General features: G+C 40.6%; 4 protein-coding genes across 8 annotated transcripts; 3 read left to right on the plus strand and 1 right to left on the minus strand.

The window, feature by feature from the left end:
* Positions 1 to 230: 230 nt before the first annotated feature.
* On the plus strand, positions 231 to 12,252 carry LOC109985964 (rhombotin-1). Its single transcript, XM_020636432.3, has 5 exons — positions 231 to 665; positions 1,212 to 1,425; positions 7,174 to 7,299; positions 7,629 to 7,737; positions 10,269 to 12,252. The coding sequence occupies exons 1-4, from the start codon at positions 644 to 646 to the stop codon at positions 7,732 to 7,734; spliced, it is 468 nt and encodes a 155-aa protein (XP_020492088.1). The 5' UTR covers positions 231 to 643; the 3' UTR covers positions 7,735 to 7,737; positions 10,269 to 12,252.
* Positions 12,253 to 12,939: 687 nt separating this feature from the next.
* Positions 12,940 to 20,104, plus strand: ric3b (RIC3 acetylcholine receptor chaperone b). Its single transcript, XM_020636440.3, has 6 exons — positions 12,940 to 13,202; positions 14,187 to 14,413; positions 15,386 to 15,464; positions 16,710 to 16,803; positions 17,786 to 17,916; positions 18,275 to 20,104. The coding sequence occupies exons 1-6, from the start codon at positions 12,968 to 12,970 to the stop codon at positions 18,760 to 18,762; spliced, it is 1,254 nt and encodes a 417-aa protein (XP_020492096.1). The 5' UTR covers positions 12,940 to 12,967; the 3' UTR covers positions 18,763 to 20,104.
* Positions 20,105 to 20,881: 777 nt separating this feature from the next.
* Positions 20,882 to 25,909, minus strand: psma1 (proteasome 20S subunit alpha 1). Its single transcript, XM_020636540.3, has 10 exons — positions 25,803 to 25,909; positions 24,874 to 24,918; positions 24,670 to 24,771; positions 23,700 to 23,803; positions 23,530 to 23,618; positions 23,314 to 23,384; positions 23,075 to 23,204; positions 22,718 to 22,797; positions 22,244 to 22,348; positions 20,882 to 21,187 (listed from the first exon to the last, which is right to left on the minus strand). Exons 1-10 carry the CDS (start codon positions 25,803 to 25,805, stop codon positions 21,116 to 21,118), a joined length of 801 nt encoding a protein of 266 aa, XP_020492196.1. The 5' UTR covers positions 25,806 to 25,909; the 3' UTR covers positions 20,882 to 21,115.
* Positions 25,910 to 46,756: 20,847 nt separating this feature from the next.
* On the plus strand, positions 46,757 to 51,932 carry LOC109986006 (calcitonin-1). 5 transcript variants are annotated; one of them, XM_020636489.3, is made up of 5 exons: positions 46,757 to 46,914; positions 47,956 to 48,047; positions 49,023 to 49,157; positions 50,843 to 51,030; positions 51,232 to 51,932. In XM_020636489.3, the coding sequence occupies exons 2-4, from the start codon at positions 47,962 to 47,964 to the stop codon at positions 51,003 to 51,005; spliced, it is 384 nt and encodes a 127-aa protein (XP_020492145.1). In that variant the 5' UTR covers positions 46,757 to 46,914; positions 47,956 to 47,961; the 3' UTR covers positions 51,006 to 51,030; positions 51,232 to 51,932. The 5 variants fall into 5 exon arrangements, with proteins under 5 accessions (XP_020492145.1, XP_020492146.1, XP_020492143.1 ...); XM_020636490.3 differs by having other exon boundaries at positions 50,846 to 51,030; XM_020636487.3 differs by lacking the exons at positions 50,843 to 51,030; positions 51,232 to 51,932 and adding an exon at positions 49,973 to 50,831.
* The last annotated feature ends 2,284 nt before the right edge of the window (positions 51,933 to 54,216 follow it).

A 54,216-nucleotide genomic window follows, 5' to 3' on the forward strand; every position in this document is an offset into this window, starting at 1 on the left:
GATAATTGGTGTCCTTGGAGTTGAATAAGCTCATTCTAAAACACCTCAGGCCCGGGCTGTCCTGGTGTGTGACTGTCTATTGAATAATTGATTCAGAGAGGGAGGGGGCGGTTACTATCAGATCTGAGCGTAATGACTTTATATAATTAGCACGCAGCGTTGAAGAAGAAAAAAAAAAAACGTTTGACTGTGGGAGTTTTTTTTTTTTTTTTTTTTTGCAGAGAGGGAGAAAGGAGGGAGCAGTGTTAGGAGGTTCAGTGTGTGCAGAGGAGCAGCCGCAGCCTGTGAGCACACACAAACACAGACATCCTTCTGCACTGACATCAGCTCAGATAAGACACGGACACTCTTGATTTAAGGACATCTCTCCTGCCGGCAAGGTGATACACGGATTCGCTGTCTTCATCCACCCGCTGTGAGGATATTTTCTTTACGCGTAGAGAGACACACAAAAAGCGGCTCTATGGCTGTTTCTCTTGGCTTCCCTCGTGGTTATGAGAAGCGGAGCTGAAGTTTGAGGGTGAATGTTGATTCTGCAATTTACCGGAGTGTGAAAGCCCTCGGAGTGTTTGTTGTTTTTTTTTTTTACTGAAGAAGCGGAGTCTTTTCTCCTGTTGTTGGATTGTTGTCGTTCTCCTGAAGGATGGTGCTGGACAAGGAGGAGAGTGAGTACATTTTACGACATGAACGTGTTCGCTATCAACGAACATAGACTGCAGGAACTGGTTTTAGGACTTTGGAAGGATTGTGCTGCAGAAAATAATAACACAAGTGTTTGCAAATTACAGATTTCCCTATAACTTTAATGTCAAACTAAAATCTTGTGAAATACTTTTATTTAGATTAATGAGATGAATAAAAAGGACATATTGGCATTATGGACTTTAATCTAATTTTATAATCGTTATAGACATTTTCCCATCATATGCACGTGTTGTTAACCTTGTATTTAAGGTGCTCTATGGTTATTTTTCATTTTCATTACTATAAATAACTGTTACCATCACCATGTAGTGATTAGTTAAGTAAAATAAAAAAGATGTTTCTTCCCTAGTGTGTCAATAAATGCTTTTGATTGATTCTGTGATACCTTTCCTTTTTGTAAGATTCTCATAAGTAAGCTGTGCACATGTTTTTGAGTTTTCAGACTTAACCCAGCCTGTCTCTGTGTGCGTCTGTCTTCCTCCGTCTACCTGTTGTGTCCTCTCCAGGTGTGTCTCTCGTCCCCCTCCAGTCCAGAGAGAAGCCGAGAGCCTGCGCCGGCTGCAACGGGAAGATCCGGGACCGCTTCATGCTGCAGGCATTGGACAGGTTCTGGCATGAGGACTGTCTGAAGTGTGCCTGCTGTGACTGCCGCCTGGGCCGCCTGGGCTCCACCCTCTACACCCGGGCCAACCTCATCCTCTGCCGCAGGGACTACCTGAGGTAACCCGAAACCCTCTACAGGTGTATCTGGGCTGAAAGAGGGAAAATGAGACTGAGAGTATTGTGCAACTTTTTAAAACAAGTAACCTCAGACCCCACTAATGTTGCCATTAGTACCCTGTTTTTGATAAGATTCTTTATAATGTTTATGAGGAAGATGGTGATAAATCTCCTTGTATACATTATAGGAACAACACCCAGGTTTCTATTTGTGTGATTTCAAGCTGTGGGTTCAAAGAAAGGTCAAAAACGTGCATAAACTGTTTTACAGTATCGTGGTGTCTATGTGTTTCTATCCGGGTTTCCACCAACAATGTAGCAATGTTGTTCATAACCATACACAGGAAGATGCAAACTAACCCAATGGGTTTGCAGAATATAAATAATGGTAAATTATTAGCAACCCTATAACACTGAAAGAGCTAAGCCAGGTGAAAAAACAATAGGTTGATTGATAATCATTTAGGTTTTTTCAGCTTGAATCTGATGGCCTCCCACTGAAAACCATGCAGAAACTGAATCAGGAAACACTGCAGTTCTTTAACTTGTTTGAGGACAAACATAGACTAAAGTGAGCAGCCTTTGCCAGCCATCAAAAACTTACTTAAAGGTTTGAAGACAAATATGCATTGACCATTAGAACCCCAAAAACTGCTTTCAGTCGATGTCAGATTGACCGTTTCTGTTTCGTTTTCAGTCAAAAATGTGCAGCCAGACAAATTCTTGAAACTCACATGAACTGTCAACATCCGTTTGTATCCCAAACCTTTGAAAATCGTACTGAAAGTTGGGTTGTTTTTCGTAGAAATACATAAAATAATCTAAATGACTGAACAAAATTTGACTCTGTGTTTGACCCACATTTGTACATGCTGCTGTTTTCTCTCATCATATCATGACTCAGCATTGTTCATTGAATTCTTCAGATGGCTGCTGTATTTAAAAAAGGGGATTCATTTGAAAAGAAACCAAAAGTACCAAACCACATTTTTCAATATATGAAGAAGTTTGGAGATAAGGGCTAAGATGGATGACAAAAAAGCATCATTCAACAGTGAGCTTCAACAGTGAGCTTCAAGTGATAGTAAAAGAGTGAGCATTGTGTTAGTTTGAGTCTTTGTGAAAGACAGCAAAGTGAAGGTAGAATAATGAAGCTTTGGTTTATGCCTCTCCCTGGTCATGTAACCATTATCTTGCTAATTCAACCTTCTTTAAGACCGTAAACAATGAAAAAAGAAAAGACAGTGTGAGGTAAAAATAGCAAAGAGCTACTCAATATACAACATGACGTGTTTTCCTTTCAACCTTCTTGGTGAGAATTTGATAAAAAAAAGATTTGTTAACTCTTATTATGTCTGTATGAGAAAAACAAAGCTGGAGCAGGAAGCTGATTAGTTAAACTTAGCATAAAAACTGAGAACACACAGCAGGGTTAGTCAAGTCTTCATATTGAAAGGAGCGTATGTGCTGGATAATGTCTTGTCCTCCTGGGACCAATAACTCTTCTTGGGATCTCTGCTGGTATAGCCTGTCAGATTGTTGTTGTAACACTTTCACAGTTTTTAACAGAATAAACAATAATAAATATTGGGTGAATCTAAGAGGTACTACAAGGTGGCTAGCTGTCTCCAGATTGTGATGTCATGCTTAGCTAAGCTTATGTCCCATTTCCACCTACGTATTCCACTTTTGGTGAGTAAGCGAAAAAGCCTATTTTCCAGACTGCTTTCAGTACATCCGACACTCTGATGTTACAGGCAGTATCTTCTATGTAATAGGTCCCTAAGTTTCTAACACTTAGTGCACTTTGAAGCACTTCAGGCCCTCTTTATAAACCCTTCAGACGAAGATAAATGTTTGGAGATTGTCTGAACAGCTCCTTTCTAAACCCTTTGAGTGAGGTCATTTATCAGCCCACCTCTTCTTTCTGTGAATCACTGCACAATTAATTTATAAACACGTATGCTCTAAATTACCAACTTTTAGCACAAGGCTTAACCTTTATAATCTTCCCCCCATGAATCCTGATGACACCACTTATACACAAACCTGAATCTGGCTCGAACGGCTCCTCTGAGAGTTACACAACCTTCATTTTCTTGCCTTAAATAACGACGTCTGGTGTCAGGTCAGCAGGGGAACTCCTGATATCTCAGCCACATTGCTGAACTCATGTGTTAGTCTCATGTACAATCCAGCTGGATTTGGTTGGAGCTAAGTCTCTCATTAGCCGCGCTGCACTTAAGAGACCAAAACCCCTTTTGACAGTTAAATTGGCTAGATTGCCTCCTGTTTTCCTCATCATTGCGAGGGTGCAGACCAAAAGCCTTTGAAGAGCAGGATTAAAACCATGTGATTTCTTTTAATTGGACCATTAGTAGAGAATTAGCATTGAGCTTCGTAGCCTCGTTAAGGACAAGGAAAAAACCCACCAGGTGCCTGCTCAGGACTCAGGCTCGTTAGATCAGAACATTCGCTTTAATTAGGACTCTCTTTTGTTCCCATGTTGGTCACTCGTTGGATGACGTTTTTCATTTGTCGTTGCAAGGCTCTGGCACTTCCCTCCCTCCCTCCGTGGATCTCGTTTTTCATAACGGTTACTCCCAAACCTCCTTTTCTATTTTCCCTCTAATGGAATATGGAAATCAGCAGCAGCCACTTATCTTCATGTGTGTCAGGCTCTTAGGGAGCCGTTTGTTCATGCTTTTAGAGGTGAATGAGAGGTGAGGCAATCTGCAGCTGGTCAAGAGTGAGTCACAGAGCCTTTTCAAACATAACAGGCTTTTGTTGTCGGGTAGTTTGAGGACATAGTTCGAATGTTATCAGATGATAGTTTAAGGAAATTGTAATACATTAACTCTCAAGTTCTTACCTGCTAAATGTGCTCTGGGGCATGATCAGCCATGAGGTTCTTAAAGTAAGTGACAGTTTCAAATAAAGTTAAACATCTGCATATCCACTGCACTGCTCTCTATCAGCAGCCTTAAAAATACAAGATATCAAGTTATTATAAAGCTTTTAACAGCTGACCTTTCTCCAGTCCAATCCAACTTTATTTATAGAGCACATTTGAAAACAACAGAGTTGACCAAATTGATAAAAAGCATGAAAAGAAAAAACAACAATAGATAAAGCAAAACAAAACAAACAAACTCTTTTACTGGGCCTACGAACGCTAAAGCATACAGATACGTTTTAGACAAGATTTAAACACAGGCAATGTGGGTAACCAGCCTAACCTGGGGGGGGGGCAACTGGTTCCACAGTTTAGGGGCTATGACTGAGAAAGCCCGGTCTCCCCTATGCTTCAGCCTATAGTGTTAGGTTCAACTAGAAGTGCCTGATCAGCAGACCTCAATGACTGTGATGGGACATACGGCTGTGAAAGGTCAGAGAGGTAGGATGGAGCCAGCCCGTTTTCTGTATAAAACCTCTTGGTTCTAAACAAGTGAAGCATCTGTTTACTGCAACAACAACAGAGGGTTGTTTATAATGATAACCTTTATTCAGACCTGCAATGGGAACTGAGAACATTCCCTTTTTCAGCTGACGTGTCCTTTAAAAAAAAAAAGAAGTTTTTCTTCGTGAAACAGAAATTACATGTTTTTTTGCAATATGGAGGGGTTTGTTTTCCATTTGGGTGTGGGGACATCAAAAACCAAACGAGTTATTCACATAGAAAACGACCTATAAAAGAAGTTATTTAATATCTTGCCTTTTTGTTTCCTTTTTGCTTCCTTTCCTTTTTGTTAATATCTTGCCTTTTTGTTTCTCTTGTAATGGCGATGACGCTCGTTCCAAAAATATTAAGTAGCTAATGCTAAGCTACATTTCAACCTCAGAGACTTTCCCAGCAAATGAAGACTTTTGGAGAAACTCACTGTTTTAAAAATATTACGACCACATTAAAAACCACATGAGTATTTTTCTTTTGTATTGTGTTGCTCAGTTTCAGAATCACATTTAGAAACAGTTGATCAGATGGTGGACAGAACTGTCTTTGAGCAGAATCAATAAAAACTTATAATGTAGTACCTCAAAAAATGAGACTAAAGTAACTCATATTATCAACAGTATCAAGTCAATTATTCCATTTAAAAAATCAGCTTATTTTTGATTAATGTTTTGTACTCGAGCTAGCGTCTTCTTTTTTTGTGTTAGCAGCGTGGCAGTCAGTCAGTCAGTTTGTCCACCACTTTTGTTGAGACAGATTTCCATGACTTTAATCTTTCAGTTGCTTCTGAAACATCTATCTCCTTTTTTTTGTCAAATTAGAACTTCAAATATGACCTTTACCATACCCTATGTTACACCTAGGTCCCTGAATACAAACAATACTGGACGTCAGCTGCTGTTAGCATGAAGCTCAAAACGCTCACAGAGCCGCTAAAATGTTCTTAACGATTTTATTTACTCAACCGAGTCAACTCAACCCACTGATTCAGTCCCTCATTAACCTCTTACATTGTTAGTGAAAATCAAGAGAACAAAAGACCTAGGAACATGGACAACCCCTTTGTTTTGAGTGCTAATTAGCAAATGTTAGCATGCTAACTTCCCAAACTATTATGGTCAACATGGTAGTGCTGTGCTGTGACTAGCAAGTTATAGACAATAGTTTGCATAGCAATATTTTCTGTTTGTGAATATATAAGAATCTACTCAGAAATGAGTGCAGTTTCACATTTTCTCCAAATGTGACTCAGACTTGAGGTTTCGTTGAACTTTTGCACTCTTCATATCAACGACAATGATGAAATGTGTAACCATTATTACTCAACTTGCTAGCTTTGTCATTGTGAGCATAAAAAGCTAACAGTAGCTTGATTCAAAGTGCTGCTTTTCACATCATTGACGCTGACTCTAATTTCAGAGCTGATATTTTCAACATCTGTGACACGGACTCAGATGAATAGTCCTGTTAAACTACTGTTCACACCTGTCCACACTTTAAATTAACATTACTGCTCAATGTTATAATGTCAGCTTGTCCTCCTTAGCATGGCTGTAGAACGTGCTTTAGCTAACATTAGCTTTATTTTGTTAGTGCTAATGCTTTCAATTTTTGATACACTAACTCAGATGCAGAGTTTTTGTTTGTAATCCTATTATATTAGCTCTTTATATTTACACCATAAACTTGATTGTATCTGTGCCAATATTGTTTTTTTCTTGTAAACATTGGGTCCTATGGATATGGTATATGGATATGGTAGGATGGCTCCCTTTGACTTTGATGCTAATTAGCTAATTTTAGCTTTTAAAATGACTAAACTAAAGTGGTGAACCTTCAATATAACACCTTTGCTCTGTGTTTATAATCATAACTGAAGAGTATATTTGGCTGACTTAGGCGTATTCTATTAGTGCTGATTTAACTGACATTTTACTGTGAAGATGGGAGTTTTTTGGCACCATTGACACGTTTTTGGCTACGTGGGAGTATTCAAAGTTTATAGAAATCAACCAGGAGGCTGATGTAAATGTTTCCTCCCACTTAACTGTTGTTAAGATATGATCTAAGTGCTACATTATCCACTGCAGTAAAAAAGCCAGTCATCATCCAAAGGAAAAAGCAGTGCAGTTTTCCACTTTCTACGTCTGTGACAGTGACCCAGACAGAGGGGTTTTTAAGTTTATCCACTCTTTCTTTCAGTGTTTTCTTTCTGCCTCTTCAGCTTTTGGCTGAAATGTATCTTAAGTGCGTCCAGACTACAGGTCTGCTTGTCGCCCTCTGTCTCTCTGCAGGCTCTTTGGGGTGACAGGGAACTGTGCAGCCTGCAGTAAGCTGATCCCTGCCTTTGAGATGGTGATGAGAGCCAGAGACAACGTCTACCATTTAGACTGCTTTGCCTGTCAGCTCTGCCGCCAGAGGTAAGATTAGGGGAGCAATTAGCCAGGGAGATCAAATTCAGTTGACTTATCTGGGAGGTGTGCTAGTGAGCCCACTGGTCATTATAAGCATGCATTGTAATCAGAAAGCGATGAAATGTACTGCACAGTTAGAAACCTCGAGGGGGTTAAAGACTTTGTATATCACTTGGGGAGTTAATCACGCAGCAATCATGCAAGATTAATTTTCTGATTATAGCAGGGGATGTATGCTGAAAATATGCCTCAAATGCTCCACTGGGGAACTCATGATTCACTTCAGCTCCAGCAAGAACCAAGACCTAGATCCATATTTTTGTTTCTCTCCGCAGATTTTGCGTGGGAGACAAGTTTTTCCTGAAGAACAACATGATCCTGTGCCAGCTGGACTATGAAGGAGGCCATCTTAATGGCAGTGCAGAGAGGCAGGCTCAATAAGAGGTAATATTGTGATGACGATAAATTACAGGCCCGGACAGCTGCTCTGACAGTTTGAAGTAAACCATGCACACAGATATCTGGAAGGTATACAAGTGAGCTCACAGGCTCATCCCACATATGACCATATGTAGTCATGAGACTTCAAACCACAGGCTGCTGGCATCACTGAGACAATCCATGCAGCGATATTTTGTACCATATTTTCTTTGAAGAAGTCTGCATCTTGTCACACAAATATGTAGCGTTCTGAGGGCGGTTTATATGTCTGTCACGTCAAATACAGGAGTATCAGTATCAGAGTTAGGCCTACATTATTTTAGATAAAACCATATCTAAAGTCCTGTGCTATTTTTTCGTTTTTTTTCTGAGCGTCAGCTTTCAGTTTTCAATAGGTAGAGAGCATTCGCAGCAGAAAGCAGCCGCCTGGATGAAAAGCTCAGCGCCCAGCGTCTTTTTTACAATCGTTCTGCTTTTTTTGTACGGCCGCTCTGAGTGCTCAAGTTGAAAATCTTCAACTTTTCAGAAAAGCGCTGCTAATGTCACTAGCGCTCTTTTCAAAATGTATGATATTCCCCGTATTTTAGACTCCTACAGATCATATCATGTACTCACATCCTGCTCTTTGTCCGTGTCTGCTGGGGTAAAAAATGATCTCAAATTTAAAACGTGCAGTAAAAAGTAATGGAGCAGTGTTGGTCATACAGCGGCGGTTGTCAACAGCGCTTTTCTTCTCAGAGCACAAACGCTTCATGCAAATGCTCCTGAGCGCACAGCCAGCGCTTTTTCTGCCCGGAAAAAACGCTAGGTGGACACGAGGCCTTAGTGAAATAACACATGCGTTCATTTTTAAATAATAAAATTCAAAACCCAAAGTTAAAACTAAATAAGAGCTCTAAATAAAACAGTGCATCATAACAGAAATTATAGAATCATAACTTCTGTATATTCTCAAGTTTCATGAATTCATATTTATGTGGGGCAGTTTGGTAAATCACTAGAAACAACAAAGTTGCTGCTGTGATTTGAAAATTGTTGATCAGAGAACAAAAGTAGGTTTGTCCTCTATTATCACATTTTAGTCCCTCAAAGCATCATTCTGCATACATTGTCATCTTTAAATCCTATCACCCTGTAGCCTGCAAGTTTAAACACATCCAAAGACTGCAAAGCTTTAAACACCAGAGGATTACACTGTTTGGGAGCCTCTTGGTGGGCGTGAGCTGCGGTTGGCTGTGAGGGCAGATGAGTGAAGGTTGAAAACAAGTGCAGCAAAAAACCCACAAAATCCACAATGATGAGGGTTTCAGGGTCTGCCTGGGTCCACACACATACTCTAAAGCCACCAGCAGCCAAAGCTATCATTATGATTCTGACTCTACAACTACAGTTCATAAAAAACACACAACAGCTCTGAAAGAAGGGAAGAGTTTTGACTTTTGGTTGGTTTTAAGGTCTTTTAGAGTTCATAATGAAACCAATTTAGACTGAAGGAGATCGCATTCGTTTTCTTTTTATGAGTAAACTTTGATACGTTTGAGGACTTGAGTTGAATACAATCACACAAGTATGATTCTTTGGATCCTCATGAGCTTCAGCATAGCACCCTGGGGTCCGCAGTTTATATTGTAACAATACATTTTACACATTTAAATTATATACAGTATATACACACTCATCGGCCAATCTATTAGGTACAGCTGTTCAACTTTTTGTAGATGCAAATATCTAATGAGCCTATCACATGTTAGCAACTCAATGCATTTAGGCATGAAGACATGGTCAAGAAGATCTTCTGGAGTTCAAACCGAGCATCAGAATGGGGGAAAAATGTGATTTAAGTGACTTTGAACGAGGCATGGTTGTTGGTGCCAGATGGAATAGTCTTGAGTATTTCAGTAACTGCTAATCTATTAGGACTTTCATGCTCAACCATCTCAAGGGTTTACAGAGAACGGTCCAAAAAAGAGAAAATATCCAGTGAGCGTCAGTTCTCTGGGTGAAAATGCCTCGTTGATGCCAGAGGTCAGAGGTCAGAGGTCAGAGGTCAGGGGAGAATGGCCAGACTGGTTCGAGCTGATAGAAAGACAACAGTAACTCAAATAACCCCTCGTTATTGACTCCAAATTCAAATTACTGCAGTTAAAAACTGGGAACTGTATTTCAGCACCAGTCTGCAAAACTCTTCATAAAATAAGACACCGAATGTTTTCATCTTCTAAAATCAGTTTGAGACTTAAACCAATACCAAGGATACCAGGAGCGGTTCATGTAAAACTGTCTCATTTTTATTGTCACATTCATCAAATGGAATAAAAACCAGAGAGAGAGAAAAATGTAATTTTCCCACTGATGGTGCCATCGCTGGAAATTGAAACTACCATTAATATGTAATGTACACCGTGATTTAATATAGGAAAAATAACGTTTATGTTTGGAAACTGCCATTAGCATGCACACATATTTGTATTAAACCTCTGAAGCCTCACAGACTGACCTGGAGCTGCTTTATGTTTTTTTAATTTTTTTTTTAGGATGACTGTGAGCCAGAAAGGACGATGAAGAGCACAGCGGCGCGGCCCTCATCGGCTTCATGTTTCAGGCTGAACCTGGAGACGTTTCCAGCAGCTCAGGATAAGAGTGATAACTATCTTGAAAACTTTTTGTTTCTGATCACATGGACCAGAGAAAGACAAAAATCATGAAACTATCAAGGAGGATATTTTCCAGAGGACTCAACGTGGTTCTTTCCCCACGTTTCCTTCATTCAACGTTTGCAGACAATTTGGGGAGTCTGTGCGCCACACTTGAAACACGAGCCGGATGGAGAGGAGCCAATCAGGCCGCGCATAGCATCAACCAAGTCATCCATCACAGAGAAAACACAGAGTTGTCTTTTTCAAAACTCTCTCTGATTATCAAATTGTTCTGGCAGTCTCTGAGCCGTCCTCTGTGGTGAGCTCCACCCACGCGGCATGCAGGAAGAAGCCCCAAAACAAACAGAAACATAGTCACAGATCCAGAACGCCTCCAACACAGGAGGATCATCGGCTTCTCTTTCACCTCCTCCTGCAAGACTCGACTGAACCGAGGGGAACATCAAACCACACAGACTTTGTTTTCAATCTGATCTCGAGCTGTTTTTTTTTCTTGACTTATTAAACTGAAGTACAAGTTCAGTTTCTTTGCTTATTATTTATGTTCTGCCATGACCAAAAGAAAACAGAAGAGTCAGCACACTCAGGGTCCTTCAAAGTTCCTATTATCTGGGTAGATCAGCAGACGGACGTGTTTCAGCTCAAAGCCTTCATCATCAGCGTTGCAGATAGTTGCTTTTCTCTTTTTTGTGGACCTGCTCCTGAAAATGTTTTACTGATTGAGTGCACATTTTTCTGATGAGCAGATGAGACTGTAGAGAGAGACAATCATTAAAAGATCCTCTTTAATACTAACAACAAATATCATGATTTAAACAGTCAGAGTAAACATTTTCCCTTGAAAATCAACAGATCAGTAAATCTAGTAACTGCATAGAGGAGGACTTTAATATTGACTCGATATAAAATCCACAACATGGCAGCTGTGGCTCAATAACCGGAAGGTCGAGGGTTCGATCCCTAACTGAGCAACATGTCTATTGTCCAACACCCTTACATTGCTCCCGCTGCTTCGGTGGCGGTGTATGAATGGATTAGTGTTGTACTTACTCTCTGATGTACATTTCTTTGGATAAAAGTGTCTGCTAAGTGAATTGTAACATTTCATGCAGCAAAGGTGCAGACGACATGCTACAAAGATAAGTGGATATAAATCAGGCGTTAAAATACTTCATATTTAGAGAAACATCTCTCCTGTGTATGATGCTCATATTCACACTTCATGACTTTAAAATGAGTGTAAAATATATATTCATAAAGGTAAAAACTTCACAAGCACAGAGGCAAATAGACGTACTAAAGATCAGTGAGTGAACGTGTTCTGGATTTTATTTTTAAGCTTCGTTCTCCTTTTCTTTCAGACCTCATGACATGCATATATCATGTACAAAAACAATTCACATTAACAAAGGTACTAACTTCATAAACACAGAGGTACATGTATTTACATCTCAATGAAGAACAATAATAAATCATTTTTGATTTTGGGGAAAGCCAACATCTCTGTCAAACATCGAATTGAACTTCATATCATGAACATTTTACTAAGAGACAACTTACACTTACAAAGGTTCACAAATCTCTCATTTGAAGCTCTTTGTCAGATTGTGCAGGTTTTGGTGAGACAGTTTAACGCTCTTGTATGGGATCATGTCCTGTTTATTGCCAAAAACTCTTCTCATCGAAAAGAAAAAATCCGCCACACTGCTCTTGCTGAGCATCACCAATTTATTTTTTAAAAAATCGCAACTTTTCAATCCCAAGTTTTGAATAAACTAAAATTATTGACATGGATGTATGTTGGTTACTAATACAAGAAACTCAAAATAACATCTTTATCCAATAAAAAAGCTTTAAAGGAGTTGGGCTACAGTAAGAGCTTTGGCCTTATGTTTATGACGTTTTGCTAGTAAGACAGAGGTTAATGACAACATACAGTTTTCTTAGAGGACATATTATCCCCCTTTTCCACCTTTTCAAACAGTCCCCCGTGGTCTAAATGAAACATCTGAGCTGTAAATATAACATGAATCAAGCACCAGAGGAGGTTTGTGACCCTGTACTTTTTTTTTGTACATAAAACAGATCTCATTGTCTTTCCAGAAAGTTACACAAAAAAGTCGAACCAAGAACAAGTGAAATATGGCTTCAGGTTCAACTTTACAAAAATTACATTATTCATTAATGTCAATAAATCTTGAGTTATTAAAAACATCCCTGAACTCCTCTGAACTTGTGGGAGTATCAATGTACACTGTAGTGAACATTTTATTGGTTAAAAAAATAGGAGTTTTTTTTAAAGCTTGTTCTGTACAATGTGTATTTTGGCAGCAGCAGATATCTGAAAGATATATAAAGTGTAAGATAATCACTCCTAACATGCACAGCAGCTTTTGTCTTACGCTTTGTATTAATTATAAAGTCTCTGCAGGGGGATTTCTAAAGTCAATGCGCTTTGTGTTAGGGGAAGTCTGTGCGCAGCTTCAAAACGCTCCTTTGTCGCTCCCTGGTGGTGAAGTCGCGAGTTGCAGCCCCGGTGCACTTCCGGTCCTCCAGTCAATAAGGAAGTTCAACCGATGTATGAGGACCGACATCAACCTGCGCCGGTCCGTCTCCTCTCCTCTCACCGTAAACCCTACTCCAAAAAAAAACCCCCACCGATTTTACAACACAGCAAGACGAACAGCTCTCCCGTTGCTATGGCGATGTCAACATTTCAGAAGGTGACCCTAGCGACGTGTCTCTTGCTGTGCGTCGCTCTGCTGCTTCCCAAAATGCTGTTATCCCGGGGAAGGAAGGATGCTGCTGAGGGTGCGTCACATTTAATGGTTTCTTTTTGAATCTGTTGAAACGTTTTCACCTCCTCTGGTCGGATGAATGATTGGGAATCTTTTTAATCTCATTTTAAGGTCGGGGTGTGTGGCGTATTTTGTTGTTTTCATGCCACAGTTTGAATTTAACATCACCGGTGTGTCTTTATACCTACATTACTTTCTCATCCCTCTAGAGGGCGCCAGATACACCTCGGCGACTATTTCATTTGTTTCAGTATAAGAAGAAGAATTTTTTTTATTTTAGATTTATTTTAGGGCTTCTTATACCTTCATTAGAGACACAGGACATAGCACCAGAAATCAGGGAGACAGAGACAGAGAGAGAGTGAGTGTGGAGATGCAGCACAGGAGCCACAGGTCAAATTTAAACCCGGACTGTCCACTTGAGGACTGTGGCCTCTGTACATGGAGCTCACAAACTAACCACTAGACCACTGGCACCCCAAGAAACCGTATCTTTGTGTTTCTGCCCGATGAATGCCTAAAAATATGAGAGGATGACAAGAAGCTGCAGACCAAGTATAAACCATTTTCATGTCTATATGCATCAAAGGTTTCTGTTTCAAAGGGGAAGTGAGCTTCTACATTATACACGTCTGGAAAACAGTAAATAAAGTTGGTGGTCTTCTTGTGCTTTATGCATTAATCTGAACAACTATCTGTGTAACATCCAACTGTGCAATACTAAAACTTCACTGGACAATTATTAATTTTGCCAAATGTGCAATAACTGAACCGCAAGTACTGGGTGTGAATTTTGTCCTCACTGCTTTTATTTCTTATCTTATTCCTCTTTCTTTTCTTACATTTTTTGTTTTACTTTTGTATTGCACATTCAATTCACACAAACCACAGTCCTGGACATTTCCTGTTCTTCAGATTCGCTCTGCTGCTGCTCATGTTGTAAATCAGTCATGTGCATTTCTAAAAACTGACTCCTCTCCTGTCCTCTCCTCTGCAGGTTCAGGTCACCTCCCTCCCATGATGCACCGTCAGCTGGCTCCTGACGGTCGAGGACAAAAGGCGGCAGGCTCCGGTTTCTCCAGAGCTCATAACACCGAGGCCATCGCCAGGGCCAAGGGAGCAGGAACGGGGGCCGGAACCGGGGGCAAATCCAACCTGGCAGGACAGATCATCCCTGTGTACGGCTTCGGGATCTTACTCTACATCCTCTACATCCTGTTCAAGGTGAAACGCAAGCAAACATGCAGATTCTTATCGATAAACTATTAACCAAGCGGCAACCTCCGGGGTTGAAAAATGAAGCATGTGCAGAAGTGCAAAATCCTGCAGTTATACTTAATTATGAGTGAAAATGTACTTATTTTACAGATTTAAAAATAAATCTGCAATATCTTTGATGAATAGACTCTATTGTGTCTGTATACTTTATACTTTAAAGGGGTAATGAGGCCGACTGCAGTATAGGATACCCCCTGATGGAGTCTAGACCCTGGTGGTGGTGATGGAAGTATGCAGGATGTGATGAGGAGGGGGCTTCTCAGGAGCTGGACACTGTAAAGATGAATGCATGAGTCTGTGATGGAGGAGGGTCGCAGCGAACAAACTGAAAGAGAAAGAGAGGAGAATGAATTTTAAAATTTGAGAGCAGCAGCAGGACGATTGGTCGATAGAGGTCATTGTGGAATCTGGTTGGTGTGTAGAGTAAAAGCCCCTAATCAGCTAATCATCTGAGCAGGAAGATCGAGGGAGAGAGGGAGTAACATGAATGAATGATGATGAATTAATAAATGAGTTTGAAGTTAGGCTGAGCTTCATTAGAACAACCAGCTTTGATTCAGCGGGGCTGCTGTGGCTCAGTTGGTAGAGTATCTCAACCGGAAGGTCAGGGGTTCAATCCCCAGCTCCCGCAGCCACATGTCCGATGTGCAAGACACTTAACCCCGAGTTGCTCCAAATCTTTTCTTCAAAAAATGTGAACATTTTCATGAAATAATCTTTGCTTCATCAGCAATGTGTGAATGGATGAATGGATGAATTACTCCTGATGGTCACTTTACATAGCATCCTCTACCATCAGTGTGTGAATGTTAGGTGTGACATGTGGTGTGAAAGCGCTTTGAGTATATTTGAAATACGTATATATATATATATGTATATACATGATTTTTGAAAACTCTGTTCTTGTGTCTTTGTTAGATCACATCGAAGGGGAACAACAAACCGTGTGAGAGCAGATTTCCTTCAGTGCGCTCGGAGAACACGAAGAGAAAGATCAGTGAGTATCACACAACATAGATCATACTCTACTCTTAGCGTTTTACAACTTGAGGCACTTCACATATGTTTCATTACATTTTAAAACAACAAGCCCTCTGAATGTGCTCATAGTTGTTATTTAGTGTTTTTATTTTCTTAGGGAGTATTGCCATTTCATTTTTAAAGACATGTAACCCAGAACTTCCACCAGATACGTCTGCATTACGCGTTCGCTCTGCTCCATTACGGCTCTGTGCTCCCTCGTCCGTCAACCCCCACAGGCTGCGTTTTCAGGAGCAGCACCGTCTGACAGCTGGAGTCACCTGACAAAGGAATTCCTGTGAAAAAAAAATGACCCACGGCAGGGCAAGACAATAAGATGTAATTGGTATAAAACCGTATCAAAACCCGCAAAAACAACAACAAGCTGCACATAAGATTCTGTCCCGCTCGATCCTCCGCTCGAAGTAGTTGAAACAGTGGAAGTAGAAACATTCAATAAAGTTAAATCCTATCGACTCCGCTGCCTTGGTGGAGCAGAGACTGACCGAACACTCATCTGGTGGAATTTAAGCAGTGACTCTTGTTTCTTGAGTTTTAAGTTCTACATTTATTTTCTTGATTTGTTTTGCACAAAAGCATCGGCCAAATATATGTGTGATGTTAAGTGTAGTTAGGAGAATACTCGACAGGAGCGCTGCACAGTTTGAACAAATGGTTTATGTATTTTAGTGGTTATTACATCGTTACAGTTATCAAAATTAACATTTGTGAAGTAGAAGAGTTCATGGGTGGGAAGTGCAAAAAGTGGAAAAGAAAGTGATGAATAATCAAGGTGCCAGAGGAGCTTTGTTATATACCTACAAGTTGTGATGTAAAAAAAAACACAATTACTTAGTGAGAGAAAAAAAAAGTCAATCCCATTAGTGGAAAAGTTGTTCCACTGTGCACAAAGCCGTGTCTTTGCACCCATTTCCTGTGAAATTAATAAAGTGTGTGTCACATCTGCACTCTCAGAAATCTACTTCTGACATGAACGTTCATCTTTATAGTGCATTAACGTAATGAGAAATAAATAAATGTTGTTTTTTTTTCCCTGCCATATTGTTTCCTAAATGCGTCAAACAGAAAGATGGACTTCTTCCACCTGAGCTGTGGAAACATCGTGATGTAGCCGTCTACTCGTCCCTCTGCTCTGTGTTTGGTCTTTAAAGTTTCTCTCTGCTCTCTTTTCTTTGCCTCTCTCTTCCCGTCGTTCCTCCAGCTGACTTCGAGCTGGCTCAGCTTCAGGACAGACTTCAGGAAACCGAGCTGGTGATGGAGAATATCGTCTCCAACGTCCAGCATAGCCCTGACAGGTGTGTGTGTGTGTGTGTGTGTGTGTGTGTGTGTGTGTGTGTGTGTGTGTGTGTGTGTGTGTGTGTGTGTGTGTGTGTGTGTGTGTGTGTGTGTGTGTGTGTGTGTGTGTGTGTGTGTGTGTGCCTACCGAGGGATGATTTCATGCACATCCGCCTCCTCCCTCTCTGCTCCTGACGGGAGTGACCGCTTTCAGTCAGCGTATTAGTTTAATTTTGTGCTGATTGAGTTACAGACGCGTGATAATCACTTCCAATGCAAAGATAATGACAAACATGACACTTCAGTAAAGTGAATTTTTCCTTCTGACACTAAAACCTTCAATCACTGTTTCTTTGAGACGTTCTTCTTTAATGACAAAGCAGCTTTTATACATCTCTTAACTTTCTTAAGAAACGGCTCCAGCAGGTTTCACCTTTTCGGTTCAGGTCCCACCCTTTTTAAGTAGGAAACTTCAGCGGGGTGTCAGGTGTTGCTAGACTGAACAGCCAAAACACGTTTTGGACGGCGAAGCTGCAGCACACAGGGTAACGCAGAGTGTTATATGAGGGAAGCTTTGCAAATGTTGGATTCTTCTACATGAAATATATTGAAAACTATTTTTAGATGAGAAATAAATCTTCCATAAATGAAGAAGATATTGGACAGACGCTGTGGAGCGATGCCAAGACGGAGACGCGTCTGTAGAAATATGAAAATGTGTCTGTTCTTCATTAGATGTTATTCTTGCAGATGTTTGAGCTGTTTTACCATAAAACTTCAGACTTATTATCATCGAAACCCTGAACATAACTAAACGTATGTATCAAATTTAACCTTTTTTTTAATAAGCCACATTGGAGACACCTCAGTATGAGAAATGAACGTTCAGCTGATGTCAATGTAAAGTAAAATGACGGGAAACCATGAGAAGCCTGAGTTCACACTCACAACAGTTTTCAATTCATGTAAATAACAATCTGTGTGTGCGCGTGTGTGTGCCAGGGTGAAGGGTGTCATGGCAGATCAGGAGGAGAGCCTCCTGCAGCAGCTGACAGAGATCACTCGGGTGATGCAGGAGGGAAAGATGGTAGATGACGTGGCACCACAGAAGAAGAACCAGGACGACTGGGAAGGTACATGAAGGGGCCTTCTCAACCCCCCCCCCCCCCCCCCCTCTTTACACACCTGATCCTACACACGTCCACTTCATTAGATATTCTTCCTGAATGCGGTTCTTGATTCTTTGATTTTTCTTCCCCAAAGCCCGCACACTATCCTGAAATGTCTCAATTTATCCACAACCCAAAGATAGACAGTGAAAATGTTCACATTTAATTTAAGAAAATCCAACAGCTGAATAATTTCAGCTAATTTTTAACTATCACAATAATGATTGTGATAGTTGACTAATCATTAAATCGTTTTTTAGCACACTGACATATTGATGAATGAGACGCTGGTCCGTTATTGACACCTGACATTTCTCTGCAGGCTCTACAGATTATGGCGAGGAGACTCAGCAGTACTGGGATCACTCCGACTGCTGCTGTCAGCATCAGCACAGTCCACAGCCGGAGAGCGACGCTGAGAGGACTCGAGCTGACGGAGCCGAGCGGGATAACGTCTCTGAGGACGTCACACGAGGAGGAGAGGCAGAAGAGTCAGAGAATGTGAAGGAAGAAGCGGTGAAAGAATCCGATGTCGCCGTGATGGAGGAGGATGTGGCTCCAGAGAGTTGTTTAAGTGGAAGTTTAGATCTGCACGAACACACTGAGAGAGGGGGGGGTCAGATCGATCTGGGTGTCGAGGAGGAGGACCTGGTTGGAGTCCTGCAGGAGCTGGAGATCACCCTGAAGATGACGACTGCGATGGAGCAGGAGAAGATGGAGGACCTGAGCAAGTCGAGGGACACGGAAACGTCCGGCAGCACGGTCAGACGGAGGAACAGGAGGAGGAGAGCCAAGAAGGCCTCGCTCTGATTTAAACATGGCTGCTTATAAACTCTCGAGTCCGGCGTTTGAGAAGACAGCTTGTTTTATTTATTTTTCTCAGCCTTGTTTGTTTCTATTTCATTCTAACATTGAAATTAATCTTTATTTGTACAGTGCCAAGTTATAACAAATTATCTCAAGGCGCTTTACACAAAGCAGGTAAAAGACCTTACTCATTGTTATGTTTCAAAAGAAATGGGATGGGGGGGAGACGGGATAATATGCAGGAAGGATTTCTCCTTTGTATTCCTCTGGTTCATGTTGTCCACACTTTCTTGCCGCTGACATGGAGGTCGGAGCAGGCTGTGTGTGAATGAAGACGGCCGTGGTTGTATGGACGACACAGTCTGATGGTGGAGGCTGGGCGTCAGGGACGTCGAGTGGCAAGTAGAGCCCGATCACCTCTTTGAAGTGAATAAGAGACGTGATCACAGTGAAGTTTGATTGTGCTCACATCAGCTTTATCCGTGTGTTAAAAAAGATAACATGGACATGGACGTAGTCTCAGCGATGTCACCTGTTGGTTTCTGAAGAGGCGTTTTGAAGCCCAAAGTTGAAGTTTTGCTCAGCTTTTGCAGACAGCCTCAAGTGGACACTCAAGGAACTGCAGTTTTATTTCTGGAGAAAAAGCTTTGCTGTCGATTTAAGAAACTCACTGTCCTCTGAATATCTGTCTACCTAACGTATATGCAAACTAAGTTTTATGAATTTAAACTTACATTTTAGAGTCTTCCAGGATGCTCTAGGAGAAGGTTTGATTTAAAAAAAAATGTTCTTCAAAGGATGGAACAAGTTATAGAGTTATTGGTGGGTTGTTCATTATGTTATCCAGTAAATTATTTTTAAAGCGTTGAAATAAATGTTGTTTTGAAATGCATGACGCGTGGGAATTAGGTCGCTTCAAAATAAATTAAATGTTCAGTTATCGAGACACTTTTAGGAGATTCTGATTTAGTTTGATCACGTCCACATTAGTTTAACTTCCCAGTATGAATCTTCTCACCTGTCAGAATATTTATTAAACGTATAAAAACGCTGCTCTTGAGTTTATGTCATGTTCAAGTTTTAAATGTTTAAATAAGAATTGTGAAAATGGAAGGAGACTTTTTGGACATGAGCTGGTCCCCTTCATCTTCCTCTCTGTGTGCATCGACATTTGCCTTTGTTGCTTTTATCTTAAGCTTCTAACACACCTGCTGTCTTGTACTCTAAATGATTTTAAGGTTTCCACTTTAGTAAACTATTTATTTACCGTTCAGAAAAGTATTCTGGGGATGCACATCAGTGATTCAAATATTGTGATTATGAATAAAATGCTTTTCATTCTCAACTTGGTTTGATTTTTTTGTTTTACTTGAAAAAAGATTACAATAGAAAAACTTGATTTCCTCCCTACACCCTGAGCCCTTACCGACTTCACCTGAAGTGATTGAGTGCGCTAGGCTGCAAGGGCTCGAAATGGTTTAATACCAATGGGAGAGCACTTTGCGATTTCTCTGTAACCATGACAACACGATGTCATGTGGCATTAGGTATTTTTATTTTAGGTTGTTTCCTCACTCAGCCACTGCAGTTACAAGATCTTACTTAAAATAATCATGCAAGTTGTGTGATTAAAGTTTGTAACAGGACTAATATAATCTCTGTATCTTGATTTTGTTATCTGGCAGCAGAGTTCAGCTGAGAATCCAGAGAATCGGCTACTTTCCAAATGTACTTCTTTGGTAGACTGTAAATAGCGCATGGTTTCATCCTCCTGCTTTTTTACCTTCTCTCCCTTTTTCATTTTATGGCATTTGTTTCTCTTTAAATTATTTCTTCCTCTGGGAATCACATTTCCTGTCACAATATTATGAACTCTTGGTAATTCCCTCACTGAGTCTGCAGATATGTCCACTTACAAACAGGGTGCATAAAGGGCTCAAAAAGTCAGCGAGAGATCACTCATGCACTCTACGATTAAACAGTGGAAAAGCCCTGAGAGACTTAAAGTGAATAAGCATCAAAGTCAGTGAGTGTGGACATCGAGATTAGGCCTTAGACTCCCGCCGATGTGATTTCATCTTGATGTTGAAAAGTTGTCAGCTAGAGTAATAACGAGCAGCAGCACAATTCAAAAAAAGAGTTTATTTCTTGTATAATGGTACACTTTACTCATACAAAAGCAACATCGCGTTGGCTGATGTTGGCAGAGAATATATCGGATGAACAGTTTAGCAAGTGGCACGTCAACACAACAACTCTTAACAGTTCCTGTGGTGAGATGCATTAAGTGTGTCAGGTTGGTCTGGGCCGCCCCCCCTGCTCTGATAAACAGGAAGTAAACTGACAGGAAAGCGCCTCAGTGCTCCATTGGCTCGTCAGGTACTGCTGGGACTGCGGCTGCTGGTTCATCTGCAGCAGGCTGAGCAACCTGAGACACAGAGAGACACAAACATTAAGAGCTGAATACAACAGAACATGTGGGGAGGATACTAGATCTCTGGACTCTGGAGAGATCGGTTTGATGAACTTTACTGATCCCAAACGGGGAAATGTTGGTGTTACAAACAGCATGTTATTTGTAACCCACAAATTCCCCACAAGTACCAACAATCTGCTAATAAATGTGTCAACTCCCGGGGAACTACGGGAAACATTGAGATCTGCTTCACTTCACGTTTTGAAGTCATCTTTAGATAAATGTAAAATGTGAAGATTCATTTTTTTTAACACATTATTCTGACATCATTGTTGTCCTATCGTTGTTGCTGATGTCCTCCTGAAGAGATTTCCTTGTACTAAAGAGAAAAAATTAAAACCTATTATCCTCCAAACAACCCAAATTACTTATTTGGATGTTAAAAATGAGCCATATAGTCAGTTATTACACAGTTTTTGAAATAAGTTAATCTAAAGTATGAAGCTAAAAGAAATGTCTATTCAAACATCAGTCGGTAAGTGAAATGTAAACAGTCTTTGCAGGGAGGTAAAGCTGTGAATGTGCAGTGATCTCACGTTATAGAGAGCTGTGAATGTGCAGTGATCTCACGTTATAGAGAGCTGTGAATGTGCAGATACAATGATCAGGTTTGTAAATGTACAGACACAGTATACAAAGCTGTTTAATGTAACACTTCTGAACTTTAAACATGCTGCAGTACGGTCACTCTGTGCAGTAACCTTTATATTGTGTGTTGCTTTCTCTTGACTTAAAACTGTTGTTTGTATATTTTCACTGTTGACCCCTGAATATATTTAACATGCCACTGGACAATGGTCAAGTATACGACTACAACAACAACTGGGGTTACCCGTCCAAATGTCAAAGACATGATCAAAAGATCAGTTCTGGTCTGGCTGAGTGGTATCAGTCGGGTTGTACAGCAGACTCTAACTCCCAACAATTATATAGAAATGTTTCAAACAGAAGCTGGCATATATCCGTTTAAACCTGGTGTGGCTGAAAACCCGGCACCCTTTGTCGTACCTTTCTCTGTGGCCTCTCCTCCAGTCCCTCCAGGAACGGGGCCACATCGTCGTCGTCATAAATGGTGAACTCCATCTCCTTCCCCACGATGCCGATGGAAACATTCTGAAGGTGAGAATCATACATAGGTGAGGCCAGAGTATGAAAACAACAAGACATCTCTAAAATAAAAAAAGGGTTTTAAAGCATTTTCTCACATCTATCTCCTTTGACTGTTGAGGTTTTAATTGTTAATGAGTTATGATGAAGTGTTTTTAAGTATGAATTTCACAACAAATTAAATGTCACTGAACAAAAGTGACGGTGACTTTTTGGATATATATTTATGCTTCAGTGTTTTCATAGTTAATTTTCAGCAGACACACGGGTCTTATCAAAGTGAGGACAGCTGCATGTCTCACTAAAGACTAAATGATCAATCTCTTGTGAGCTGGGATGTGTGGAGCAGAGTATCATATCAGAGAGCGGGGTTACCTTGGTGGTGAGGTCCTGCTCGGCGGGGAGGGTTTCTCTGAGTGCACGGAGGCCGTGCTGGACAAGATCGTTCAGATTACCTGAGAACAGAACAAAGCTCTCTGAATGAAGACTTCTCCACTTGTGAAATCAGTAAAAACAAGACGCCATGATGCTGTGACTCACGTTTAAAAAAAAAAAAAAAGTGATATCACACATTACATTACAATCACGAAAAAAAATGAATATAACACGTCCAATAAAAGATGCAAAACATTCATGGTCAGTCGGCTAAATGTACTTAACAAGGCTCTTAATGAGTCGTGGTTTCTTCATAATATGCATGAACACAACCAGCCTAAAGAAATGTCATCTTACAGTCAGAAAACTTGTCCATGCATCTTTCCAGGTAGGTGCGAGCAGACTGAGAGCGCGCTCCGATGGACATGGCTTTACAGTCAAAGTAGTTGGCTGAGGGGCAGGTCTGGAAGATATGAGGTCCCATGTCCTGGAGAACAAGCAGCACATCAGTACGAGCTCAGGCAAGTTTTATATTTCAGACTTTTATTTTTATACAGAGGACAAAAGGACTATAAGACATTTGAGAGAAAACTTACATCATAGCCAGCAATGAGCAGGCCGACACCGTAGGGCCTCCTTCCATACCTCTGTGTCGGGATTTGGGTTTCTGAAGGTTCAGTTATGGATCAATGTCGACCTTCAAGATTATTTTACGTCACGGGGTAACAGTCATGCTTTCACATGGAGAAAACAGGCAAAAGTAAATACTGAGATCGCACACGAACATATATTAACAGTAGTTTAGAGGATACTGCTGCCAATAAGAGAAACCAGGCGTGATGCAGGGAGGGGCCTGTCGAACACAAATCTTGAGTCCAAGCACTCCTGACGCATGAAGTTACTGCGGGAAAGAATGAATCATGAATATCAATAACATCAAAGAAAACACTTTGTTTACAACATCACAGCAGCTCTGACTCACCAGAGCAGTCTGGCATCAGCCGTCAGTCCAGCGATGGAGATGCCGACATGGTTATCCACATGAAGGATCTTCTTCTGGTGAGCAGCCAGTTCAGACTGAGCTCTCTGCAGACAACAACATTTTAAAGATCATTAAAGATGTTCTAATCCATGTCATCAAATAATCTGCTACATGCTTCGCTGTATCTTTACATTTACTAATATTATAAATGTTGCAGATATCACACATTTCTTCACGGCTTTTAAAGATAAAAAAAAAGGAGTCAAGGCAACTCGCATATCTACATACTAGTATCATGAAGTTGAACTTTATGCAGACGGTTAAAATATTTGAAGACGCTACAGTGTTTCAAGATTATGGGAAGTCAATGTATCACCAAAGAAGACACTGAATAATTGCGTTCACATTTTCACAAAACTGAACTTTTCAAGGTGAGCTTCACATGTGAACACAAACAGCCGAAATATTTCACTCAGACTTTATCCGGAGTTTCTCCTGCCATCCCTCTTTAGTATTTTCTCTGCAGAAAGTCTGAGTGAGCTGATGTTAGAAGATCGCAAGCAGGATATGATCAGGAGAATTCACCTTGAGTGTGTGGGAGGGGTGGTCGTGATGTTTATACACCGCCATCGGTGCAACACCATAGTGTGTACGGAAGCGACCGCTGCGATCTCTGTGCACGCAATTAAACTGCTGCTTTATGTTTTCCGAATGCCAGTATGTTCTACTCTGCTCTTTTGCTGATATTGTGATTCTGTCAGACGCATGGCATTGATATAAATACTCTTATTACAGCGCCACACAGCGGACACTGTTGTTTTCATCCGTCCACTTTCTCGTTCTTTTTACGTCATGTGCTGCCTCAGGACACCCGCTGCGAGGTGCACACATGAACCACTAGATCAGAAGGATTTGAGAAGCAGTCCTCCTGAAATTCACAGGAGAGCTTGAAAACGGACAATGACTGTACCTTTAGCGCAACCAGAACTGCATGGGTTTTGGATTTCAGTCCTACGGTTGCAGACCCTTGCTTCACTGCCTCCATGGCATACTCGATCTGATGAATTCGACCCTGAAGAAACAAACAGTTTTATCATTTTTACACATTGATGCTGGACTTTGAAGGATGTGTAGTTTACTTTTAAGACATCAGATAAGTCTAGCAGTGACTCACCTGTGGGCTCCATACTGTCACGTCGTTGTCGTACTGGTTACGGAACTTAAAAAAAGAAAAAAAAAAAAAGAAAACAAAAACAAGCCATTACTTTTAAAATTACGTTAAACAACCTCTTTAAAGTATAAACACACAACATCCGAGCTTACATAGTTGTCTTGCATCATCGGCAGCTTTCAAGTACTGATCATTTCACGACACCTGAACGACTCCAGAATCAAGTTTTAAATTACTGCCACGGCTAAATAATACATAAGCCCCGCATTGTTTCCAGCCAGTAACCAAAGAGAACTCTGCAACCAGAGTACGAGCACCACATTCACCATGACACCGGTGTTATGTCGCACTTGGAACCGGTCTAACTTTGTCCTGCAGCAAGCTGTCGCACATTAGCTGAATACTCATCAATCATCACAGCCAGAGACCGGAGACTGGAGCTGTACGTATTAAAGAAAGTGGTTCATCTTTAAGAATTAGTGAATAACGAGGTGGAGGGAAAACGAAAGTAAAAAGACATGACAATACAGTTTGATGCTAACGTCAGATAGCTGCTACGCGTTAGCCTGCTAACCTTTACTAACAACGCAGTTATGATCACTGACTTTTACTGTCAATAAATAAATAAAAACACGGGTTAATTATATCAACTTTAATGTTCTGCTTCCGATAAATATGTGCCATGAAGCATTTCTTTAGACGCAGGTTCCTAAGCCGGCTCTGTAGCATTAGCAGCACCTGGAGCTGTTTTGCTTACTCACAGTGCACTTAAGCTAGCTAGCTAATGTTAGCTTCGTGTGAGTGAATCAGTCTCGTTTTATGGATTTATTCCGACTTCATACGACATAAACACGTTGTACGACTCCAGTACTCTGTAGATGTATGTATAAAGCTTAAATGATCACCGTATTTCAGATTTAATTCAAATTTACCATCTCTGCTTTCAGTGTCTCGCCTCCTCCGCCTGTGCTACTGTGATCGGAACTTGATTTATTTTCCTGGACGGGTCGTCAGGGAAAACAGTAGAGCCCAGATTTTAAATCATTGATTGGTTTAAAGTCATGCCTAGCTACAATCGCCATCACTTATATTACGTTTTAATCTATAAAAACGAAAATCTCTATAATCAAAACTGTGAAATGTTTAATTAGAGGAGATGATTGATTTTGTTCCTGTTTTTTTGCGGTTTTTTTTTTTTAACATTTAATTAACTGCTAGGGTTTTACTATTTTACAGTTTTGAATTGTTTAAAATAATCTTTTCCTAAACAGTTACAAAGAAGTGTATAATTTTGCCTTTGACGTGTCCTTAAAAGTCAATTTGTGAATCTAAAATTGTAAAAAAAAAAACAAAAAAAAAAAACACGATTACTTATTGCAGCATTATGAATTGTTTGGTTTCGCAAACAATTGCTTATTCAAAAGTAATCTTTTTTTCAAATGGTCTATTACTTATTGACTCTTGTTCCATACTGCACTTACCACACAGGCGCAGTGTTTTCTCATCACCACTAGGCGGCAGCAATAACTTAGAAGAAGACCCTCGATGCATCATTTGGGGACAAAAAGAAACACGCATAAAAACTCCTAGAATAAACATGAACAAGTTAACAATACTTGCATGTAGATGTGTTTTCATGTATAAAAGTATTGATTATGTATAATTCAGCTCAAGATAATGAAGATCTTGTAAAGTAGATTTTAAAATAATGAATGCAGATCTAGTAAAAACATGTGCAACTTATAGCCTAAATGTAATTTAATGTGTTCTTGCTCTTGAAATTGAAGCCTTTACTGCTGGGTGTGAAATAATGTCCTCCTTTTTGCAGATGAAATAACGTAAAATAATAAAAGATAGAGAAACGAACTATAACCAAAGTCACAGTGAAGGCAGAAGGGTTCATGTGCAGTCTGCAGCTTTAGAAGTTGAAGCCATCCATTTTAATAATTCACATATGTTATTTCTGAGCCACAGAACACTTCAGTCAATACTTCTCATCCACTGAGCTTTTGTCAAAGCTTGAACTGGAGAAGCAACACATGACCTTTAACTGGAGGAACAAGCTGCCTCTCCTCTATGACAAGTTACTGCGCTGAGGTTAGCTCTGGTGCAAAAAATATAAATAAAAATGTTTTGAGCCAAAGACACGGGAGAAAAGCACATGCTCTTTAAAATCACTTTAAAAAGAACACCATGTGAAAAAGTTACCTATGAAACATTTAGTTAGATATATAAAAGATAAAGTAACATATAAATAAATCCCTAAACTGAACTCTGCAACAGAAGAGTCAGAAGCCAAAATTTGATTCAGTAATATTAAAGACGTGGAGATTGGAGTAAGTGTTTCCATTAGCTTTTATGTAAATTAATGCTAATATTTATCATGGAATATATCGGTTTGCTTTCAAGTTATCATTATAATTGTCCAGAATCTTCCACTCGTTAAGATGTACTGTCAAAGGAGGATTCACATTTTAACTGAATCCCAATGAAAGTGTTTCTTTATTTTTTATGACAGACTCTATTTGGCTTGGACGTCACAGATACATTGGACGAACCAGATCCATTGTGCAAGTGTTTTAGCAAACATGCTAGTTCTCAACACCGGTCCACAGGAGGCTTTAGAAAGGAAAACAATTTAGATAGGAAGAAAAGCAATAAAACATAGAATAACAATAAGGAGAGAATGAATAAATACACATGAACGGTAGAGCAAAGGCAGCATGATCAGACAACAAACCAGTCAGAAGCTATTCATGTGAGCACTGTTGTTTTGATTTTAGCCATTGTTTGAGTCCTCTGTTAAACGCATTACTGTTGCTCTCTAGTTTTATGCTAGTGGGCAGAGAGCGCCAAAGTTTTGCCGCCTTTGCGGAGAAAGCAGACTGGCCTTAAGAGTTGTATTAATGTGAAACACTTCTGTTTTTCTACATACATGTGACTATTTAATGCAACATTTGATTTCTCCCTGATGAGCTTGAAATGAAGCCTATGTGTAATAATAAAACATTTGGTATAGAACCATGTTTATTCAGTTTATATCCTTTAAATACTTAGTGATGAAATTAAATTCAACTTTTCTTTAAAACACAGGATTTATATTTGTTTTACATTTTTTTAAATGAATTGTCTTCATGTTATTGTATTTTCTCATTCATTTAAACTAAGCTATTTTTGGGCTCAGTTTGTTGGGACTTGGTTTGGGAACCGGAGGGTTGTCGGTTCAAGCGGGCCTATGTGTGTGAGAAGCATGTCTCTCAATAACAGAGTGTGAACCAGAATTTCCCCTGGGGGATTAATAAAGTATGAAAATAAAATAAAAAAATGTCATTTCTTCCATCTCTGCTGAATGCTTATGATTAAAGTGATAACATGTTTCAATTAATATTTGAGGAATATTTTGAATGGCCTCCTTCATTGGACCCATTGTTGTTTATTTATTTATTTATTGCAGGGTTTATTGTAAAAGAGCTCTACAGGTGGGTACATGCTGACAGGTGAGTGGCAGTTTTACCACTGAGCCTGTAATAAACGATGCCTCCCATGTGACTTTTAGTCCTTCATTCTTAATAAAACATACATGCAGGCTGTTCGTTTTCTCTCTGGGCTGTGCTGGTTTTCAAACTGGAATACAGACGCATTTTTAAAATCACTGCAGGATTCTGTCACTTATCATGCCGTGTGTCTTTGCAGTGAAAGAAACGCTCTCTGTTGGCCTCATCCTCTCCTACGTCCAGCTTCATGTCTGGTTTTAAACTTTGCCTTTTTTGTCTCTGTTAATGATATCTGATGTACCCTTGATCCAGGAGGAGGAGAGGGGGGGGGGGGGGGGGGGAGGGTAGAGAGGGAGATGAATTAGCAAGGCTGTGCTGACGAGCTCTCCTCCTCTGCCAAGGCAGCGGCTGCACGGCGGCGGCCATTACATCAGCGCGCCAACCTCCTCCTTTGTGATTGAGATTGTAGGAGCTGTGCTGAGCTCAGCAGGTTTTTTTTTTTCTTCCTGGGGGCCTCATTTAACTCTGCCAAACGGCCCCGAGTTTAATTTTTCAAATGGAGAGCAGCCTGAGTCACTGTGCGGTGGGTCCAAGCCACACTGTGGGCTCTGCGCTCGCACGTGGCGGCAGGGGAGAGGGAGGTGTTTCAGGGAGTAGATGGGAGTGTGAGTGCCCCCATGTCTCCCATTCATGCTTTTTAGTTTGTTTAGCCACATGGGGAAACAACAAATGCCTTCACTTCAATCAAATTTAGATCTAATTCTTTATGTTTCTTTGATGCTTTTTTTTGTGTGTGTGTTGAGAAAGCAACAGCACAGATTCTCTTTTTTCTCTTTTCTCTATGAGATGCATATCAGCAGTGTCCACATGAACATGTATTTACTCAAAGTAGAATTTATGTAGCAACCTGTGTGCGTAAATACTCCACAACTCCCATCCCCTGGTTGCTTAAAATAGGCCACTTATATGTTTAAGCCTGGAAAATGACTGGACTAATGGGCGGGAAAGGCGGCGGCTCAGCCAAGGTTGCATTAAGTTGGCAGGAGTCCTATAACAAGACGGGTCAGGGGTCTGCAGCCGCACGGCAAACGGAGCGGAGGAAAGCCATCTCAGCCCCTCCGCTCTTTAGGTTTTTATGAGTCCAAATACTGTATGTCATCATTGACGTTAACAATATACGGCAAAAGGCCAGAGCGGCATACGTGTGAGAGGAGAGGTGCAGAGAGTCTTTTCGCTGCCGTCAGTTTCCTGTTGTTGACGAAAGAGCATATTCAACATTTTAGTGGCAAATTGGCTGAAGAGGCCTTTTTCTTATAAAGATAACAGAGCATTGTGGGGTAGCAATATAACAAGCAGAGTGAGAGAAAAAGTCACTGAGCTCAGTATATGAACTTATGACTAAAAGTGTAAGACATCACTGGCTGATTTTTTAAAGTACATGAATATCAAGAAGTATCTCTCCAGCCTGAGAAAAGAAGCCAATTCAGAAGTGCCAAAAACTGCAGTTCCCGTCAGAGGCTGACTCCAATAGTGAGTAATTCCCCATTAGGCCCTATAATAAAGCCAAACATAAAAGTAGGCACCAAAGTTACAAGGACAATATTTCCAAAGAAACATGTATAGATCTCTAGCTCATTTATCTGTTTTTACACCTACAGTATATGTGGGTCGTGTTATGCAAAATGAAAGGTGTGGTCACTCTGCTATTTAGCCGTCTGCTATGGTGTCACCTCAGGTTATTCAGTCTGAGATTTAACCTCTCAGCTGTGTTTGTGTTGTCGGCGTCTTTTGAAGATATTTTCATGCTAATTTTGGTCTATAATATTTCATCCCATCGTGTAGTTTAATGCACCAACACACTGTCCAAGAAGTTTGTGCTGAAGCTCTTTCAATGAGATAAATTCTAGTGTCATTATTTTATTTATATTTTACAACAAATTAGCTGGTATCAGTATCCATAATTAGCTTGCTAGCTCGTTATGTGTTCGTCATATTGTTCAGATTCAGATTCTTTATTGTCCCACAAGGGGAAATGTGTTTTGCAGCAGGAGCACACAGAAGACAACAAACACAAGGACAACATCACCGTAAAATCTAAATTAGAACATAGTTAAAAAATCAGACAACACAATATGAAACAATATAAAACAATATGCAATAAAACCTGTCAAGAGCTCATACCAAAATGGGAGTTCCTGCCAAGTTAGTAAAATGCAAAGTAGAGGTGTGCAAATGTGCAGTTAAAGGGCAAAAATTGGGCTAATTGCTATTTAATATATTAATACAACATGGACAAATGAGACCTGGAGTCTCTTAGTTTTCCTCACAGGAGCTTGATGACTTTATTGATATATTATTGATATACGAGATTATTATTGGTTTATTTGAGGCAGACAGTGCAAAGGAGTCAGGATTGGCGTTGGCTTTTTAACACAGAGATAACAAGGATCATAGTGATGACGAGATGAGTCATCTTAGTGTTGTTCACCTGCTGCTACTTGTCCAATCCAATAAATAAACAACTTAAGTCAACCACCACTACAAATACAACCTCACTTTGGGGGAAAGGTCATGGTTATCTATCTTAGTCGCCAGCCAATGAAGTAGCCTTCCCTCCACTTCTCTTTACCTTGTTGTCCAAATATCATTTGTAGCTCAAGAAAAACCAATATGGTGACCGCCAAAAAGCCGAATGTTTGTGGAAAAACCAACGGGTGAAGTCATGGTGGCTTCATTATTAAAACAATCCATTGAATATACTTCATCTAATGTCATTACAACAGAAAGCAACTAACTCTAAACCACCTGATGAGTGAGTAAGTCTAAAACACACACATATAAAAACTTGCTTTTGACTCATTCAAATGCCGACTAACAGTAATCAGGTTGCTGTGAAAAGTGACTAATACTCTCCACTATAAGAAGGAAGTGCAGTCCTGTAGGAAGCAGATTTCAGTCATTATGTTAACAGCAGTGACGATTTTCCCATCCATCATTTTCATTGTTTTAATGCCAGGAAATGCAGCCACACCAGAGCTGAAGAACCAGAATCCATCACTCTTATGTTCTGATTACGTCCGACTTCAGCTCACTGAATATGACTTAACAGCTTTGTCAATGATGACAAAGAAAGTTCAACGTTTAAATCATAGAGCTTCTATGATAACAACTGTATCCAAAGAATAATTAATATAAGGTCTATAAAGCACAGTGAGACACAATGTAGTTCAACAGAAGAAATCTGCTTCTAATGCACCGTTTTGAATGCTCAGGTAAAACCCAATTCAAAGGTTAGATATGAAAAATACTTTGTGACTGCTCACTGCATCATTAGCTTCAAGGAAATCCCTTTGCCTTCAGTGTGCTGCATCAGTAAAACTGGCCTTTCTCTTAAGTGCTCAGAGGTTTTATATCTTCAAACTCACACATTTTAATTTGATATTACAGCAGACTGCTCCCATCAAGTGTGGTATACATTTTTCCTGTTCAGCATGACAATAAAGGAACTTGGATACAGCTTTTATTCTTTCTTGCCATGCAGGTTTAAAGCTACGGTCAACTGTGTCCACCTCCACCCAATGGCTTCATTGGACCCCCAATTGGTCAGTCCAACTTTTCCAATCATGGTTAGATATCTTGACAAATTTTGAATGTATTACCAAAAACAAACCATGTGATTATTATCCAAGTGGCAGCCTGTAACATGTTTATAAAAAACAATGATATTGGTCTGATTAGCTCATGTCATACTGGCACACACTCAAAGGGGATGATTTAAAACAAATATACTGTATATAACTCATATGTTTGATTTTATGAAGGATAAGAGTTATTGTCAGTAGGGCAAGTGGCTGACCTGTCTGACAGACAGGCGTGGACCACGGTGTAGCAGTTTATCGTGAGGCTTAATACCCGCCTCAGCTCCAGCGACGGCCATAGACAGGTTTCCAGATCCTCCTGCAGTAGCTAGTTGGGAGACGTCGTAGGCTTCATCCACTTTTATTTACAGTCTATGTCCTATCCTGTGTAGTAGCCCGACTGCAGCCAGGTGAAGCACAACACATCTTGAAAGAGATATCTTTTTTTTATTCCACAAGTTCCTTTCCTTTTTGTTGAAGATCTCGCATACTTTACCCACATGCAAGTCAACAGATGACAGTGTAGTCAGAGCATAGGGTAAGGCTTTCTATTTGTGACTACCAAGAGCAGTAACTACCTTTTAACTCCTCTTCTCTGGGATGTTTGTTTTACAACGGACACTGCCTAAAATTACAACAATTGAGGAAGAATATAATACTTCATGCTTCTCTCAAAAGACCTGCAAAGAGACTTTTTAGTGTAAAATTGTATGCTGGATCAATACCAGAAATTTGTGTCCACCTTCTTTCCATCTCCACTCTTTAGTTGTACAAAGGGGAGGACAGGTCAAAGAGGCTTTTCTCCTCCTTTTCCACGGTCAAGGAGAGCCGCTTGTTCCTTCACCTCCCCGCTATGTTAACAAAGTTTGCAGCTTCCTGTTTGGTTCTGGTGAGGCCGTTCCTATTGGTTGTTGACAATGGTCACGTCACTCAATGGCCACTTGCGATGATGATAATAAACATGCTGGTTTAATTGTAAAGCCAAGAAGAGAATAAGACTTTTAAACATCTCGGATTTAGTTCTATGACCCCCACCAAACGAACCAAGAACACAGAAGTGTCCTCCGATTCTAACAAATCTCTCCTGATTTTTATTTCTCTGTGACTTTGAAATCATTTGAAATGTTGATCGGTGTAAGGCAGAATAAAAAAAAAGGTTAAACACTGTCTGTAACATGACAACAATTATAATTTCACCACTCTGAGAAGAGCTGCTTCACTCCCCATTTGGATCAAAAACGGTTTGTCTAAATCAATTTGGACAGTCGGGAGAATTATGTAAAGAAGTTGGACTTCTGATGATAATTTAACCAGACCTCATTTGAAAACAAATGTATTGAACCAGTGATTCATTTGTCACCCCTTGTCACTATCAATGCAGAAACATCTGAAGAAGCCAAGCCTACAGAGCAGACACATCCAATCATTACTGCAGCTCTCCAAAGAACTTTATAGAACTGATTGCTTTAGCTCATAAAGCTCTGCAGTTTGGACTCAAACTAATATGAGTGCTTTTGGAGTTTGGATGTTCGTATCCTGTCACATCGCACTGCACAGATCTGTTTGATACCCACAAATTAATACTGAACACCAGAAAAAGAAGAGATACAACAAATCATCCCAAACGTCATAACTCATGTAAGTGACTCACATCCGTCATGTGGTACTGACACATGATGATAGACAGAGCTGGGAGATGTTTGGAGAGATTTGTCCTTCATTATGAGTCACACTTCACGTTTTGTTTTCACTCCAGAGCAGGTTTTTTTAAGATTATGAGGTATTTCACAGCAGATGAATGTCTGACACCAAGTTCAGTCGGCTGTGTGATGCATTCCTCTGATTTCTGACTCGTGTGAAGTTCAGTTCACTGAGCTTCACACTGACGTCACACACGTTACTGTTTTCTTGCAGTTGGATGACAAAAATAGATGATTTACCAAAAAAATAAAATAAATCCTGATTAGATTGGAATGTCTGTGTGGTTATTCCTTTTAGTAAAAACATTTTTCCTTTTGGATGAGGAGCCCTAATGAGGCTCCAGCAAGTTACTTCCTGCCTTGTTTCAACATACAGTTCAAATAAATCAACTCTGTGTTTTAAAAAGTAACAAGCTCTCTAAAGACCCAAAAGTGTGTGTGTACCAAATGTGATACACACACATTCAGAAACAGGATCATACAGACGTGCACTTAATGGAGAGATGTCAGGGTGAGAGGCTGCACATGACAGAGCGCCCGAGCAGTTGGGGGTTCAGTGCCTTGCCCAAGTGCGCCCCAGTACTGCTCAAGAAGTGAACTGGCACCTAATGAGGAAATTACTAAGAACTTGACTTCACACAAGAAAGACACAGGAGACCCAGATGTCATAAGTTGAAGAAAGTTTATACATACAAGAATACAATACAAGAGGAGAGATGGAGTAACAGGATGAAGCTGTGTCCCTGCTATGCCAATTCTCCCAAACTCTCCCAATGCTTTGCTATATATCAAAAAGACGTTATTGACGTCAGGGTCATATTGAGAGTCATGCTAAACTAGTCTGTGATGTCTAGGACAATTTGGAACAGACACTAAGTCTACCAAACAACATTGCAGATGAAGGGGATGAAGACCCTTGACACACTCAGCTGTCTTTGTTTTTTATTCACAGCTGAACTCTATCAGGTCTGACTGACATCAGAGAACAGTGAATAAACATAAGCATGTCTGTATGTTTAAATCAAAATACATAGGTACAGAAAATTCCATCACAGCACCTGTCACCTCAAGCTACCAGTCCAATTTCCAGACTTGATCCACACCGGTATTTGAACCGACGACCCTGGTTCCCTATAGACTGAGCCACTGCTATGAGGAAAATGTTTGAGGGTCCTGAGGCTACAATCACTGCTCTAAGGACCCACAGCTTATATTTGCTCTTGGTTATCCCAGAATACAAATATACAGTTAAAATTTCTATTGTAAACTATCGATACTTTCAAAGATCATTTTGGGGCTTTTTGTGCATTTCAATGGAGAGATAGGACAGTGGATAGAGTTGGAAATCAGGGAGAGAGAGTAGGCAATGACATGCAGGAAAGAGGACTAAAGCCTCCACACACTGGGCGCGCGCACCAACCGCTGTGCCACCAGCGCCCCAACTATCGATACTTTCTGCCGTGTTCAAGTTGTTCGTTTTATAAAAACACAAATTCCTACAAATTGCCATCATTTCAACTTGTTTAGGTTGATCGGCGATTAAAAAAGCTAATAAAAAATGAACATATGTGGGGCGCCTGTAGAGTAGTGGTTACTGTGTGCGCCCCATGTACGGAGACTGTAGTCCTCCAAGCGGGCAGCCCAGTGTGGCTCCTTTCCCGCATGTCATTCCCCACTCTCTCTCTCTCCCTCTGATTTCTGACTCTATCCACTGCATAGCTCTTATTTTTGTGTTGTTCATTTCAGTATTCAGAGGATAAGAGGATTTTTTTGTGCAGAGGATTGTCTAACGTTATGACACATAAATCTTTAAAAGAAGATTTGTAGGGGTATCGGCCACCGTGTTTTTTCAATAGCATCTCAAATTAGCTTTGAATCAAATAAATAGAAATAGCCGTTAAATAAGAAATAGCCGTTAGGAATTATGACTGAATGACAAAGCTATAGGAGGGGGTTGAATGCCAACATTAACTGTTGTCTAACGGTGGCTAATGACTTATCAAAAATGTTGTTTTACAATGAATTAAAGACCAGTGTCCCTCCAGATTTTCATCATTGACTTTCTTTTCATTTAATGATATAGGGTGCCTTGCATTGATTGAATTGAGTTTTTTTCCCCAGGCCATCAGGGAGCCGCCTAAAGAGGTTTCACATACACAATGTACAGAGGCTATCAGTCAACCTTTACAATGAAACAGAACTTGCACACAACCAGTTTTAAGTCCAGTTTTCCCCCATTTTAGCAACTCAAAATTAAACCTTCACAAGCATCAGACATTCTTCTTCTGATTTTTAAATAAAAGCTGCAGTTTAATCCTCTATTATCTCTTTTTTTCAAACATTAGACCATCTTTAATTCGTAGCTACAGGGTTTTTTTGATATATAAAATACTTCATGTCATGTTCATGTCATAAGGTTCAACTGGGGGGGGGTTCCTGATATTATGTAATGCATTGTTGATTATAGTGCAGCAAGTACGACAGAAAACGAGGACAGGAAAGCCTGCCAATCAATACGCCGCGAGAAGAAGAAGTCAAGCAAACAGTCTTTACACAGAGGACTTCTGGCTCATAGCAAAAGGTCAGCTCAATTTGATATTCATGCTATTTGACTCTTTTTTTAGAAATCAAATGAAATACTTCAGTCTAGACGTGTTTGGATGTCTTGAAGGAATCTTTTCCTAAAGCATCACATTTCTGTAAATCAAGTTTCAACAATGTGTGGACAGCTAGAAACCTGACAGGTCTCTGTTAAAAAAAAGAAGAATGCAAGAGAGAGGCTGTGATTTGACGAGAGACTTTAACGTTCAGGTGGGCGTGTGATCGAGTGTTGCTCTGGAGACACCTGGCTGCTCTGGCTAATCTCTTCATTAAACACCCTTAATGGCCTCTTGTGCTTCAGGATTCATCATGTCACTATAATGGCTTCTGTGAGTGAAGGGTGATTTTAACTGCGTTTGACTGATTGGAAACATTTCTGCTAGTGAAGCAGGGTTAGAAAAAAATGCAATGACTGAACACACCATATTAATTTCAGTGCCATGTCGGCCTAACCGTAAACTGGTGGACTCAGTTATGTCAACGAGGGCGACATTACAAGGGAAAGAAGAGGTTCATGGGTCAGGGATTTGATGGTTGACAATTTGAGATATTTTCCTCGGATAAGGGGAACAGGCTCTTCGAGGGGATGATGAGGGCTCTTTGGTGAGACACACGGAAAACATGTCTAAGGCGGGCGGCAGAAGGTACAAGAACAATGACAGAGTGACAGAGAACAAGGCAGAGGTAATATGATGCATTAAAAAACCTCAAATCTCAAAAGATTGTGAAAAAATGACTTGAAAAGGATTGGACTAGAGAGAGTCACGATTTCAGAAATCTTATAAAACCCCTGTCTTCACTATAGATTTAGCTTTTGGTCGGACAGTAAGTCCATTTAAAATATGTTTTCCTCCTAAAGACTTTTCTTTCTTGGTTTCATTGTAACTTGAGTGTCTTCAAACTGTACAAAGAGCCAGAAATGTCCGACTCTGAGCTTTGCTGCAGAGGCAGAAATGATGGCAGATTCTTGGGTCTCAGCCAGGCTTTATAACCGCATAACGTTTAACTTTCTATAAATACTATGGGCCTTGGTCCAAGTTGATCAAGTGTGATTGAATCTGAAATGACTCCAACGACGAGAGCCAAGTTTTCTTAAGATACTTCAGAGGAACTGCTTGCCCCTGCCCAGATTTTGACACGGCACCAGCCTGAGTCACTCCCGGGTTTCTCAGCATACATCTGAGTAATCCAAAACCAAAAAAACATGGTGGTCACACAAACAGTACTGGTATAACACAAATGTAGATGATCCAGTTTGATTTAACTTCTATTAGTGAAATGTTCCCATCAGGGGTCTGATATTATTTTGTACCAGGCTCTATTGAGTAATTGATTCTGATTGGTCAGTTATGGCTTTTTATATTTCTGTAAGAAAGAAATCAACTGTCAATAACAACCTGTTCTTGAGCATCCCCTGGAATAGACTGAGACCCCTTTACCCTTCCCCTTTGTGATTAAACATATTTAAAGAATAAAAAGACAGCATAATGTACATATTTGAAACAGTGATCTGGCCTGTGATTATATTAATAATAAACAATTGTTTTATGTGTGATTATGTTCTTGTAAAGTAAGCCATACTGACCGTTGATTGATCGCCGTGTATCTTCGCATCTCTGATTAAATATGTGGCATCAAATAAAAACATGTTACTCTGACAGTTACTTAGGATTCACTAGTGATAAATCAATTTAGTGAAATACAATACATTTGTCAAAAACAGCTGATTATGGACCACATTTCTTTTGATACCGATCAGAAACAAATGGGTGATATTGGCGTTGATGCAGGGGTGTGTCCAGATGGGTGGGTAGAGGTGGCATGGCCCCCTTTGAAATCTGATTGGCCACCCCAAGTGCCACCCCAAAGTCCAGATCTATGATTGTTCTATTTACCTAATCAGAGGTGGGACTTAAGTACAAATCTATTATTCTGGCTGTTTTCAACTGGTTGATCCCCCAATCCCCACATACTTTGTGCATGAGCAGATGTACACACATCACAGGAGAACGTGCAAACAACGTGCAAACTTGATGGAAATATTGTGTTGCCCCAGATGGAGGATAATGAGGACAAAGGGGAGGATGGCATAGAAAATGACCAACTGGTTATTTAAAAAAAACCCTTTTTTGTCATATGCTAAAAACTAAAATTAAAATACACATCTTATATATGTGCCTCTGGCTAATGTTAGCTACAGCGGACTCGCTACTTCTAGAGAGTTTCCCACTGCCGTTCCTTTCCTTGGTATTGTAAGATGAACCTGCTGTAGCATCATATCAGTCAGTGCTGCAATCTGCTTGCACACAGCTGGAGTAAATTGTAAATCCAAAGATGCTTTAAATGGTCATTTTTATTTCCCGTAGTTTAGACGTTGTGTTTTGCACTTTTTGTAAACTTTTGTTATTTCAGTAGTATTGCTTAGACTTGGTTAAGCTTGCATTGGATATTTAGTAATGTCCACTTCTTCTTCCTCCCTTCCTCTTTCTATAATAGTAAACGTTTTTATACTTTTTGCATCAAATTCATTTTTACCTGCTGTAAAACAGTCCAGTCCCTCGATAGCCCCCCCAGTCACCATACCCTAGCACCCCTACTGCACCATGCACACACCTTGAGTGGATATAAAGTTCAATAGACTTGTTGTGCTTAGATTTGCTAGGCTATAAATAACACTGACTTGGATCTTCAATTAGCCAAATGATGGCCCATGTTTAAACACTGATGTCCAATAATAACCATATCACTAATTCAACATAGTGGTCGATTGAGGCTGTATTGGCTTCAATATGTGATGTTTCAAATAAAGAATCCAGATTTGTGTTTGCATCAGCGTCTAGGTCTGCAGGAGGTTTGGCATTTTAGGAGAAAATGTGAGTGGATGAAATAAATCATCGGATGATTCTCATAATATTTTGTTTAGTCGAGTTGGCAAGCGTAACTGCTGCACGACTGGGATCCAATTCCGCCATATTTGTAGCAGTCAGGTCACTTCATTCGTTCCTGTGTAATCATGATAGATAGGACTGCCAGCAGGCACTTTTCGGAAACACAAACCCCTCTCAGTGTTGCTCCTCCCGTCCGAACTATTTGTAAGTGTCTGGCTACAGATTGCTGAGAGGTCTCTTTTTCTCATTTGCTGCTTTTTCTTGAATGGATGTGAAGTAGATACAAGCGAGCCTGGCCATTCAGATGGTGATGTCAGAGACAGGAGGCCAGCGTCCCTCCCACGCGCCGATGTCGGAGGCTCCTGATGGATGCTCTGAGGTCTCAATGGTTGAATGTAATCTCCCTAATGTCTGGGAATGAACAACAGCAAACGCTGGGGAAATTAGACTTCCCTGTGTGCTCCTTGACATTTAACATGCTTTCTTTACTAATGACCTGTCCCCAAATGTTAGCATGACCTTCCGCTCAGCCACTTGTCCCGCTGGTTTAATAGGCGGAACAACATGTTCACGAGTGTTACACCTGCTTAAAGCTTTATCCTTCACTCTAAATGCCTTCCTAGAAATCCCCCGGGAACGCTGCATCCCAGGTGTTCAAACAAACTCTCCCTTCTTCCTGATGTAGAAACTACAAAGTGACACCAGGTCCACCACTTGAACTTGCATTTAATCAGGTGGTGAGCCTCTTTTGTGGTGGCAAGCCACTGATTAGATTTGGAGATTTAGAGCCATTACGGCAGGCTGCAGTTAGATAATGACTTAAGTGCTGTTTCGCCTTCCTTTCTCTACAGGAAGTGATTTATCTGGATGGGCTTGGTCTTAACTGACTGGGAGGTACCCAGCAGGGAGCAATGCCATACATAGATCATATTGCCCTGCCTTGACCCCATCAACACTCACTGTCCTCCCAATGATGATCTATGGTCTAACGTTATGACACTGGTAATATTCACAGCATCTCAGATGGGATCTTCCATTCCCTTGTTCTTGTGCGTTTTTAAATATGCTACTAACATGTCAGTTGTCTTGTGAAATTTAAAGGTGATGTGATTGAACATAAGCTGAAATGTACCTGGGATTAATAGAATAGAATAAATATTCATGGGGGCGCTGGAGGCACAGTGGTTAATGCGCGCACCCCATATAGTCCCGAGGCTATAGTCCTCCAAGCGGGCAGCCCAGGCTCAAATCCAACCTGTGGCTCCTATCCCGCATGTCATTCCCTACTCTCTCTCTCCCTGATTTCCAACTCTATCCACTGTCATATCTTTCCATTAAAGGCACAAAAAGCCCAAAAATAAATATTAAAAAGTCATGTATGTTTGGGATGGTTCAGGGTTTCTGAAAGCCATTGATTTATAAAAAAAATAAATGGAGAGTTCATGTGTCTATTATCTCATATGTCAGCGTCAGTCTCATAGGAATTTTTGGCTCACTTTTCAGTTTTTGTGCAGTGGAAGAAGACGGAGGCACGTTGTCCTTAGTAACGGCATGGTGAGATTTCACAACCAGAGATGAATGCAATGGTAAGCCTTTGAAAAGAAAAAATACTGCAAAGAGATGAAGTGCAACCTTTGCCAGGTAGAACGTGCTTATCATAAGTCTTCAACTGAAAGTAAAAACCAAATCGGTGAAAACTGCCAACAATTGTTTTCAGAAAAACAAACGTCAAATCAATTCATAAGAAAAAAGTTTTGTAGGCTTTTTTGAAAAGTATTTGAATAAACAAGAAATAAAGTCTTGAGTAACGGAAACCAAAAGGTCATCAGAACGTGTTCGATTATGTTCATTTATAACTGCCTTGCTACTTGACTTGTGTTTCAAGATGATTGTCCTTCAGTGGTTTTACTTTAGGGAGATTTAGGCAGCTGCACGAATAAGTGGTTATTTTTTGTCTACTTTATACTTTGGACTTTGGACTTTGGACAGACAAATACATAAACTTTTGCATTTTTCACATGTTCACAGCTGGTGGTGATGAATGTACCTGAAGATTTTATTTCTGACTGTAGAGCGGTATCTATACAGTGTGCAGAGCTCATGGACAAAATATTTCTCAGTAATACATTTGTAACAATCTGTGATAACCTGGCACTGGTTTGTTTTATGACTTTGGGACTCCATGTTTTAGTTGCAGCCCCTCCTTCTCCTTCATTTATGTCTTTCTTCTTCAGTTATTTCTATATATTCCTTTCTCCACTTCTTTACGATTCCCCGTGGGAGAGGATCTGGAGCTGGCTGGGATGTTAAATGGAGGTTTCTGTCTGTGCTTCTCTTTGCCAGAGAGATTAAAAGTAACCAATAAAAATATTTCCGGTGTCACATCATAATTAAAAAACTGTCACAATACAACACACAAGCATAGACATACACACATAGATGCAGAATGAATGACATTTTAAAAAAGTGATGATATCTATGTGTTAGAAGCTTGTATGTTCTATTGGCATGTAACTGGATCGATGTTGGAGGTTTTAAATGACTCGGCTCATTAAGTTGTCACACAGTGTAGTCGCGGCCCTACAGCGAGAAGCATCTTTAACATTATTAGTCAGTGATGCACGTCCATCAGCTTCTTTGTGACTCCCTGCATTTCCTCAGAAAGTCATCAAGTCTTAAAGAATCAGCCTAAACTGTTGTCCATTTCTTCAAGTATTGAAACCAGAGGTTGTAAATTGTTCTTCCTTTTCTAAGAATCGATGAATACGCTCGTTAGTCTGTTTGTCGTACTGAGTTTGAAAGAACAAATATCCTCTGAAGATCCAATATCCAATCTCAAACTTCACTCTAATTGTTTTGTGTAGGTTGAAAGGGTGCTGAGCTAGCAGCTGAGAAAGCTGGGATTCGTCCCTGTTTGAACAAACAACATGTGCTGTGGCTTTGTTTTATCACAGCCGAATATTTCACTCTGACAAGACTATCAAGGAGCATTCAGTTTGCTTTTAGATGTGTTAATATGATGTTTACTAAAGTATGATGTTACTTATAGTTATTGTAACGGCACTTCTTGGGTGATGTTTATTACTGGTTTAATCCTTGGTTGCCGTTGACTACAACACTACACATGCTGAATAAATGTACATTCGGGTGTGGGTAAGTTAAAGCACGGGGACAACTTCTTCTGTGCGTCTTATCCTTTAATGTACATCCTTAGCATGGCATCACAAATACAGACCCAACACACACAAGTTTTACCTCAATTGTCTTAAAGCCATGTCACGCCCCCCAACGTTAACCATGGGCAACCTTAAAGGCAAAGTGCAAAAAATTTAAGTATAAATGAAATCAGCATTAAGTCAAATAGCTCAACCTGAGAAAAATAAAGACCTATAAAATAAAACTTCACAAAAAGAAATCTCATCTCCATCTTACATTACTTATAATTAATATGCTCCGCTCTTTTTTTCCTTCTTGGCTTCATCTGTCACCGTCCTCTTCCGTCTCTTAGCCTCAGTCATTCTGTGCCATACACACTTCTCTTGAGTTGACCCCGACCTGCTGCCATACAGGTACATACTGCAATAAAAAAGAAACCAGGCCGTGCTGTGGACATGGAAGGGACACCATTCTCCCTGTTGAAAGTTATTGTGCTATTAAATGGATCTTTTAATCTACTATTTGAATTCTGAAAAGTTACTGCTGCTTTAAGACATGATAAACTTAGCTAGTTCCATATGGTTGCATTCAGGGGCATCACCAGGGATTTCAGACACACATGTCAGACCCTGGTTGTGTGTGAACGTGTGCACTGAACCACTAAATATGTCTGCATCATACACATACATCACCTCCTGAACGAGCTCGCTCATTATATTGACCTATTGCACAGCACTCTTACATGTCCAGTAACAACATGTGTGTTAGCATCATTTCTGCAGGTGTACATTTTCCTGATGGATCCAACAGAGCTAAGCCATTAAGATGACATATAGCATCACAGCTTTTACATCCAATACAGCTCTAGAGGCAGCAGAGGCAGACACAGCAGCAAGTCATTGTGTCTTCACTAATAACTTACACTACAGTGAGTGTGTTGATCTCAGCTGTGGCTTCAAAGGTTAGTGTATCGACTTGATGCTCAAAAGTTTTTTTCAAATCTGAGGTAAAAACTTTGGAGGGTTCAGGACAGTGGGAGCAGCTCCCAGGGGTGAAGAGTGATGCAAACGACCTAAAAGAGACTTCCTCAATAAAAAAAAAAAATTGAGTACCTAGAAGAAAATATGTATGTACTTTTTGAACACATTCACACTGTGGTAGAAAGATATGCAGATGCCACAAAGATGTGCTTTAGCTTTTGCATGATATAAAAGACAAGCGCTGTGAAAGAAAACTGCACAATAGTGTAAGATGGAGATGAGATTTATTTTTATGAAGTTTTATTTTATAGATCTTTATTTTTCTCAGGTTGAGATAATATATATTATTTGATGTAATGCTAATTTCATTTATATTTACAATTTGTACTTTACAAGATTATCTGTTTGATATGATGCACTTTATATTTAGTGTCGAATTGGATAAAGCAAAGGCTAAGGTTTTTTTCATGCAATAATATTATTTTAAGATCTATGTATATTTGTCTAAGATGTGCCTAGTTTTCTGCTGCCTTTGTCGGCACAGCTAGACGTGATTTTTTTGCAAATGAGTTTTATCTGGGATGAGATTTATTTTTCTCAACCTTTGAAATTTCATCTGAACAAAGGGCAGTATGTAAGATGGAGATGAGATTTATTTTTGTGAAGTTTTATTTTATAGATCTTTTTCTCGGTTGAGATAATATATATTATTTGATTTAATGCTAATTTCATTTATATTTACAATTTGTACTTTACAAGAGTATCTGTTTGATATGATGCACTATGCCTTGGTTGGAGGAGTGATATTGCTTGAAGACAAGTAAGGTGTCGTTGTTGTTGGTCAGTCTGGATATGTCACGCTCTGTTACAGACGGACACTAAAAAGTATGAGACGCACAGCAGAAGTTGTCCCCGTGCTTTTACTTACCCACACCTGAATATATCTTTAATCAAGTATGTTTAGTGTTATAGTTAACGGCAAGACAACCGAGGATAATTAACATCATCCAAGAAGCACTGTTACAATAGCATAAAAAAGTGATTAACTTGTAGCTCATGCAATGCAAAATTACAGGTTTTTAAATGGCCACATAGTCCAAGCACGCTCTGCAAATTCAGCAGACGATCATGCTGACATGAACTAATGTTAAAACGTTTTGTAAAATGTTTACAAAATCCTTCCAGGGCGCCGGTATCGTAGTGGTCAGTCTGAACGCCCCTTGCACAGAGGCTGTAGTATTCTGAGCGGGTGGCCCAGGTTCAAATCTGACCTCTGGCTCCTTTCCCACATGTCATTTCCAACTCTCTCTCTCTCTCCCCAATTTCTGATGCTATCCACTGTCCTAGCTCTAATTTTTGTGTTGTTAATTTCAGTATTCAGAGGATGATGTTCTGTACTGATATGGTGCTTTCAAACTTGCACAAAACACCTGAAATCTTCAGAAAGTCTGAAGTGCATGTGTGAATGCAATAAGTGGAGTTTTTCAATCTGAATTCACCCAGATTTTTTCCATCTCTGTGCATGTAATGAAACTGCTTCATTATGTTTTCTGTTTGTCAGTTTGCTCTTCTTTGATCTTGAGTTGATATAATGAATATGTCAAACTAAATTGTGTTGTTCTTTTAAAGTTGTGTACTGACTCCTGAGACCCCCATCCCCCTCATTGGACAGGGGTCAGGGGCAGTCTGCCTGAAATTCTCACTTAGAATTTTTATGAATGCATGTGAAAATGGCCGTTGAGTTTCATGACCACAGCTGTATTTTGCCAGTGAAAGTCTGAGATTGGTCTCCTGCAGTGAGGATGCAACATTAAGCATTGCTAAAGGTGGGAGGGCAGGGAGGCATGTTAAGTGAGAGAAATTCTAGTACATAGCAGTTGGGCATAGATATTCTAAAATGTCCCACAGGTTGTCAGATTGTCCAGATTAAGACCTACGATAAAAAAAAAAAAAGGCGGCTCAGACCTTTGCAGGAAAAGTTAAAGACTGAAGCTCATTTGAAGATAAAAGTTGTAATCTTGTTAACAAGTTGGAGGTCTTCTTTTATGTTTCAGTGTGCCATAAAGCCGGCAGGACAGTTGATTTGGAGGCTGAAAAGTGAAGTAGGTTCTTCGACATATCTTAAGGCTGAGCAGCTGTCTGTTCAGCGGTGATTTAGTGTCTGACATGGGTGAGCCTGGTGGCTCAATAGCACTAAAAGGCTCATCCAGTCTAATGGAGTTCCTCTATGACGCAGACAAGGAGAGGCAAACCCTCCCCTTCTTTTACTCTGACATATAATCCAGAGCATACACACAGATTTATACACACACACACACACACACACACACACACACACACACACACACACCTACTGTACGGCCATTCATTATGTCCACTGTGCACACACACACATGCCGCCCTGCACACTAATGAAAAGGCAGGGGATTGAGACGACGGTGCACGACAAACAGTTGTGTAATTGCTTTTGAGAAACGGCTCTTGTCGGAGGCTGTCATCGATTGGTCTTGCCGAGGACGACTCGTTTACTCAGTGTGTGGGAGGAGGGAGGGCGTGGGGGCAGTTATCATTACTGGGCCGACTGTGGCATCACTTTATGAACTCAATATGGTTTGATGTTTCACTGTGGTGGGCAGGGATGTTGTCATAGTTGGCTCAGGTTCCAATGCAGACAGTGCTGCTGCTAAAGGAGAGATATGTTTCAGGTAAATCACAGGGACAAAAAAAAACACGTAGTCTAAGTTTGGAGGAAGTGAAAATTGCACAAATCTTTGCAGTTCTGAAGTAGTTTATGAGCAGCGTTGACCCTTCTGACTCAGGATATGATATGTAAAGTGCCGTGAGTTCATAATTTGTGGTGAATCAAATCATGTCTGCAGAAAACAAGCTGATTACATAAGCTGGTTGTGTGATAGATGGTCTATATTGACAGTGGGTGTAGTGCTGAAGTTCTTCAAACAGCGTTATGAATGAAGAGCCCATGAGTGCGTCACTGTAGTATACATCCCTCCCCAGCAGATGGCCCCGCCTGCAAGTGCTTAGCTGGGAGGGTGGCATGGTTATTGGTGGTGGTGGGGGGGGGTCTTATCGATTTGGCATTTGAGATATAGCATGCAATGTAACATTTTTTGGAAGGTTCTTAAAATATTTATTGCTGGTGATGCTTCTCCTCGGCCACCGGTTCGCTTTGCCTCCTATTTAATTAATGACATCAATGCAAATTGGGGGGATAGCAAATGGTCCAAATGACTGGTGGATTTTGTGAATGGAGCACTTAGTGACTGAGGAATGACGTCAGCGCAAAAGCCATGTCCCCCATGAGTGAGCCAGGACCGAAAGGAGACGTCCCATTGGCCGGCCGTATCATCAGAGCGATGTGATTGGTCGCTGGCAGATAATTAAACACCTACACAGTCAATGCACAAATCCAAGTGGTGGGATATATAGGCTGGAGCGTTGGCGCTGCATGCAACAGAATCAAGAGTTGTCCTGCAAGTTGAGAGAAAGTCAACTTATTGTGTTTTTGCTAAGAGATACATAGAGATTTATATTTATTTATTTTTTTTGCTTGGTGATTATCACCGAAGGTAAGTGCTGACTTTACTATTGCTGTTGACATGACTGTAAATGTACCTGATGAGCTGTTTGCATGTGGACAAAAAGTCTCTATTAGTCTGCAGGGATGTGATTGTGTTGGTAATGGGATTGGAGAGGGATCACTGGGGTCAGCAGCATCACCAGCACCTGCTTGGTGAGGGTCCAGTTCTGCCAATTGGAGGCCAAAGACGGAGATGAAAGAGAAAAAAAAAAAGCTTAAAATGTAAAGAAACTGAGGGATAGAAGAGCAAGTGAAAGAGAGAGAAAAATAAAGAAGAGATGGACAAGCAGGTTGGAGTGTGTGTGCGTAGAGAGAGAGAGAGAGAGAGAGAGAGAGAGAGAGAGAGAGAGAGAGAGAGTGCTGGCAGCTCATTACACTAATGCACTGGTCCCTTAGGGAGTTGGCAAGCTTGGAGTCCTCCCTCCCTCTCCCCTTTTCACCCCTCCTCTTCCAGTGTTTGCAAGAGCTAGAGGCATTGCACAGTCCAGGACCCCCACCTACATACACACACACACACACACACACACACACACACACACACACACACACACACACACACATACCCACACACACACACTCACTCACACACACATGCACACACAGACATGTCACACTTCAGGACCTGCAGCGTTCGACAAAGAGAGAACTAGCTGTCCTGAGCTCTTGGCTGAATGTTTTGGAGTAACATCTTGTTTTTTGCAGAAGAAGGGTTTTTTTTTTTTATGTAGCTTTATTTTGAAGGGAGGGGCTGTTGTTGTGGAAGTAAAAGCAAGGATGTGCAGCAGGAGACAAAAGCATAAAAAATGAAAGCTGAGATGTCGCTAAAATCTCAAAGAAGTGACAGGTGACAGGTTTCTTTTTTCTTGTTGCAACATCTGCTCAATAGAGCCGCAGGATCAGACACTAACAGGTCTAACTTATGTATATGTGTTTTTTTCTCCTCTTAATACTGTAAGAGTTGTTTGAGTGAAGTTTGAGTTGCAGCAGTGTTGTGGACATGGAGCTGATGTTGGTCTTTCTTGCTGTGTAGGGGACCATGGTTATGTTGAAGATCTCTGCTTTCCTCGTTGCCTACGCCCTGGTCATTTGCCAGATGTACTGCTCACAAGCCGCTCCTGCCAGGTGAGACTCTCAACTTCCAATTTTTATGCCTTCAGACCATCAGGTTGTGCATTTTCCATCATCTTGAAAGCATTAGAGACTTATAGCGGACGTTAATTCTCAGATTTTAGCGTTAAAAGCAACCAGATAGAAGTGTAGTAAATTTTTATTGCCAAGGAATCTGGTTTCTTTTCTTTTTGTCTCTATGAAATTTTGGCAAAATCATTTAAAAGTTTCAAGAAAACATGAAGAAATAGGAAGATACTTGTATACTTGTAGAAGATAATGTGTAAAAAGACTTATCCAGGCTTTATTTCATGCTTTATTTTGGGATCAAATATTAGCTCAGGTTTAAAATATGTCTTTAATGTTAATCGAAAACCATTTAAAAGAGAATGATAGATTACAAAATGTCACTTTTTAATCAATATATTAACTTTATGTCTCGTATTTTACCTCTAATCTAAGTCGAAGAGTTAATTCTGTGTAAGAAAGGGGAATAATCGATGCAGAAAACACAAACAGAAGAGAATAAAGAGAGTACACTCCAGGGGGAGATGAATGAGATCTATATATTTATATAAAGCCGAGTTGAAGCCACTCCCCGCTCTGTTCCCATGAAGCTATCGATTTAGTCATAAATCTAAAGCCGCTTGCTCATCAGCCCCTCTCTCAGATGGGGCACTTTCCGCAGATTGTTTCCCTGCGTTGGCTGAGGGCCCTCCAACTCAGACGTCATCCCTCCCCGAGCTGACGTCCCAGCCAACCCCCTTGACCCCCCCCCCCCCCCCCTTTCCTATCCATTCAACTACACTACCCCACCCTAACACCCCAACACACACACACACACACACACACACACGCCCACACCCACACACACCCTCCTTATATCTGCAGGTGATAATTCAAGCCAAAAGATGTAATGCTGATCTCCTCTCCTCTGCCTGAAACCCCTTCTAACCCCTTAACTCCCCCCCCCCCCCATTACCTCCACAGACCGGGTTTAGACTCCATGTCAGACCGAGTCACGCTCACGGACTACGAGGCGCGAAGGTTACTCAACGCTATTGTCAAGGAGTTTGTGCAGATGACGGCGGAGGAGCTGGAGCAGCAAGCGACTGAAGGAAACAGGTACGCAGATTACAAAAAATACTTTTCTTCCACTTAACCCTTTTTGTACAGCAGTTTGAGATGTCCAAAGTGAATGGGTGAAACCAAAGTCCTTTGGCTTTGATAAACGCTAACACAGGCATTCCTTTTTTTGGGGCTGCCATGCTCGATTATGTGGATCTCTTTAGGGGCTATATCTCACTCTGGTTTCACTTTTAACACCACTCAAGATGCGTCTTTTTAGCACCCAACTCGGGTTCAATCAGGCATAGAGGTATGTACTCGTATCAGGAAGTAGAATCAATTACAAGAACAAATAGTTATTAGCACATAAAAATTCTATTCTCTGTCCTGACCCTGCTCGTGCATGGATGAGTTTGATTTTGTTTGAACGATCAACTATTTGCAGCATGCCTGCGGGGCATGTGAGCAGCAAATACGGCTAACGGAACGAATAAGTGTGCATGATGTCAATTAAGTGGAGTTGCATGACAGTGGGGAAGCGACTGGTTTCTGTTTTTCTGTGGGTGTGCGATATGTGACAAGAAGGGGTTGACTTGGGGTGGGGGTTTTGGTGCATGAGGGGATGGATGACAGGTTCTTTGATGGGTGCGGAGCAGGAAAAAGCATGAATCTGTAGCTAGATGATGGGGGTGGGGGGGGGTGGGGGGGGTTATTTTTACTTCTTTATAAGTGGCATGAGAATGAAATGCATGTGAGAGAAATGCTGCGTGAATGATAGGGGAAAAGAAGAACTTAAGTGAATTTTCTGCATGTTTTGCCATGCCTATGAGCCTGTTTTCTGCATGTGTTTCTGTGTGTCCCCTCCCCAACAGCATGGACAGGCCCCTAACCAAGCGCTGCTCCAACCTCAGCACCTGTGTGCTGGGCAAACTGTCTCAGGAGCTGCACAAGTTGCAGACATTCCCCCGCACGAACGTGGGATCAGGAACGCCCGGCAAGAAGCGCAGTGCGCCTGAGAGCGACAGCTATGCAAGCTACGGCGAGACGTTTGACAGCATCTAACCCCCACCTCATCCTCCCTCAGCCCCCTCTTTTACCCTTCCTCCTCCTCCTCCTCCTCCTCCTCTGTTCTCTCCTCGTCCCACTTTCTTCCTCATTGTTTTGGGATTGGCAAGTGCATGTTGATTTGATCTGCCTGACTGACATGAGAAGTTAACTGTAACTGCAACCAACTTTACCGTTCCTTTCTCCTCCCCCCTCTTTATTTTTGGCAGAGAATGATTTGTTCCCGTCATTTCAGACAATCAGAGTTAGTTTTCATAAATGTGATTAAGGAGCCGGTGCAGACATCCATCTGTGTGTGTGTGTACTGTCCGTGGAGTCATTTGATGGCATTTCAAAGCCTGCTGAAGTTTAAGGGTTGAGAGAGATCACCTAATGGAAGCATTAATAAATGATCCACTAATGCCACACCATGTTTCTTGTTTAATAAACGTATTTTTCTACCAGGAAGCCTTAGCTCATTTTCATTCTTATGGGGATATTTCAGAACCCTCTATGGGAATTGATTTACTAAAATTGACGTAAAACAGACAAAACTGGAAATGATCTCTGTGGCTCTCATCGAGTTCAAAGGTAAGAAAAATGACATACCTCAGGAGTGCATAGGGACACTGTGTGCACATATTGATGAATTTAAGGCCTAGATCTTGGGCATTAACCCCTCGTTTGCTCTCTTGAAGCAGCGTTACAGCACAAAAGCGAGCCTGCAACACGGCAACCTGCGTCACTCATCGCCTGGCAGACTTCCTCAGCCGATCGGGGGGGATGGGCAACAGCAACTTCGTCCCCACCAACGTCGGCGCCAAGGCCTTCGGCAGGCGAAGGAGAAACGTCCAGATGTGAGAACTCCAACACCTTCAGGGAAACGGTAAAATGTTTTCATTGCATCAGCAAAAAATTGTTTATTTCTACTCCGAGCTAAATTAAAAAATCAAACAATGTTGCAACTAAAGGATTAAGAAAAGAAAAATGGAAGTACCATTTTTTAATGCGATATATTCAATCGTTTTGGAGTCATTGTGTTATGGTTTGCAGAAATTAACATTGCATTTCTCTCTGTGTCTTTCAGAGGTTGAATCCTGAGAAGAAAACACCAGAAAAACCTGAGAACAAAAATCAACAAAAACAAAAATTGAGCAGAACTGGCCCTTTATCCATCCCTCACGTTCTTACTGGAAATGAAAGAAAAAAAAAGACCCCTCCGGACTTCTCGCACCCCATTTCCATCCTGTTAGTGAAACCTTTTGCTTTCAGCAAATAAGAGAAAAAAAAGAGAAAAAAAGCACTTTAGTTTCTGTACATGAACAAATGAACTCCTGAAGAAAGAAAAAAAAAAACATGGTCCGTCTTTTTTATACATGACTATCATTGGAAAATAAAATGAAAGCAGCAGTGGTTATCACCTGATTTTCTTCCTCCTTTCACCTCGTTAGAGCACATTTCCTCCATGCGACCCACCTCGCTCTTCCTCATCTGAGCTCCATTCTCCCACATTTCCCACAATCCCCTCTGCTCTCGAGGGTTCCCCTGTTTTCCTGTGTGCCAGAGGGACGCCATTAAAGATCAGCCTACCCAAGGCCCCCCCACAACGGCTGTTGTCTTGTGCCTTGATGTAGAACAATTTACATGAACATGATTGTACAGTTCTGTTTCGAGACGCTAAAGAAGAGCTGAGCGAGGACGGAGAGAGAATGACGACACATTAATATTGTAAACGATATTGTGAAAACAAATTTCAGCAAGATTAAAATGTATTTTAGATACACTCGGGTTTGGGGTACTTGTGTTGTTCTTCAAAGGTTTTTAAAGGTGCACACAGAGGTTGAACTAATGAGATCATGAGAGGCATATATTTGTACGCTATGATTGGAAGTTGATTCATTACAAACAAGAATTATAAATGATTACCCATAAGGCATTAGTGAGTGATTTTTACACTTTTCTCCACTGACACATAGCACACATTTACACATGGGCTAAAATCAAACATTCATACACTGCTGTTGCGAAGTGTGGGTCACTTTGTATGCAGAGACAGTCTGCAGGTGTAAACACGTCAGTTTCAGTGGGACTATTTTCTGACCGACAACACAGCGGCATGGATGCACAATGATACATAAAAAAAAACTGCATGGCTAATAGCTTAATAAAAGGCAGCCGAACCTGCAGCCAGATGTGTTCTTCTTCAGCTCCATCAGAGGTGGATACACACGACAGGACATATGGTATTTAATAAAATGATGTAATAGAAGTTAAAGATGTTTAACTTGATATACTTTATCCCTGAGGGAAACTCTGGTTTACACTCTGTTATTGAGAGACATAACCCATCCAGAGAGATAGGCCCGAATCACACAGATGCACAAACTGGACCTGCGGACATTAATGGAGAGACGTCAGGGAGCGCATCAGAGCAGTGGGGGTTCGGTGGCTTACTCAAGGGCACCTGGGCAGTGCTCTGGGAGTACCCTGGCACCTCTTGCTCCAGAGCCTCCAGCTACCAGACCAACTGCCAGCGACCTTCCAGTTCCCAACCCAAGTCCCTACAGACTGAGCTACTGCCGTCCCAAAATGAATGCAAAAATTTTACAGCTTTGGAGACAGATCAACACATTTCTGACTTTGATAGGATATCAAAAAACATTTTTGATTCACATGTTAAAGAACAAAACAAGCTTCAACATGTCCAATACAAGCTGATACAAGGATTCATTTTTAGTCCTAAAAGGTTCCACTATATTTCAGAGATGCTGTTGTTCTTACAGCTGCACTCCAACAGGTGGCAACATAATTACCCTGAACAAAAGTTTCACTCTGCAGAATCTCACAGGTCAGATTTGAGGGTTTTTTTTGTGTAAAAACAATCAAATAAAGTCTCCATCAGTAATAAATAAGACCTCCAGGAGGCCAAGAGAAGTTTATTTTTAAAGGTACAATTACAAAAAAGGAATACAATCCACAAAAGGGGAAAACAAAAAAGACAAAATTGGTGATTAAAAAATGTTTCTTGATGTCTGAATATGATGCCATTTTTCAAGGCTGTGCAGACAACAATGACATATAAAACAATGACTTTTTAATCACCCCTGTAGGTGTATCACTGATGGATGTCAATGACCCAGCACCTCATAACAAGGATGTGTGGTTTTAATGGGTTTGATGAATTAAAAATGGTAAATTTGCATGTGAGAAGGAGGCAGAGAAATCATGCTCCAACACATAAACCTCAAAGAATGAAAAATAAAACTGCAACCAAAATAGATGAAGGTCGTCAGACTTTCAGTAAACATTTAAACATGGAAAATCGTTCTTTTTTCTTTCAAAAAGTTGCATTTAATAAGGATTTTTTGGTTAATGGATGAAATGATGTGTCCAGTTTTTGGGACTAATGACTAAAAAGTAATATAAAAAAAAGAAAGACAATGGAGACATTATCACCGAGAAATAAGCATGCAACTGAATATTTTTTAGGGCTGAAACAGTAAATAAATCATTAGTTCAATGTTGCTAATTGCACACACTGGGCTAGAGAAATATACATAATTACAGACGTACGTGCCATCAAAAACATTCCCTGCATGTGCTGCTTGTGCTTTGTGAAATATTTAAGTTGCAGTGTTTCCAGAAAAATCACAAACAAGCTAAAAACAACAACTTAAAGAGAGGATAAATAAAGGCCCTGCTGCAGTTTTTGGATGACAAATAAGGCGATGTACGTTTGGAAATGGAGGGGATAATGAGCCCATTCAATAAGAGTGAAATTGAAAAACACGATACAGTCGATGCTGCCTGGTTGCACGGATGGATGCTAAGTGTGCGCCAGAGCAAATGCAGGATATTTGTCACAGTTTGCATCTCACAGCCAAGCACACAAAGAGCTGTCAGGACTAAGAGAAAAGATGCATTTTGTGAAACATCTTGCTTTGGATGGAAGAAGCAGTCACCAACACTGGACACGCTTTGTGTATAAAATAGGCACTCAAATGATTAGTTTCTGATGATCTATGAGAGAATGTGTATGAAAAATATGTGTACTTATGGTATAGAAGTAAAA

This window comes from Labrus bergylta, chromosome 7 (genome assembly GCF_963930695.1).
Source record: "Labrus bergylta chromosome 7, fLabBer1.1, whole genome shotgun sequence".
Taxonomy (NCBI): domain Eukaryota; kingdom Metazoa; phylum Chordata; class Actinopteri; order Labriformes; family Labridae; genus Labrus; species Labrus bergylta.

Excerpts from the sequence above, each read along its gene's own strand:
- LOC109985964 (XM_020636432.3), top strand. The coding sequence starts at position 644 with ATGGTGCTGGACAAGGAGGAGA. Across the intron at positions 666-1,211 it reads GGTGCTGGACAAGGAGGAGA|GTGTGTCTCTCGTCCCCCTC; the intron begins GTGAGTACATTT and ends TGTCCTCTCCAG. Across the intron at positions 7,300-7,628 it reads TGTCAGCTCTGCCGCCAGAG|ATTTTGCGTGGGAGACAAGT; the intron begins GTAAGATTAGGG and ends TTCTCTCCGCAG.
- psma1 (XM_020636540.3), bottom strand. Across the intron at positions 23,804-24,669 it reads CAGTTCTGGTTGCGCTAAAG|AGAGCTCAGTCTGAACTGGC; the intron begins GTACAGTCATTG and ends TGTTGTCTGCAG. Across the intron at positions 21,188-22,243 it reads AGGAGAGGCCACAGAGAAAG|GTTGCTCAGCCTGCTGCAGA; the intron begins GTACGACAAAGG and ends TCTGTGTCTCAG.
- ric3b (XM_020636440.3), top strand. The coding sequence starts at position 12,968 with ATGTATGAGGACCGACATCAACCTGCGCCGGTCCGTCTCCTCTCCTCT. Across the intron at positions 14,414-15,385 it reads TCCTCTACATCCTGTTCAAG|ATCACATCGAAGGGGAACAA; the intron begins GTGAAACGCAAG and ends TGTCTTTGTTAG. Across the intron at positions 16,804-17,785 it reads GTCCAGCATAGCCCTGACAG|GGTGAAGGGTGTCATGGCAG; the intron begins GTGTGTGTGTGT and ends TGTGTGTGCCAG.
- LOC109986006 (XM_020636487.3), top strand. The coding sequence starts at position 47,962 with ATGGTTATGTTGAAGATCTCTGCTTTCCTCGTTGCCTACGCCCTGGTC. Across the intron at positions 48,048-49,022 it reads TCACAAGCCGCTCCTGCCAG|ACCGGGTTTAGACTCCATGT; the intron begins GTGAGACTCTCA and ends TTACCTCCACAG. Across the intron at positions 49,158-49,972 it reads CAAGCGACTGAAGGAAACAG|CATGGACAGGCCCCTAACCA; the intron begins GTACGCAGATTA and ends CCTCCCCAACAG.